General features: G+C 40.0%; 2 protein-coding genes across 2 annotated transcripts; both read left to right on the forward strand.

Annotated features, from left to right (window-relative positions):
• Window positions 1–241: 241 nt before the first annotated feature.
• On the forward strand, window positions 242–14,276 carry cog3 (component of oligomeric golgi complex 3). Its single transcript, XM_036540452.1, has 23 exons — window positions 242–420; window positions 1,735–1,881; window positions 2,082–2,143; window positions 2,607–2,772; window positions 2,929–3,003; window positions 3,841–3,933; window positions 4,220–4,345; window positions 4,703–4,783; window positions 5,581–5,624; window positions 5,978–6,104; window positions 6,454–6,545; window positions 7,150–7,289; window positions 7,906–8,066; window positions 8,473–8,581; window positions 8,810–8,928; window positions 9,368–9,457; window positions 10,538–10,658; window positions 10,821–10,909; window positions 11,537–11,671; window positions 12,081–12,156; window positions 12,344–12,471; window positions 12,949–13,047; window positions 13,399–14,276. The coding sequence occupies exons 1-23, from the start codon at window positions 250–252 to the stop codon at window positions 13,426–13,428; spliced, it is 2,481 nt and encodes an 826-aa protein (XP_036396345.1). The 5' UTR covers window positions 242–249; the 3' UTR covers window positions 13,429–14,276.
• An 18,513-nt stretch (window positions 14,277–32,789) lies between these two features.
• LOC118785579 (endothelin receptor type B-like) lies at window positions 32,790–41,170 on the forward strand. Its single transcript, XM_036540356.1, has 8 exons — window positions 32,790–33,072; window positions 33,399–33,879; window positions 37,790–37,902; window positions 38,013–38,217; window positions 39,192–39,341; window positions 39,457–39,590; window positions 39,684–39,792; window positions 40,331–41,170. The coding sequence occupies exons 2-8, from the start codon at window positions 33,442–33,444 to the stop codon at window positions 40,466–40,468; spliced, it is 1,287 nt and encodes a 428-aa protein (XP_036396249.1). The 5' UTR covers window positions 32,790–33,072; window positions 33,399–33,441; the 3' UTR covers window positions 40,469–41,170.
• The last annotated feature ends 14,591 nt before the right edge of the window (window positions 41,171–55,761 follow it).

Genomic DNA, 55,761 nt, shown 5'->3' on the forward strand with positions numbered 1-55,761 from the left:
TTGAACTGGCAACAGTAAATTATTCCCCAGTGAGCTGATCCTAAATCACCACACACGTTCTACGCAAAGTGAGTTGGTTTCGCATTAGGAGTGAGTAAACTGATCCTGGATCGGGGTGATTGGAGCAGAAACCACCCGGAGCTTGTGTCAGAGCGGAAACGAAGGAAGCTCCAAGTCGATTGGTTGTTACTAATAGAGACCTCCGCCTCCCGGAACAGGATCCCTTGTCAATGCTGACGTATAACGTTGATGATGGCGGCGGTGGACCAGTCTCTCCTGGATCTGACCGATAAAGAGACCCGTGAAAAGCTCTCTTTGTGGGACCACCGCTCCGATGCTACGGCGCCGTTGACAGAGAAGCAGACGGACTCCATTCTGGAGATCCGTGCTGCCGCTGAGGCGCTCCCCGTACCCGCAGAGGTGAGCACAAACTGTGGGACTGTCAGCTAGGTGGAAAACTAGCCAACGTTAGCTACCTACTGTTTGTTTTGTGGTTTTCTAGCTGAGGAGGATGCAGTGACAACCAAAGGGATACTACCCAAATAGCTAATGTATACAGATAATCTGTAAATGAACTATATTTGCTAAGATGTCTCACTAAAATTAGTACCCTAGCTAAATTGTAGCTATTTGATGTAACTATACACCAATAGTCTAGCTTGGTAGTAAGAAAGCTGCAATAACTAGATAACTTGCTAACTCGATTTGTGGGCTGTCAATCGCGCTAGACTAGCTAACAACAGAGATGACCCAGGTATGCCTAGCTGTCTAGCCACTCCAGAGTTATTTGCAAATCTGAAGTGAGGCAACAAACATCCTCCCTTATAACCTCGTTCTACTTTAAATAACAGAATATGTCATATCTGGAATTGTTTGACCAATTTTGCCACGTTGTTAGCTTGCTCCACGCAGCCCCTGCGTGAAGTGTATTCGGCTCGCCATCTAGGTAGTAAATCCAACTAGATGGCTTCGTAAGGAAACAATCTTAGGGGCATAAAAAAATCGCAACTACGCTGTACCTACTTTTATTTGCCTAATTCTCCCTCAGTTGTCAGATCCGCATTCTATGCAGCCCTTGGTTATTATGCTTTACTTGTAAAGCTGTATCACTGTCGTTGCAGCTCATTTAAAAACAGGCTAAATGTAGATTTTTGCATTCTCGCATACATGATTTGTTGCCATATACCGAATTGACTCACTAAATTTAAAGACCTTTCAGAATAGGTTAGCAACTTGAAGTCTTTACAACCAAACCACCATAATACAGTTGCACTCACTCCTTTCTTTCTGCCAATACTTGTCCTTTTCTACATTGGAGGACTTGGTATGTCTGCACAGGGAAATATAAGTGACTGTGCTGAACTGAAGAAAACTTATTTTGATTAAACTGTTCTGACATTGACAAGCACACTTCCACTTCTGTCTTTGTTAGTATTGTGTTCTGTAGAGGTGTGGAGAAAAAAAGTAAATATAAAATACATAATTAATATAAAAATACAAAACAAAGCATTGTACTCATTCTTGTCTTTATGCTTTTTACTTTGCTTGGCTTTAATGACAGAACTAAAACTGATGCTCAGTTTGAAACGGGGTTATCCGGCCTGTTTTGTTACCTTGATTAGGAGCATGTTGCATTGTTTTCAGTGGGCTAAAAACCCTCTTTCAGAGTTTCCCACATAAAGTTACAAGTTTTTTTGTGTTCTTGTGATTGTGTGATGTGACTGTGGTGTCCAGCTGCCCATCGAGGACCTGTGCAGCCTGACGTCCCTGTCCTTGCGCTCGCCGTTCACGGCCGCTGTACCCGCCTCCACAGAGGATGTCCTACTGAAGGGCTTCCAGTCTCTGGATCTGGAGAACACCAGGATAGAGACGGCACAGCAGGTGTGCAGCTTTATTGTGACTGCAGTGTACATGTACTGCCTGCCTTCGCAAGCAGCGCTGGGAGTTTAACAGTGTTTCCAATTGGTTCCCTTTGCTGAATCGCACTCCTTTTGAATACTCACTTTGGTAAACAAATCCTTACTGTGTGGGAGAGAGGAATGGTTGCTCAAAGTCCACCTGGCTCTTTTGTTTTCTTTCAGTTTTTCTCCTGGTTTTCCAAGCTGCAGTCACAGATGGATCAGGATGAGGGAGCAAAGTATAGGTGAGGCCAGAAGGACATTTTCCTGTCCCTTCTCTGCTTGTGCCAAACAACAAGTCTGGGTTTCCAACGTCATCTTTCTGCTTGAGTTGCGCCAACTTCTGTGCACATTTCTTGTGAAAGTATCTGGATGAAATACATGTTATGGTGGATTTCCCCAAACCGTTTCCCCAGTGTGTCACTGAATGTTTTACTCACATGATAAAACTGCTGTGGTAAGTCAGACATTGATGCTCTTATGGAGACACAGTTGTCCCCTGTGAGTCAAGCATAGTAGGGCTGTTTCATAGTCTCTGTCCGGGTGTGTTCTGGTTTGTGAGCCCCAGGGGATGCTGTTCTGCAACACCACAGGTGCAGAAAATGGTTGAATAGATTTCAGTGTGACTGTGGGTGCTGATCACATTGACATTTGATTGACAGGGAACTGTTGAGGTCAAGGACCGTGCGTTCTCCTTTCACCCTGCAGGCACACCAGAGACCATCTGAGCGGCTATCAGGAGCAGTGTGACGCCATTCTGAATGACGTAAACACGGCTCTTCAGCACCTGGACTCCCTACAGAAACAGTACCTCTTTGTGTCTACTAAAACAGGGACTCTACATGAGGCCTGCGAACAGCTGCTCAAAGAGCAGGTAGATTACCTTTTTTACCTATCGTCTTGCTCGCTGTTGAAAGGAGAGGTTTGCTGGTTTGCCTTTATAGCACTTAAGGGGGAGGTGTTTTTTATCTTGCTCAGTTGTGAAAATGTTTTCCCTCTGCAAATGTAGTCTTCCTCTTCTTTTTGACAGTCAGAACTGGTGGACTTGGCTGAGAGCATACAGCAGAAGCTTTCATATTTCAATGAGCTGGAGAACATAAATACGGTATGTAGGTTCTTTTAAAATCTTAATGCATGTTTATTCATATTTGTTTTAAGGGGGTATTTTGTCATGGCTCTAGGATTTTCACTTGTAGCACATTAATGCCGAACCTGAAAAAAAAACTGCATACAGTACTGTTTAACAATCAGTGGATAGTCCACTACCAGGAGGTTTTCTGGGAGTAGTTACGATCACGCAGCAACATTACCCAAACCACCTGTATTCCGGATTTGCATGTCAGAAAAGGGACATCAACATGCTATTACTGTTAAAAGCTAGGACCAAGATAATCTGGTATTAAGCAGTTGGAGAGTCTCATGAAGTAGTAACATTGGACAGTGCATCTAAATATGGTACATGTGATACTGATCTAACACCACATATAATCAAATTGCTGTGCACTCCCAGGGAAATGGGCAGTATATTTTAATTGTTTACACTATCCAGTATGTTACACTATACCATTATAGCTACATTAACCAACATTATGTAATAGCATGGCATGTGGTTACACTTTTGTTACTTCAACCCTATAAATAGCAAATGCATTGTAGTTAATGTGTAATGGTTGGCAGTTCCTCTTACCAAATTTGTTACTGCAACAGGTATTGTACATGTAAAGTGTTACATGTGGAGTGCCTGTGGATCTTCAGATGAGAACAAAATGCCCATTCTCTCCGGAATTGTTGAAACTGCAGTGCTGTTTCCATTCATTGTTCACTATATCATTTACAAACTCCATTTTATTGGATAGTTGTTCCCGGTGTGTTGCCTGTATAATGTCGATTTGTACTTAAAGCTGATTGGGTATCTGAAGCTTTCTGTTTTTCTTTTTTTCAGAAACTGAACTCCCCAACTCTGTCTGTAAACAGTGATGGTTTTATACCCATGCTGTCCAAGCTGGATGACTGTATAGAATATGTCTCCTCACATGTAAGTCCACTTTGCAGTGTACTCCTTTTTATGGTTGAAGTTTTTGGCATTTTGTGGAAATGTTGTTGAGCTGAATATTCCAAAGTGTGCTACCCCTCATTTCAGCACTGCAAGTGGAGCTGAAACACCTAATAAAGTCTGTGTAACATATTAAAATATAATATCAAGGTTTGATGTGTAGTGGATCATTTAAAAGCAGTTTAGTACAGCATGCAAGCACAGCTGTGTTTCTTGTGGTAGTAAGTCAGACTGGTTTATTGATACGTTTTCTCATTCTTTCTTCCAGCCAAACTTCAAGGACTACCCAGTTTACCTGACCAAGTTTAAACAGTGTCTCTCCAAAGCCATGCACCTGATGAAGACCCACACTGTGAACACACTGCAGAATCTAACCAGCCAGCTCACTAAAAGGGTGTGTGCATTTATTACATTTGAGTAAAGAACAGATCAGTGACTCAGTATGCATATCTAGTCAAGATGTGGGGCATGATGCTAGCACAAAAATGCAGTACACAAAACATTGTGCAAAGCTTGGCAAGTTAAATATAATTATTCATCTCAGGCACACATTCATTTACCTGAAATACATCCATGCAGGTTAAAAACCATTTTTCATGTGAATGAAAGCAAACAAAATAGCTGTTTTCACTGTAAGAATTGAAATCAATGTGTTGATGAATGGTTACTCCATTCAGAGTTTTGTGACCGGCACTGGATTAACAGGAAACTGATTCATGCTGTTTAATTCCAAATTCTCTCTTTCTCTCAGGACCCGCTGGGCATGGCGAATGCAGACAACGCTTTTACACTCTATTATGTCAAATTCAGAGCTGCTGCACCCAAAGTCAGAGTAAGAGCCACTGTGGCGTCCATTTCAGTCCCTCTATGTCCTTTGTAGGAGTACTGAATTGAATTTTCCTGTCGAGGGTATTGGTGCAGTATTTGGAGAGCTTCAGCTATATATGCACCACAGAAAGACCCATGATTCTGCATATTTTACACCTCATGTAAATAGAATAATTGTTTATTTACATGAGACACAGCACATTACACACTTTTCCAGTAACAGATGTCCTTTTGCAGGAAAAAAATGTATTGCTTCTCTGTAAAACTCATTGCTTTCTCACTCCAGAAACCTATGCATCACATTCTGCTGACCTGAGTGGAACCGGGTATCTGCTGTGTTTGGGGAATGTGAAGGAGGCTGATTCAGTTCAGATCTGATATTTCGATATAGAGCTGTTGTAGCATCTCCCCTGTGATCATAACTGTGATCATACTGAGGCAGGCAGAAATTACTGTAATCAAACTGATTGTAAAACAGAGTAATAACATTTATGATACACAGTAACTACACAATTGCTGTGCTGACTAGCACTGTGTTTGGGCAGTGTATACTCTTGTGATGTTGCCTAAAGGGTACGGTGCTGGTTTGGGTAATATTTAATGTTGGTGTTTAGAGTTGGATTAAGGATGTGTTGGGCAGCAGTGAGGTGTAGTGGGAAGGAGCAGAGCTGTTAAATCAGCCGTGGGCTTGCTGCAGTTACCAAATGCAGATGTAAAATATGTTGTAACCCCACAGGATCTGTTGGGTTGCAGACATGCTCCTGTTGCTTCTTCTCTGTAACATGGTTGTGTCTTTTTCAGACATTGATAGAACAAATTGAGCAAAGATCAGAGAAGATACCAGAGTAAGTACATGCATCAGTGGAAATGTACTCTGTCTTTTGTCACTGTGGTCTTCTGTTTACACTGTCATTGCTTCTCATGTATATATGCATTATTATTTCAGGTATTAATGTATGAAAATGATGCAAGGTTAGACTATAGCATGTATGTTGTATTATATCTTTATAAATGTATTCAGACCATGAGACATTATCCTGTGGAGTCAATCCAGTTTTGTATGTTATACTGTGCTACTATGGCAGTTCTAAGCGTACATAGCTGTTTTTCCTGTGGTTTAATGCCACTTAGAGTGGTAGTCTTATTGCAGTGTACTGGTTAGCTGTGTGTGAGTCTGTTCCTCCCTGCTGTGCTGCAGATACCAGCAGTTGCTGGGGGAGATCCATCAGTGCTACCTGGACCAGCGGGAGCAGCTGCTCAGCCCCAGCATCACCTCCACCATCACGGACCTGACCAGCCAAAACAACAAGGACCACTGTGCACTGGTGAGTGCACTGTCCCTACTCACCTGGCAACCCTCCACTGAGAACCTGAACATCCTGCACTCTGCTTACCTGGCAACCCTCAACTGGCAACCTAAACAGTGAACACATGTGAACACATGGGGGTCAAATCTGTAAATTATGGGCAATTCTGTACAGTTAGCCCCAGCACCTTTCTAAAGACTGTTTATGTTTATATGTGTCTGTGCCCATGTATACATGATGTGTGTGTGTGTGTGTGTGTGTGTGTGTGTGTGTGTGTGTGTGTTTGGTCACTGGTATGTATATGCCACTGTGTGTAATCTTGTGTGTGCACACACTGATCTATGTATATGCTTATATATATCCACAGGTTCGCAGTGGCTGTGCATTCATGGTTCATGTGTGCCAGGATGAACACCAGCTCTACAACGAGTTCTTCTCCAAACCCACCCCCAGATTAGAGTAAGTATAGCATGTTAAGTGTTATAACTTTAGAGCTAGTAGGTAAGGCTGTAGCATGGTGTTATTGCTTATTTTTGTAGGTAGAAGCAGGAAAAATGATCAGAAATTTGTGTATGGCATTATCCTAATCAGATTAAAAAAAATTGGGTCCTCCATCAATGTGTCTATGGTATGTAGTGGAGAATACCATTGTGTACTATTCCAGATGAGGATTCACTCTTGAGCCACTTAAGGAGCCACGCACTGTAATGATGACCATGTGTCATGAGGAAATAAAAGCACCCATTCAAGATGTGTACCATTAGAGTATGTGCACCTGTAAGGGATGCTACTTTTTTTGGCTAAATTGAATTAGCCCGTGTTTAGCACACACTGATGGACTGTAGAAGGCACTCTTCTTCTTGCCTTGAGCTAAGTAATTTGATGCTGATGCTGTAGATGTGGTTGTTTTGATAGTGATTGCGGTTGTGAGGGGATTATTGTCTGACTGGTTGTGACTGGATGATGCTGACTGTGGGTGAGACTCTCTTTCTTGCATTGGGTGATGTTGTGATTCTGTGGCCACGGTTGGATGACATGGAACCTGTGGGTGTGTCCCTCACAGTGAGCTGCTGGAAAAGCTGTGTCTCTCTCTCTATGATGTGCTCCGCCCCCTCATCATCCACGTGATTCACCTGGAGACGCTGTCTGAGCTCTGTGGCATCCTGAAGAATGAGATGCTGGATGACCACGTCCACAACAATGGTACCCCGGCTCTCTCCTTTTGCCCTGTTTCAGTTCCGTTCTATCCCTGTACCACGTGCCATCTCTGTCCCCAGCTTGGGGGATGACGCCCACGACAAAGCCCTAATACTGCCCCATACCCCAGTCTGTGTCCCCTCCTGTGGGAACACGTCCACAACAACGGTACTTCAGCTCAGCCCCATGGTCCTGTCTCTGGTCCCACCTGTCTCCATACACCCTATCTTTGTCCTGTCCTATGAAACCACATCTATGATGACCCTTACTGCTGCTTTGTAACCGTCTCTGCCCCTTCTATCTCTCTGTGCTGGAGAACTGTGACATCTCAGATGCTACTACCTGAAGGCTGACTTGATGAATCAAAGTGTTAAAATCAAGGTCTCCAGCTGGGCTCCACAGGCTGCTGTTTTCTTGTTGGTATTTATTCATCAAGCCCTGTATTGCTATGCTGAAATCAGTTGATTAGACTTGATTGGTAGGTTTTGGGAAACTGAAAACCAGCAGGATGGTTTAACCTCCCTCTGAAATGTCTCAGAACACTGGCTGTGGGACTGTCTGGTGGAGTGTGTGTCTGTTTTCAGGCTGTAGTTGTGCAGTGTGGTTGTGTTTGTCTGTGCAGCTGGACAGCTGGGAGCATTTGACGCGGTCGTGAAGCAGATGCTGGAGGATGTTCAAGAGCGACTGGTGTACAGGACACACATATACATCCAGACCGACATCATCGGCTACAACCCTGCACCCGGCGACCTGGCCTACCCTGAGAAGCTAGAGATGATGGAGGTGAGTTCCCCACTGTGTGTGTGTGTGTGTGTGTGTGTGTGTGTGTGTGTGTGTGTGTGTAGTAGTGTGCAGTAACACTATGTGTATGCATGTGTGTACTTGTGTACATGTGTTAAGGTGCACCTGTGTATGCACATGTACAGTGCCATGCAAAAGTTTGGGCACCCCTGGTCAAAATTTCTGTTACTGTGAATAGTTAAGTGAGTAGAAGATGAATTGATCTCCGAAAGGCATAAAGTTAAAGATGAAACATTCTTTTCAACATTTTAAGCAAGATTACTTTTTATTTCCATGCCCAAACTTTTGCATGGCACTGTATATGTGTCCATGTGAGCCCATCTTTGCTTATTTGTCCTTATGTCTTTGCGTCTTTGTTCTAGCATCTTTGTGTCTTTTTGTCTGCCAGAAAATCGCCCAGAGTCTGAAGGAGGAGCAACTTCGACTGGCGTCTCCAGATTCCTCTTTCTCTGACGTGCAGCTGGAGGAGCCACAGGCAAAGAAGAATGTCAACTCAGGTACACCTGGGCGCACCTGAACTCACTCACTACCGGACATTACAGTGAGACACAAACACACATTCGGTGTATATACACACCTACACACACAAAACACAATTTACAGCGACGTCCATAAATGCAGCGCACAGACACATACACATACAATATATGGACATGTACACGCATACAGTATACAGGCACACACAAACACTGTCTTGAGACCATCCCCTCTTGCTCCTCCCACAGGAAGTTTGGAGGTGTCTCGGCCTCTGGCCTCCATCTCTCCGGCGGACCTGCACGGCATGTGGTACCCCACCGTGCGGCGCACCCTGGTGTGTCTTTCCAAACTGTACAGGTGCATCGATGTGAGTACAATATTCTCCCTGTGCAGACAAAGTAAAGATTCTATAGAGACAGGAGCTCAGCTTTTAGCAGCTCTGGCCTTTGCGCCCTTTAAAATCACATGGCCATAATTCAAGAGCAAAGGTGAGTCTGTTCCAAAGAGCGTCATCTAGGGGTGCTTTTTTCCTAGTGCTCATTATTTAGAATTTTATTAAAGCTGTGGTAATGATTATAATGATTATAATGATTCACAAGACTTTTGTCCATGAAACAACGGGAGTGTGATTCACTGAAGCATTATCAGTTAATGGAATTGCCATGGTTTGAATTCTTGGAGGACTGGTTGTGAAGTAATGTGATGTGGTACTAGTCAGGTATTTTTTATATTTCAGAAGAGCGAACTTGTTTTTCTGACGTTGTAACCCTTACTGACTCAATCTCATTTATGCATTCTTACACCAGAGGGCAGTATTTCAAGGCTTATCCCAAGAGGCTCTGTCTGCCTGCATCCAGTCCTTACTGAAAGCCACTGATGTCATCATCAAGAATAAGGTTAGCACTTGGTCCCGCTTGGAGCTGTTATATGATCAAATATCAATATCAGATTTTCTTACACATGGCTGCTGTGAAACCTGCCTTTAAATTCTTTGTTAATTATTTAAATTTAACTGGATTCGGCTATTTGAATTTTCCTTTTCCTGTTTGAGAATTCAGAACAAGATCCTTTAGTTTCCTTGTTCAGCTCTAGAAGCTTCTTGTTGCTGACAGTTCACCATTGAAATGGTGAATTTTAACCTGGCTGCTCTATGCATAATAAGGGTATTGAAACAGCCTGGCTTTGGATATTATTCCAACCAGATGTCAGGAGGCCTTTCCAAGATCAGAGGGTGTGTGTGTGTATTCTAGGGTGAGAGTAACAAGTTGGAGGTGGTGGTGATAAACCAGTAGGGGTACCCTTCCCTTTGGACCAAGAAGGAAAACAGTTCCCTAGCACAGTGATGGGGGTATTGTGCTGTAAGAAGTACCTTCTCTCAAATGAGAAGTTACTCTAATGGCCTTATTCACTGTGGTAACTGAAGATTCCACCTATCAAAAGAACAGGGCGTTCTCTGGAGTCAGAAATGCTACATGTTGAATGCCTGCTGTCTGCAGACGGTCTGATTGCAGCGTGTTGAATGCCTGCTCTGCGCAGACGGTCTGATTGCAGCGTGTTGAATGCCTGCTCTGCGCAGACCGTCTGATTGCAGCGTGTTGAATGCCTGCTCTGCGCAGACGGTCTGATTGCAGCGTGTTGATTGCCTGCTCTGCGCAGACGGTCTGATTGCAGCGTGTTGAATGCCTGCTTTGAGCAGACGGTCTGATTGCAGCGTGTTGAATGCCTGCTTTGCGCAGACGGTCTGATTGCAGTTTGTTGAATGCCTGCTTTGCGCAGACGGTCTGATTGCAGCGTGTTGAATGCCTGCTCTGCGCAGACGGTCTGATTGCAGCGTGTTGAATGCCTGCTTTGCGCAGACGGTCTGATTGCAGCGTGTTGAATGCCTGCTTTGCGCAGACGGTCTGATTGCAGCGTGTTGAATGCCTGCTTTGCGCAGACGGTCTGATTGCAGTTTGTTGAATGTTTGCTCTGCGCAGACTCAGATTGACGGGCAGCTGTTCCTGATCAAACACCTGCTGATCATGCGTGAGCAGATCGCCCCCTTCCACACTGACTTTGCCATCAAGGAGATCTCTCTGGACCTGAAGAAAACGAGAGGTAATGTTAAATAATAACAATACTACTATAGCTCTTAACTTTATGAAGTGCTTTTGAAATGAAAGATTCAAGTTTGAATCACTGAAAGTGTTTTTTTAAATTATTGTTGAACACTAGGGAGCACCAACAGCAGCTCAGTAATAAGATCCTTTTTCTTTTTAGATGCGGCTTTCAAAATCCTGAACCCCAAGAAGGTTCCTAGTTTCTTTAGGCTAAACAGTCATAATGCCATCCTGGAATTCCTGCTAGAGGTAAAGCTTTTCTACATTGTCTTTCGGACACACACATCTGCTGAATGTGACCATTGTCAGTGTGTGGGTAGTGTTAACAAAGCCTTTGTACGATTGTAAATTGGGAAAATTGCCCTTCAGAAGTGTTCATAATGAGCCAGCAAAATAAAACAATTGTGACTTTAGTAAGGGCAAGTGTATTTTCAGTGTGATTTGCACCAAGCTGACTGTCTTGTCTACATATAAACAATCTGTGATAAAGTGATTTGTGTTGATGAACCCAGTAAAATTTGTCATGACAGATTTAACACCAGCATAAAGGCAGATTATTTAGTTGTTGGCTAATTTCTTTGGTTTATTTGGTGGGGTGGGAGACAAATGAAATCCAAGTATGACATCTACCCAGTACTCCTTTTTAGGGACAATGCAGTTAAGGACATGCAATTCAAGTGTTCACTTAGGAAAACACAAAAACACAGATAAAGCCCACGGAAGTATCCATGGAAGTCCTCCAGCAGTTCTGCTTGTAGCAAACAACCTTCCACACCCTGATTGAGGTTTTCATGTACTGCACTGGGCGCTGTTGCATTGTGGTTATGTGGAGGTCCGGTTGGCTTGTGCTCATACTCTTGGCCTCCCCCTCCTCAGGGAACACCGGAGATAAAGGAGCACTACATCGACTCTAAGAAGGATGTGGATCGCCACCTGAAGTCCAGCTGCGAGCAGTTCATCCAGCAGCAGAGCCGGCTGTTTGTGGGGAACCTGGAGGAGTTCCTGACAAAGGTTGGAGAAGACGGGCAGCGTCCAAACAGGGCTGGAGGCATAACAGCGCTGAATGCTTTATGTTCTGTTCCATTAAGCTCACTGCCGGGGAAAGGAAGGACTTATCTCATGATTAATAACTAAGGAAGGATGCCAGGGGGGAGGGTGGAGAGAGCTCTGCCTACCCTGCTTCCTGCATTTTTTGCTTTATTACATTAAATATTAGTTTGATAAACACAAACACCGGCCTTGCTTAGCAGAGCCAAATGCTTATTTTTGAATCTTTTTTTTTTTCCCTGAGCGGGCAGCGGTTTGATGTAGATTTAATTTGGACCAGAGTCGTTCTGTGCAAGGCAGCCCTTGCTCGTGTTTCTCTCATCGCTGTCTCTCTTGCTGAAGCTAGCGTGTTTCTTTTGCTGCTGTGGTTCAGGTGTCTGCGCTGAAGACGATGGCCATTCAAGGAGGCCCGACCTATAACCTGTCACAGCAGCCTTGGGCTCAGCCAGGTCAGAGAGAAATCTGTCAACACATACACACACACATTCAGACACACTCACTCAAACCATGCACTGTCATACATGCAAACACTCACTTACTCACTCACTCACTCATTCATATACATTTATGCACAAACTGAGAGTGGAGTCATTTGTATAACAGAAAGGTCACAATTCTCATCTGTTTCTCCTGCAGCCAAGATCAATGACTTGGTGATGTCCACGTACCGTGTAATGAAGACCAAACTGCCTGGAACCCTGCAGAGGATGTCCCTGTACCTGGCCAATAGGGACACAGAGTTTATACTCTTCAAACCTGTCAGGGTGGGTCATAACTAACATCATCATAGTCCTGGTTGATGTGTTGGTGAGATCAGAAATCTTTTCTATAAACAGCTGATGATGATTTTCTCAAAAATATATTTTTGGGGGAAGGGGGGTTTTAGAAACAAGTTTGGAGATTCAGTTTTTAGATTGACTGTAATAGTGTGCAGAAAGCTAAGAAAAAAGGATTAATGGCATGGAGACTGGCAGAGGTGGGAGTGACACTGAAGAGTTTGAAATCTTAGATCGTGAAATGGACACCTTAGCAGATTTGTTATTCAATCCTAGGAGCAAACGCATGAAATTCTCACCTTTTCATGTGATACAAGAACCATGCATTTCTACGTCACGAAACATCATGCCTACATACTTCTGAATGTCTAAGCTACCATGGAGAGGAGGGGTAAATGGAGGACATATGTGGATTGTTTCTCACTGTGTCTTGTCTTTCTCACCATTGTTTCTCCGCTGTCATAGAATAACATCCAGCAGGTCTTCCAGAGACTGCACACACTGCTGCAGGAGGAGTTCAGTGGGGAGGACCTGCAGATCATAGCCTGTCCTTCAATGGAGCAGGTAACTGTCTAGTTCATCTGTCCCTCTGAGGAACAGATAACCACACCCCATGACTATCTCTGTAGAGCAGGTACCCTCATATGATACCAGCATATGTGCCTGAGAAAGCGTGTGGTCAAGGGATCTGATTGTTGTTGTTGTTTTTTTTTGTTTTTTTTTAATATCCATGCTAATTATGGAAATCTCCTGCTCCATCAACTGGAGGGAAAAAAGCTGTTTATATTGGAAGTTTAAGAAACACAGATTATATAGACCACTCTATGTAAATTGATTGGACACCAGGATCATAATGGTACAAATTTATTTTTGGAGCAATACACCATCTTTCTCATTATATTATTTCCTTCCCAGATCAACTTGCTGCTGTCTGTGAATAAGTAGCTCCTAATGGCCCAGGAGGAGGGGCCTCCTTGGGGGTGGGGCCACAGAAGACTGCTTGGTCCTTAAGACTGCTGAGACCACAGGTGTGGGGGAGGGGCTAAGCTTGGCCGTGGCTGAGGGAGGGGCTACGCTTGCCCTTGGCTCAGAAGCTGTAGAGATGCTAGAAGAGAGGGGACTGAGCGACCGTCGCCGGTGAGGGCGGAGACACTCTACGAAAGGGGTGGAAAAGATCCACACAGTGGAGGGAAAGAGCCACCAGCAGACATGAGTCTGCCATAATGACAATGAAGGAATAAGAGGGCTGGGGTTGCACATATACAGATGACCAATCAATGGAGCCGGCGTGTTTATACACACCTTAGATCTGAAGTTTCCATGATCTGCCTTTCTGTGAATACATGGGCCTGTTTGTATATTTGGGGTGAGAGGGGGAGGGTGAATGCGATGTCACCCAGTGTGGTGGCCAGACACCCTGTGCCTCATGTTGGTCGAATTCTGACAGTAATGATGGGGGGGGGGTTCATTGGCATGTGATTTAGCTGTGTAAATGGCACATGTAGTTAACATTGAAACCCGGCGCAGTGGGTTTTGGGATATTAATCAGAGATGTATCAGGTTATATTTCAATGAATCAGATTCATATAGCTCTAAAAACATATATTCTCTAAAAACATCAGCTTCATTTTGCCATAATGATGTGGTTTACCAGTTTTGATATCCAGAATTGCCCACCAAGCAAATTATAAGCATGCCAGTGGTGAATCTGATTTAGTTAAAGCCCAGACGAGAACACCCACATACCCCAGAGCAGGCATGCCAACACAGTGGTCAAAAAAGCTTCAAGCTTCAAGCCCTCGGTCAACATTGCAGTTTGAGTGGATGTAGCTGGTTACGGTTTGGGTGTGGGTGGGGGTACTGTGCACTGCAGGTCTCAAGGCTTCCCATTGTGAAGTGCTTTGGGCACCGTTTACTTCCCACTCTTTTCTTTTTTTACTTTGAATTTAGTAAAATATCTCTTCCGACTGTTTTTTCATGATTTTGTGTGTCCTTTTTAGATTTCGGTGTTGCTTTTCCATTTGTCTTGTCCTTTTATATAAATATTTTGTACATTAAGATATGTTTTTTTTTTTTTTTTACAAAATGAAGTGTTGCTCTCCAAATTTAAGAGGACGTGGTTATTGAATCAAAATGGCAACATTACTATTACATTAAGTTGAAGGCAGTGAACCATGAGATGAGGGTTTTTTTTTTTTCTTTCCTCCACCAAAGATGTGTCTGAGGCAGAGATGGAATCTGGTTCAAACTTCTTGGTTGCAGGACTAAATGAGAGACATCCATAAAGAGCAGCGTTTCCTTTGTCAGTTGAGTGTTTCCTTACTTTCAGTGAAGGTCAGATGGATGGTGTTTCCAAGGGAAGATACCATGTTCTGTCTGTAAGACCTTTTCTTTGTTTCTGTGTGTGTCATTACTGCGGTATCTCTGTAAACCCAGGTGTGTTACATGAGGAGATGGCATCACTAGTTTTCTGTCTCTGCCAGGATGAAATCTGATTTATTTATATGCTGTTAATATAATAATTGTATTATTTGGTGATAATATATAGAAATATAATATACAACTCATATTGGGAGGGGGACATGTTTACTTAACTTGGTGGCAAACTTGGCACATTGCATTGGTGTCTGTATTCACTTAACCTATGCAAAAAACTCAACACACAGTGACTAATGCATTAATATAATCATAAGGTTTTTTCCCTTGACTTTATACGTAGCCAAAGGCTGTAAAGGCAACTGCTCGCAAATAAAAGACTAAACAAGAATGTTACCCAACATAAAATTGCAGCTGCATCTTTATTATGGATCTGTGTTATTATTACGGGTCTGTATTAATAGAAAAGTTGTTCCAAATTTGCGTTTTGCAAAAGGGTTTTTCTGACCATGTCTTTGAAATGTTGACATCCACTCAGCTGTGATAAAAGTGCTCTGAGCTCCTTCTTAGTGTGAATAAGTATATATTTATAAGTTGACAGTGGATTATGGTTGAGTTGATTTATAGAAGTAGACCAAACAAGAACAGATAGTGAATATGAAGTTTTATTTTAAATAGTCTGAAAACAATGAAGCCTCAGGTTGAGACACCTTTGAGAAGGTGTTCCTCTTGGAGCGATAGACATCAGCCCTATCATAATCTGCAGTTTGAGAGATTTAAAACATTCTAACTAAAGTTAATCAGTTTACGGTTTAGGTGAAGTGTGCCTGCATGGTCTGGCTTAATGTGGGAGTGAGTTACAGTGTGGAAGTGGGAAGTTTCTGGAATGTTTGAATGAGGCCAAGTGCTGAGGATTCAGGCTGTTCTCTCTTCCTTTATCCACATTTCAGTGATACCAAATTTAACCATGACTGTGGCCCTCAGTCTCACGGTGCTGCATGTTGCCTGATGCTGCACTCTACCATGTTAATTGTAATACAGCTTCTCCCGCCACTCTCAGGTAAATACAGTCCCCTCCCAAAGACTTTACATAGAAGCATTGATGGAAAACTCTGTCTAACTCAACCTTCATATTCTCACAAGTGGTGAAAGAGTGAGGAGGCTTCATCAGCCCTTTAATGGGTGGAGCGCCTGTGCTGTCAATGGCTGACTTGTTTGAACCAATCAGAGGACTGTTTTCCACAGCATAATTCTGATTGGTTAAAACAGCTAACCCATTTTGGGTTGGTGGGTTGGTGAAGCCTTACTGTCTTGTCACTACCATTTGCCTTCTCTCTATGTTAATAGCGACTATAGAACTGATCTATGGGAATAACTCACAGAGCATTTATTACATATTTATTCAGGATGCTTGAAAACCTCTTCATAAGCAGGCAACGGTTGTGATTTTTCTGTTTTTTGAATCATAGTTTTGCACTGTAGATTCATTGAGTGGGTCTCTCCACAAAAAGGCTGATTGATGAACCTTAAGGAAATTTTGTGGACATATCTGAATTCAGTAGTTCTTCCTAAAATTGAGAACATGGTTTATATCAAATTTTAAATATAACATTTTCTTAAACAACCTATGTATAACATTGTATATAACAGTAAGCTATTTATCTACTGAGATTCAGATGAGGATTAAATAAAACTTTTCCTGTCTTCATGTTTGTCTGTGTGGTGTGTTACTCACTTTGTTTCAGTCATATTTGCAAGTTTGTGATGAATGTAGAATAAATCCAGCCCCTGATTGTGCAGGTTGGGCAGGGGAGTCTAGGTGTGGTTCCAGTGCAGCAGAGTGGGTCTGTCCGTGCTGTCACTCTGGCAGTTCTTTTGGACCTGCGGCCCTGACCACATGTGGCCGGAGAACCAAGACTCAGATGAGCAAAGGATAGCTCTGCCTGCTCCTCCCTTAGAGGAGATTCGGATTCAGATCCAGATCCAGATCAAAGACACATCTCATTATTTATCTCTGTATCTAGTCAGTGCTGCTTACACAAGCTATATGCTACTCATTTTCCAGCTTTGTTGCTGGATATTAAAATAAGGTTGAGTGCCTTGGCACAACAGCATTACTCTACAAATTTTTTATCCCTTGCCAAGTAACCACTACAGCACCTGGCTGACCACATGCAGCAGTGAGTACTGACTGAGACTCTGAACACAGAAATGTCCAGACACACCTCCAAGTCACCCACATGGGTGGAGGGGACATTAGAGTGGATGCATGAATGTGCAGCATTAAATGACTGCAGAAGTGTTGCATTTTATACAACATCTAATTTTCTGTAAGTAAGAACTGTAAGAACTGTGATCGGCATGTGCACCAGCAGTGTTATCAGGCAGGGTGAGGTGTTGGCTCACCTCTTTCATCCATAAAAAGCCATGGTTCATATGTCTCCTTCACATGTAAGGAGCCAAAACGGCACTCTTTCATGCATATCTGTTTAAAACTTGGCAATATAATGTCATTTTCCAGAGGCCTAAAATGGACCCAGGGTGAGTTTCCATCTCTTGAGTTGAATATACCACAGGATTCAAAAGAGGAAATCAGCTGTACGAATTAGTCTGCAACTACAAATTCCTCTGTGTGTGTGTGTGTGTGTTCCTAAATATGTCTAAGAATACTTATTTTTGATGCTTTTTCATCCTCTGATACACTCAACAGCAGCTGCTCACACTGTAAGTCTCACAGCTGGACACATGCTGATGGGCACATACCCACTCACATCACTGAGGGGCTCTACATGTGCCTCACTAGCCATTAGAGGGCGCTGCAGTAAAGACATGAGGGAAAATGTCAACATTCCCACCCCTACCCCCGGCAGTTTGCTGTGCTTCTGTAGGCTCCTGGTCATTGACGGCTGATGACACAGTTGGCATCAAACCTGGCCTATGGGGCCCTGTCTACATTTGAAAACAGCCACTTTAGCCTCCACAGTATTTATCTCATAGTATAGCTTCTTCCGGAAAATTCCATCTTGTGATGCATGAAATTTCGATGTTACTTGGCAGCACCCATACTTAAATCCCGCTAGGCAGTCACCTCAAAACAGCCAAGAAATGCTAACTGAATCAGTGGTATTTGGAAAGAATAAAGATGTGACCACTGCTTCCCTCTGTAAGCACAGCAGTGAAGACTGTGTATGGAGGAACACAGTGGAGAGATGTTTCCTTGTTTGCTTTATCCATGAGATGTTTTGCAGAGTTTTAACACTGCTGTTTACACATCGGCGTGATAAGTTGGGACACTGCTGTTGACGTGTGAGAGTGTTTTTTTTTTTTTGCACAGCTCCTTGTGTAGTCTGATGTAAATGAAAACTGAATCACATTATAAGGAAGGTTTACTCAAGTTAAGTTTGTTCACAGTTGCTCAGGACAAAGGGGTGTCTGTTTCAAAGTACAGTTCTTAACCCTTTAGTGCCATGTAGGTTTTGTATAGGGCTCTTTATAGGGGTGGTTTTTGTGGTCCCGAGGGGTGGTATTTTGGTTCTGTAGTAAGGCAGTGTTTTATGTTAGTACAGGTGTTACTGTAGTTCTATAATGGGTATTACTGTAGCCCTGTAGGGGTGGTATTATACCTCTAAAGTGAAGTATTACTGTAGTTCAGGTATAAACTGGTTTCAGCATCTCTCAGAAATAGTGGTTGTCCTTCCTCTGATCCCATCACCACCTGAGTCAGAGCTTACATTTACTGACACAGATGCTACTGGACACACTGCCACCACATTGCCCTTGGAACCCATACAAAAATAAATATATTGGAATATAATGAGAAATATGTTTTTCAGCCCAGGACTATTTTGAAAATACATTTAAAATACATCAATGAGAAGCAGAAATCCATTGCAATCACCCAAACTGCAATTATTTACATGTTTAATGAGCACAAAATAATAATAATTAATAGTAATATATTCTCAGAATAATATTCTCAATATATTATATTTGTATGAAAAGGGCATGCAACTTGTGTCACATAGATCACTCAGAGTCCACTTAGGAGGGATTCATTTTGGAGATGGGCAGCTGGTCACAACAGATGTTTTGTATGATTACATATACTTAGTCATTGAATTCAAATAAAATTATGAGGTCTGTGTAATTATTAGATTTCAGTGGTTGAGCCCAACAGAAAAGATCAGAGGAGACAAGTGTGTATTTAAAGCTCTTAGACTCTCCATGGTAACTGGATTTTGGTTTTTATTGAATAACATAATTTAACCTCAATGGTATTTTCCCTTCTGAGGATTAATTCTTGGAACCACCATTTTCTGGGTGTGGTATTCCCTCAAACTATGTATGATAATTGATTTAAAGCAGCCAGCAGCACAAACAGTACAAATCTGCCATACACAGTTGTGAATAAATAGTTTTTCTGTAGGTAATGTAATCTGTAATCTAAAACCAACCTTCTGGTAAATACTATACCTCAACAAAACCTTCACAAATTTTTCATATTTCCATAGGTAGAATAATGCAGAAAAATATAGTTTACACTGAATCTGTAGGTCATGTTGGTCACTGTATATTACTTAATTTCAGTTTAAATAATTGGAAGGTCACTGTACTGTTCAGATTAGCCATTAAATTACTACATGGCCTCTGCAACTACACTCTATATGCTTATATTTAGCATACAGTTATAGAAATAACTTCAATTAAAAACAAAATGTTACAAAATGGTCATTGTTTCCATCCTAGGACTGTATAGTTTCTGTAAAACACAAACTCAAGCAAAAACAGAAAAAACAAGAAAGATAAAAATGTATTGCATTACAATCTTACAGACAGTCAGTTTAGCCTCAGGGATATATACTACTTGACATTACGGTACTTTTTTATTTCATAATGTGATTAACAGATTACATCTGACATGGCACCACTTGATAAATGCTTTGCTGTGGATTGCCTGGAGGTCCATACATTTTGCTTATACCAAATAGTGCAAAAAAGGTAAAAGCCCCTTCAGAGAGGACCCACAAACAGGGCAATCACCCAAGATTAAGCGCTGATACTCACAAAGGATTAGGAAACAGAAGCCTGTGAATCCAAACTGGCAGTTTGAAGTTGGCCTCTGTCTGCACTGTTCCTCGGGGTACTGTGGTGTCCTTAGGTGTTCTGCAGTGTTCCACTGTGTGGAGTCAGAGACTCCTGGATTTTAAAGCACTAAGCTTGACACTGCGATAAGTTCTCTCTCGATATCAGTGAAAATATGGGCTAAATAACTTGTTCTTGCCATTATGTTCTCATGTTCAGGTACTGTGAAATAGAACAATATCACAATTGCATTATTTGTATTTAGCCAATGATCTTATCCAGAGCAACTTATATTGATTACAGTTTTTTTTACAACGTTATCTATTTATAGAGCTGGATGTTTCCTAAGTCAGTTGTGGATTAAGTACCTTGCCCAATGGAAACAGCAGCAATGCTCCAGTGGGGAATCATACTGGCAACCTTTCAGTCACAAGTCCTGGTCCTTACCCCCTATGTTATACTGCTGCCACATTACAGTAATCTTTTATTCATAAAATTGCACAAGTACTCTGTAAGTATAATGTAGGTACATGTGTAATTATAGTAAGAGATGAGGGGTTTCCATGCAATATGTACCGCACAAGAAGAAGTACTTTTACAATAATAATAATAATAATAATAATATCTCACCCTATCCTTTTAAATTTGAAACGTTTCAGTTTTGAACTCCAAGCTGAAGGCAAGCCTGTTTCCTTCCACAGATGCAGGATGTTAAATCATAAGAATGTCTCTGTGTCTTTCTTTTCAAAAGAAGAGGGAAATTGAGAAATAGAGGACTGTATAGCAGTGAGTCAAGGCTGGAATGAAAAGTGAATGCATGCTGAGTGGTGATGCATGCATCTAATGAAAAAAGAGAATTCAGAGAGAACAAGGATCTCTTTTCCTTCTGGCTGAATGGGAGCTGAATTGGGTCACTGAAGACATATGAGGTTATAAACAGAGTGTTACCCTGCTGAAACAGTTACGGTTCCAGCTGGCCCGGTAGCACTGTGCCATGTAAAACACAAAGCTGAAAGAGTGACTTAAACTTCACCAAGCATCACATTGTTTGTAAGGTTTATTAAATGTACAAGAAGATGATAATGAGACCAGATTATAGTCATGGTGTTAACAAAACTAAGAGACTCAGTCAGTGAAAGGTCCTGTTCTGTGAGCAGGTTGAATCTAACACCCCAAAACACTGCAAAGACGAGGAGTCTGCCACAATGGAATGTGATTGGCTTTGCTCTGTTGGGGATAGGGTGGGTTATGTCAACCACGGTCCCTCATTTGCTCCACTCATTAGCACTCATTAGGGACTCATTGGGTGCCCATGAGTTGGTCACTTGGCATTGGTGAGAGCTGTGCCTGTCCTCTGCTCTTCACTCTCCTGTGGTTCGCTGTGGGCGGTGTGCTGCGAAAAGCAGTCACTGGCTGCATGCCGGTGTAATGGAGGACTGCATTCATCACACTTCAGCGTTCCTGCAGGAATGCAACGTGAATGTACAAAAGGCAATACCAAAACTTAGGGGGAGAGCATAAAAACAATTCATAATTTGTGTTTTTTTGTTTTTGTCAGTTTCTATCTGTAGATTTGGGATCGAAAACTACTTTTTCATTATTTCATAATTAATGGTGCTAATGGGCCAAACATTTTCCATTTTGTTGTTTATTGGAAATCAGTGCTGGATTTATCTTTTTTTCCCTTGAGATGACTTGGCAGGTTTGATTGAATCCAGGGATGAAGCTGGCTTTCTGCGCACTGTCCTGCTATCATGCTTGCATAGTTGGTCTCACACCAGCACAGCAGGGCAGAAGTTCATTGTAGAATATGCTGTAACACTGCCTAGTTTCTCTTCCCAAAATTGACCATCCCTCACCACACGCTGTTTAATTGTTGTCATCGCACAAACAAAATGTTAAAGGCCACGTTGCCAAAATGCGTTCCAGGATTTCAAAGCCATAAGTGAATGCAAAATCCCAGGAATGTTGTGGTAGTGTTTTGTCCGAACAGCTCTGCCAAGACTTTCTTGTAAACAAGGATTCTGGAAAACCAGTTCATGGCTGTGAGTCTCTTATGAAACCTTCTACATTTATGAGAGCTAACTGGTCTGATTTTTGCTTGTATGCTAGTTGTCATTGGGTTTTAGGGAACCAATGAGAAAATCTCTTTTTAATTTCTTATTAGGGAATCTAATTTGAGGGATTTGTTTTCTTCTGTTGTTGTAGAATTTCTGTTATTTTGCTGTGTATTTTTTAGCTGTTATAACACACTGTTAAGAAGGCACTTTAAGAAGAACTTTACCACAATTCATTCATGTATATTCATTGAATGATAGCGATACAAAATGTGGAGGTTTTCAGTGACTGCAAGTGTTTTTAATTATAAGAATGGATCAGCAAAAATGTCAACCTATGATATTTTTATAGGCAATATGTCCACTGTATTGTTTGTCTGTGAATACTACATCTGGAAATTGGATGGCAATTAGCTGTACAAGTGCTCATGACTTGAGGTAATCATAATCATAATCTTAACAATTGGAGAGGATGAGTACTGAATATTATCTCTGATTGTATGTCTCATTGTGCTTTGATAAGCACTTGGATATAGTACTAAAGACATGGCAGGGGACCGGTGGGCATGTAGGATCAAAGAAGATTATAATCATACTTTGAGATAAATATATAATATATTAAAAAATCATTTGTCACATTGGCATTCACGTTAGTATGCCTTGGTTGATATAGTGTTACCAAACAATGCCAATTCATACAAAAATCCAATATCCCTTCAACAGCATACAATGTGTTTGCACTCAAAATATTATTGAAAAATATCCATTTCTCCAGTGCTTGATTAAAGTGAGAATGAGAGTTCTAGAACTCCAGTAAAAACACTTACAAAGAAAACTAAATATTGAAAAAAAAATCGAACACTTGTTTTATATGAGGTTAAGGTTTTCTCAGATTTAATGTATCTCCTCCAAATAATTTCTTTGTTTTACAGTTTTAATTCTCATATTGTGAGTCTTTATGCAATTTGTGTAACCCTTCATACCTAAAAAAGGGAACCATGTCCCTCTCTTTCAAAACAGTCACTTCATGACTGGAGTGAAAAATGAATGAGTGCCCTTATTAATTTGGAAATGGATTTTGTGGTTAGGAAATCAGGCATTTAGAAGAAACCTTTGCTTAAAAACAAATCACCCTGAAAGTGAAGAGGCCACACTCCTGCACATGGTCCATGGGCCAAAGGAGACCAGGCTCACTCATATGGGCTAGCTATGGATGTTCTGCTTTTATTAAATGCCTCTATATGTGTGGTCATAACAAGACAGCAAATAAGAACTCTTAGACTCAACAGTGAGAAACAGAATTTTCAGTGTTAAACACACTGAATAGAATATCTGTTCAGGACCACCTCCTCTCCACAAAAAACAAGGAAGAATCACTTGGACACAATTAACCAGCAGCAAACACACAGCCCAGAATCCATGTGCTACTGCAGCAAATGCAACAAAAGGCAGTTAAATGTAGGCCAAAGGAAAGCAAGGAGTGTGAAAAAGGAGAGAGAAGAATCTTGACATTCAAAGTAGATGGAACATAAAATGAAACAAAATATACAGCTACCTCATCAACATTTTAAACCTGCAGACAGTTATACTACCATGTCAGTGAGCAATGAGGTACTGTTTAAGGTACTCTCTTGCTGGTAGTAAATAGTAGACTTGCTGAAGTTGTGATTGGCACATGTCTGGTCCAATGAGCTCGTGAGTACTGTTTTGAAATACTCAAAATACATTCTACAGAATTCAGTGGATGTTTTGGTTGTAATTCCAAAAGCCTAACCCTGCAACCCTTCACATCACAAAAGTTAAGAGCACCTTACATACTGAGTAGTGCAATAGGAGAGGGAGATTCCTGGAGAGGCTGCTACATATTTCTTAAAATATGGGCTCTCAACCAGAACTAACTGAGTTTAGTGTTTCTGTGGAGGAATGTGCCTGAGTTCAGCTCTAGTGTGTACACTGTGGATATGAATTATGGAAACAATTGCAGACCTCCACCTCTAAAGCTCAGAATCTCACTGAAGTAGGTTGTAGCTCGAGGTGTTTATTATCATGACACAAATTTATCCTAGCTTGGAGCCGTCTGACACATTAACCACAGAAACGAGCTCAAACATGGCTCCAACGACAGACTCTGCCTTACTGTGTTCCCAGGCCCCTGTGCTGTCTTTACTGCCACATGTCGGCAACTTTATTTAACTTGCCATCCGCTGGTCTAGCCTAAAGGAGGTCACTCTGGTGATTTTGTAGGTGTGACATCTGTTCACTAATACTTTTGTAAAAACATGGCTATTTGTCCAATAGTCAGGGAGTTCTGTAGTCCTAAGAGTTCATGCCAGTCCAGCCATAGTAGAACCTATATCAGAGTACAGCACATTATGGTCTACATGTCACATAGTTGATGTGCATGGTATTTACATAATCATATCAAAATACCCCCAAAAGGTTATATGAGACCCTAATTTTGACTCTGGTGTCTCCACAGAGATATATTTTCCATTTAATTTTTCCATTTTGTTTTTGAATAAAACATTGTACTCATCAGACAATACATTGTGCTGAAATGGGTGAGCACTGGCTGAAGTATTTGAAGGTGAATACAACAAAAAGTGCAGAACTGTTAAACTGGTAGACACTGAAGAGTTTATGACAATAAAATCCCTCAATAAAGAAAACCAGAGAGGTACCTACTAAGCTTAACAAAGCCACATTTTCTGATGTACAATCCTGTTATATGTGTAAAGACATGTCCTTCCACCTGACATGGAGTCTGTTCTTCTCTGTGCAAACCCAACTTGACAACAAACTAACCGGGCTGAAAGAGTCTCTGAGAGTCATTGACTATAGGCATGTTTCCACTGACCCACCTTAGCTGTAGGTAAACTCTACCTCATTACATTTACATAGCAAACAGACCTCCTCTGAACCCACATATGACAGTAGGTTGGCCTGGTGCCAAGATGAGTCAAGCAGAAGTATCAAAACCACTTAAAACACAGCTCCTTTCAGTGCAGAGCAGCTCCTCCAGCAGCAGATAGAAAAGCAATAGTTTGTCTATTAATTAATTTATTGGGCAACCTACATAAACATGTCAGGCAAAAACATAATGTGTTCAGGGTAAGCATGAGGTAGCATCTTGGATGCTAATTCAAGATGAGGAGCATGATTTTAAGATTCATGCCCATTTAGTATGATATGTATGGATAGGTAGGAATGACTGCAGAGACTAGATGGCAAAATTTTAAAAGGAAGGCAAATGACACAATTAAGCATAAAAAACAGAAATGGTAAAAAATGTATTATAATGGACCGGTGTATTGGGTTGTGGAGCACTGTGCAGTGTAGTGAGGACACTGGAGAACTGCTATGCTGCAATGCAAAGACACTTCCAGGAGCAGCAGCAGCAGCAGCCAAAGGTGCTCAGTCATCAAAATAAAAGTTATTGACCCCTGGAAACTGTTTGCTACAATATTGAGAGGTGATGAAAAAGGGACAGATATATAAGAAATCTTTACCAGCTGCAATCTGTTCATTCACAGCACTTTGAGCTTGTTGAGACTAACATTCAGAACACCCGTGACTGACGTTTCATAAGAGACAGTACTGCAGAACTGGAAAATATTGTCTCAGAACATAAATGCTATGATTCTTCTGATCTAAAGGGGGTTTGTGTTCTATTTTGCCTGACATTCAGCCATTATTGGATTATCTGCTATGACACCAACCCAAACCAGTTTGCACCCGTTGGCATGTGCAAAACGAACAGCAAGCATGTCAAGTCCCCCATATAAAGCTCCCTGCAAAAAGCCGCGAATTCTAATTGATGACACATGAGTTAAGGCTAAAGACAGACAAAAGGGACGTAATTTATCTCAGTCACTCTGGAACAGGCTCATCTGTGTTACCTGCATTAGGTCTGGGGCACAAAGCCAGGGCATAACCACTCAGCTCAACATCCTGTGTCTCACTGGCCTGTGAGAGGCCTCATTGTTGCTGTCACAGCTTGATCTAGACATTAATTGACTAACACAGCAGTCAGAGCATTTACAACTTAACTTCTTTTGTGTGCATCGCCAGAGGGGAGACTGGGCATAGCCTAGCGATGCTGCTAAACATATTTCCCATCAATTGGCTCATTATGCCTCTCGCAGTCCACCGCTGTAAATCACTCTTCATCTCAAGAGCAAAAATATACTTTGTCTGGCGACACTTGTGTGTTTCAGAGCAGCGCCCATGAACTGCATCACAGGCTTCAGTTCTTTGTGTTGGTGTGAAAAATGGAGGCATCTTGAAAGTGAGTGCATTACAGATCACATGCCTTGATCTTCTTCATTACAACTTACATATATGTTAGATTTGGGGTTCCATTACATTACATTTATTCATTTGGCAGATACTTTTATTCAAAGTGAATTACAAGTAAGGGAGAGTACAACACAAGCTAAAACTGTACAGAGTCACAACATCTGAAGTGCTGCATGACCAAGTTTCAATAGTTGGCCAGACAAAGTACAAGCTGGGTTCCATCAAAGAATTGATTAAGAGCTAAGTGTAAAAGTAAAGAGAGTGCTCTTGGATTGGGATTAGAGAATTACAATTAGTCCACCTTTTAGAAATATCTAACCAGCTCTGAACAATGTTAACCTTCATCTACTATCTCAATTTATTTACAGTTTGTGCTATGGTAAAATACAAGTACTGCATTTTGTCATCTCACAGCAATGTTAAACACAAATGGAAATGGGAAATACATGACAAACCAACAAAATTTTACTTTGTTGAAAAAAATAGTGCACAATTACTTTATCAGTTCATAGGTTTAATGAGTGTGTAAACAGGAACATTGGTGGAAAAACACAGAGCAGATCAGTGAACATAACACACCCAGGTACTTCACCAATGGACTGATTCTTACAGCTTAAGTCCTGACACAGCAATATCTGTTTCTCTGAGGGTGGAGGCAGGACACAGTGTCTTTCAAACCTGTAAGACAAAAAATGGATGTTCTGTTCCAGAGCAGAGACAATGGAAAAGCTGTTCAGACATCTATCCACATGGTCCTGAAAGAACACTACTGATTTACAAGTTTCAGGATCACAGCAGACCCCTTCGTTAGGTTGGGATTTTACTAATGATGTGTCAGAAAGGCCAGGGGTGATGGTTTGATGGGGATGTATGGGGGGGGGGGTATCCTTGTCTCCTGTTTAGACTCCTGTCACCGGCAGTTGAGAATAAAGTCAAATTAGTCTTTAATAGACCATGACACCATTCAGAGGCCAGTGGATGAGGGGCTAAATAAGGGCAGCAGAATAGCAATGGGAAGGGGGGCGGTTGCTGTGCAGCCATAACTCAGCAGGACAGCTACTGATCAAAGGTCCACATTTCTGAGCAAAGCTGGACTTTTAAACTCAACAAGTCACACAGGAACAAAAGGCCCATATTATTCTGCTAGCCCGGGGCACTTTTCTAATATCAGACACAGTTTTAACAGCTACGATCTTTGTAGAATGATGTTAAAGGCAAACTTGAGGTGAGAGGAATCCATTGGTCACAACAAAGCAGGACAAGTAAAGGAACCACCAAGGACGTTAAAATAAGCAAAGATCGATATAAAAAAATAGAGTGTAGTTCCAAACACATGGTTTCTATGATGCCGCTTACATATGTGGCCATGGTAGATGTCTGCCCCACTGACCCGGCTGGAGTGTGTGTGTAATTGAATATTTTATTTGTGTGCTCCATTCTTCCTTGGATTGTTTATTCAGTCTTACAGTCTATGCAAGCAGAGTCAGGAAGGGCAGTTGAAAATACAAGTGCATTCCAGCTGAGTGCCAGCAGCTGTCTTCTACAGGAAGTGAAGAGGGTCCCTCAGGTTTTCCACTTCCAGAATTTATGCATCTTCAATTTATAGCAAGTGCTTTCATGGACTCACAGCACTATTTAACCTCCACCATTTCACCCAATCTATTGCGCTAATCCTCATACTCTTATTGCATTAGCTCTGCTGTGGAGCCCTGAACTGACTCTTGTTCTATACATTAGGATGTTTGTGTCTTGGTATGTCCATATTTTTAAAACCAAACGCATGCATGCACTTCATACAAACTACTGCGAAGAGTACCATTATATTAATATGAAAAATGTGAAAGCGAAGTTGCATTTCACTTTATTTCACCCAGTAAGATATCAACATTTCTCCTTAAATGTGAATACAACATTAACATGGGTAGCTGGATACATTTGTAAAATTAATAAATTTGAGCCAAAACTGTAAATGCATAATTTCAGTATACATATTTCAGTAAGTCCAATATCACTTGTAACTGAATCTGAAAAGCTGAGAAGGAGATACTGGTGATACACAAAGGATATGAATGCTTTTACTCATATGCAGGCCAGCAGACAGACAGACAGAGAGACAGAAAGACTGGCTGACTGCAAAGTGCCCATGTGATCCTCCCAGTGGACACAAGTAATTTTATTCAGTCTGAAGCTCCTTGCTTATTCTCAATAACAATGGGAAATTTTAATGGAACCCAAAGTGAATACCAAACAAATTCAGGAAACATCCTGAATAATCAAACATTATAAACATGCCAGAATAGAGACCATACTATTGTAATCCAAGTCAATTGATGCTGAATGTTAGTTTGTTTTGACTGTTACCCACGTTGGAATGGATGGATTGATTGCAGAAGTTTTTTCCAGGAGTACAAAGAGACAAAGAGAGTGAGAACAGCACGCAAATCTTAATGATCCAATAACTGGGTGCATGTGGTGTGTGTGCCTTAACGAGCCCAGTACAATTGGAGAGACTCTTTCCCTCTTGTAGATCTTATTTTCCAATGACTGTCTGACTGTCAACAAAAGGTCATAAACTACTGTGCAGGAAGCAAAGCAATATCTCTTAATCCAGGTGTAATCTTTCAAATTTTATGGCATGTTTGAGCAGTCTAGAACACAGGTTCCAAAACGTGAGAGTGATTTACTAGTCAGTGGTCAGAAGTACTGCAGGCAGCAGTCCTGCATGAAGCCCAGTAAGATATCATCTGGGTCTAAGTCTGCAGGTCTAACAACCGTAATCAAGAATATGAACCCCACATGGAGATGCCAAGATGGAGAGATAAAGAAAAATATATCGAATCCTGCTGTAATAAAAATTTTAATGGTTTACTCATAGGATAATTAAGGAAGAGGAATAACATTAAATTAAATCAGTCAGTTTTATTACAAAATGAAACAACAATATCTGTAACGGTTGATCTTGGGAACAGTGATTAGCTGCAAAACCGTGGAGACAGCTTGTGCATGGCCAGAATTCTGCTGTGGAATGGTATCTCTTGGGACCATGTTTTTATGTAGATTTTGCAGAACATGTTGTTCTTAAACCATTGAGCTATTTATAACTCAAGAAGTATTCCCTTATTAGATTTAGTATAAAGTAAATATCTAAAGCTCAAACACCAGCCCAATGATCATCACACAGAGAATAAAAACAAGCACTACAAAGAAGCTTATCTCAACAGAGTGCACTGAGTGTAATGTCAGCTGAGACAGTTGACCATGCAGTCTACATAATTATTTTCACATTTGTTTGGAAACAGTCAGGATCTGATACATATAACAGTTAATGTTAAAAATACAGCTTACCTTCACCTGCAAAATGTACAGGTTCAATCAACCTCATCCCTGTGTACCTGCCTAGATTACTCTTTCAACCACACCTAATGCTCATGTAGGATATAATGGAGAAGGAAGAGGGGTGTGGCAGAAAAATGGAGGGAGAACAAAGAGAAATGATTGCTGCAGCTGTGAGCTGAAAGGATCAAAATTAGGAAAATTTTTATTTTAAAGCCCAGTTATGTCGTTAGTCAAGTAAGGGTTTATTTTTAATGGATTCCTGATGATAACTTGATTTTCTACATCTTGGTTCTGGACTGCCACTGGACTGCCCACTATGGCCTAAGGACATTTCAGTCAAAGATATTCTTTTTGTTTGTTTCTGGACATTCCTTTTTCATTGTGTTTTGTTGCTGGTTTTTGAACATTGATTTGCTGTATGTATTACTTTTCTTGTTTTCTTGTTTTCATAATCATGTTTTGGGATTTTTCCTCATAGACTGAGGAATTAAGAACTTGCTTTGAGGGAGGGATCATATTTTTCATTGAGGTGCATGGCTCCATGGATAAGTTTATTTGGTATGTGTATGCTTATTATCTGGTGAATACAAACATCTGTGGTCATTGCATGATATTCATTCCCTCATAAGATATATCACAAGAAAAAAGTTATTCACATCTTAGTTTGTGCTTGCATTTCAGTTCAGATGTAGGTGTTGCACATGCTCTTATTCAGATGCGACACTCTTCCTTGTCTTGAGTCTTTCATTTTGCTTGTGCAGCATTGTTATCTATTTAAACTCCATGTGATGTGCTAACTCTGATAAATGTTTGACTATATATATGGCTGCTTTTCATTTTTGGTAGCATGCCTTACTTAAAACAGCTTTAAATGCATTTTACATGCATGCTACATTATATGTATCTATTCTCGTTAACTACAGAAGATACTGTAAGTTGAGGTTGCTCTGACATACAATCAAGTATAACTGTCACTGTAAAATTCTTGCAGTGTTAACACCCACGTCAGCTCCAATGAGACCCAACTGTTATCTTGATAACTTCTGACATCCATTACTTGTGTGGTAACTGTTCCATGTGTTTGTGAATAGCAGCATTTATAAAAACTGAGAAAGCTGGAATGCATTTTAATTGCACCCTTGTGAATGACAAGATGGGAGAACAGTTCCTTGTGTGTGAGAGTGTGCTTGTATGTACTGTGTATGTATTGAGATGCCTTATTTTTTCCTCAAAAGCATGATATTGCATGTGATGCAAACTCAGAGGAGGAGTGGAAGGAAATACAGACAAACGTGAGCTTCTTTTTCCCAAAGTCATGACCTCCTACACTGCAGATCAGGCTGTGTTCCCACACTAGTTGGACATAAGACATTTTTGGGTTATTTGGAAAATATGGATTTTTAAGACCACAGCTGTCTTTCATCTTGATATTTGCGCAAGAAGAACGCTTGTCTTGGGCTCATCTGCCTCCATACTCAAGAGGAATAAAATAATGACTTTATAATGTTGCACACTACTGGTGAGAATCTGCACTGTAAATAAGCTGAACCTCTGTGTTAGAGGCTATTTAGAGAGCATAGATTTGGAGTATTTAATAATAAGTCCTTGCTTAAAACTGACCCCCTTCATCATAGTAGTGGTGAAAATGATAATATAGAGTATACTGATTGATTTGCAATCTTCTATCCTCTTTCTGGCATTTGCTGAAAGCTAATATATTATGATTGTCTCATACTGTATAACAACACAACTGTCTTATCCCTCTCTGTAAAATATGATTAACCATATAATTATGAATTGCTATTGATTTTGTGCCATGATTTTTATATTTCTCGTCTTGTGCTTTTGAAGAAGTACCTTTGTTTTTCCCACCATGCTACCACAGCAGCACAGCTGTGCAAACATCCACATTTCATGAACATTTTCACTGTTATTTAAGCTGTAAAAGGAGACATTGCCAGATCTGTTAGCCAGCCACAGTAAGACTGTGAACACTATACCTCTGCTCTGTGTGAAGAGCACTGAATATCCTTAATCTACGTAAGAAGTCTGAGCAGATGCAAAGCTCTCAAAGTCCAAGGTGTAATCAATCAAACAACACATCTGGTCCTGATGGTCCTTTGGAAAATCTTCAACCTCTTTCTTAGAATTCCTTGGTCCTAGGGGTAAGAAATCAACAGCAGGAGAAGATGGAATTCCACAGTTTGAGGTGCATGGCACAGGACCATCAAAAATGCCAGATATCAGCCAAGATTGTGATAGTGTGAAGTAATAATTACAGAACATAGTTTGATCTTAGGTCCAGTTGTTATTTGCTAAGCATTTTGTTGTTGCTGTGGTCATCTTTTATTCTTTTAAAGGTGACATATAACCCCTCCACCCTACCAATATGAACTGTTAAAAGTGTTGTTGTTGTTTTATGTTGACAGGACCCCCTACATTCATAAAGTCTTGTCCTCCACCTTGCGGCTGTAGAAGCATAAATATTACCACACAATTGTTTAAGTCCAAATTCAAATGTAACAGAAATGGTTTCAATTATAGTTTGAATGTTATCATTTGTGTTTTTGTAATTAAACTCATTATGTTCCATTGGAACTGGAATCATCCACACCTTTTTCACTTAAACTCTAAACTGTCTTTATATCCAAGATTAACATGGTTTTCAACACATCCAATACAGACAATCAACATGCAAAAATATCACACAATTATACAGGTCAAAACGAAATGAATCTTAATGTTTAAAATCAACATACTGTTTAACAGCCACACAGTGTAACTGTCTTGTGTGACAGTGCAACAGTGTGACTTGTGTAACCCTGTAACAATCTGTGTGGATTCCTATAGGACGGAATATTAGTTGTATGGAGGCAAATGGCAGGTGTACTGAAACACTTACACTAGAAGGAAGTAGGGAAGTAGAGGTGATCAGGAACTGAACGAATTGCTCATAAGGAAGTTTAATTGGAGCTGAATTTATGGGATTGACTCACTTAACCACAGTCTAAGACTGAGAAGACGCCCTCTCTGGCCCTGCGGTTCACTCCTATAGGATACGCACTGAAGGAGGGGTTTGTGAGAAACGCACTGTATCTGTGATTGCTTGTAGGGCTACGGACATAAAAGACTCGGACTATGTGAGAATGCCCACATTAGTGTATCTGGTGTGGGTGTGTGTAGATATCAAAGTCTCCTCTCAAACGGTGGTGTCTGTTTATTAGTATGGGAAAGGCTGTGGCAATGAAGTATTTGCGGGACTGAAGCAAAACTAGTTAGTTGTGACATCACTTGGAATTCAGTAAATTCAAATGTGATTATGGCATTTTGGGAACACCAAACTGCAGGGAGGCGCAAAGGAGACGAATTTTGAAGACACCCTGAACTTGAGGTGCAACTTTCTTTCAAGAAGTCCGCCTGCAGTCGCATAGTAACTAAGGTAATTTCTGTATTGATATATTTAGTTTCCTGTTTTTGTCTGTTTTCATTGTTTTGGCAAATTCAGTTCGAGTGTAGTAAGAGAAACGAGGCAACTATGGTTTTATCATTCCAGGTCATTTTAAAACAATTTCCATTTAGCCGCTATCCATCTAGAACACAAGTCTGTGTATTTAAATTAAATAATTTGATTTCATACGAATGTGCGCTTCTAACAAAGTTAAAGACCTATAAATATTAAATTACACTTGAAAAAGATTCTTTTACGCTGGTGTGGTATAGTACATTTTGCACGCATTTGTGATTGCGGTTTATTTTATTTTACAGGCAACTGAGACATACACGTATAACAAAAGTTTGAAGACACACCATGGCAAAGTCACATTTTGTACTTTTTGTGCTGGTCATAGTAGTTACGGAGCCTCTTAATTTTGTCTGTGGTCAGAAGAATGATCAAAACCCAGCGTCTCACGATTCCCCTGGAGTTGCAACTCCGACTCAAAAATCTGCAATTGTCAAGAACGGACCAACGTCAAATCTCTCCGTTCCGCGCCTCATGAGACCCGGTCGACCCAGACCGCTCCCGCCCATGTGTTCGGGACCTACTGAGATCAGGGACACGTTTAAATATATCAACACCGTTGTGTCTTGTCTTGTTTTCGTGACTGGGATAATTGGAAACTCGACGCTGCTAAGAATAATCTACAAAAACAAATGCATGAGGAACGGACCCAACATTCTCATCGCGAGTCTTGCGCTGGGAGACCTCCTGCACATAGTGATCGATATACCGATCAACGTGTACAAGGTGAGTATGTAGTACTGTACTAATGTTTCAGTGATGGGCAGAAGGATAGAGGTATACTTTGTACACCGACTTCTTACGGTCATATTTAGATTATGTATTATTAACAGAAAAAGAGTCATACAAATCAATATGCAATGTATTATTATTATTATTATTATTATTATTATTATTATTATTATTATTATTATCATTAGTAGTAGTAGTAGTAGTAGTATTAGTACTACTACTACTAGTAGTAGTGGTGTTAACGATATTACTAGTAGCAATAACAATTTAAACTAATTTGCAGGTGTAAGTAATTTGGAGGAGTATAAAGGAATTGCATGTTAAATGTTACCTCTGTATATTGTCGTAGATAACGGCTGTGCAAAGAAACAGCACATAAGTTAATTATACTACTGAAAAAAACAGGTAGGTCTGCACCAGCACAGTGGACAAAGACTACAAGTGAGGACAGAGAAGCTAATTTATACTCACCACAAAAATGTTTTGTTCTGTTAAGAACCATCACAGAAACTTGTTTGTTTGAACACTTTGGGCAATTTTAGCTGAATACTCCTTGTTCAGCTAATAGTGTTTTTTTTCCATTTTTGTCCTTAAAACATGCACTTCATTATTTAATTTAATAATTTCAGTGACAGGGACTCTGCTGTAGGAAATGCCATCTTTCAGATGAGGTCTTAAATCAAGGACCTGTCTCACTGAGGTAAATATCCAAGGGCTTATTGCAAAATAGGGGGTGGACCCCAGAGTCCAAGCCAGCTCCTGAGGGTCATTTAACATGACCACTTGGCCCACCATGGCCCAAACCTCTAACCAGATGAAAGTGTTTGTTAATGACCATTTAAAGAATGGTGTAAATAAACAGTTATTACGTACACATTATATCTCATATTATGTGCACACGATCTAAGGATCGTAATAGCTGGGTTACTGCACACGTGCATTTGTTAAAACTGGAGATTTAGATTTAGAAGTTATCCCGTACAATCATTTGCTACTGAAATGTACATTGTACCTTTTGAATAAAAATTATTCAAAGTTGTATTTAAAGAAGATGTTTTAAGATCCCCACAAAATCTACATTGTACTTGCAGAATAAAATGATTGAACCAGTGTATTTAAAGACAAAAATGGGTGGCTTGTTTTCGTCTTTGATACTTTGATACTCTTCTTTACTCTGGCCCCCTAGTGCTGGAACAAGCTCTCTACAACAGTCAGGACAGCTGAGTCACTGACTGACCTCTGCAGCAGGCTAAAAACTCCTTTGTTCAAAATGCATCTTGCTTCTGCTAATCCCTCAATCTAATCAATTCTGAGTATTTCCTCAAATGAAAGTACTATATGCTCAAACTCATTCTTGCACCTTCTATGGCACTGAGCAGAATGCTGTAAATTATATAATGACTCCCACCATTGGTTGATATTATCGCTGCTCTTAGCCTAACCTTTTTGAATGTCCTTTTGTCAGTTGCTCTGGATAAGAGCATGTACTGAATGAATAAATGTCAATGTAAAGGATACTCTACTTAAAAACACTTTTTCATTTTGTTTTACCTACATATTTGTAGATGAACATGAATTACTAGTTACATGTGTGGCTAGTAATTTTTCATTTTGTTTTACCCACATATTTGAACATTTATGGCTAGTTTTGCTATTTGAGTTGAGTGAAGAATACCTGTTCATTATGTCTTTTTCCCTCTTGTTCACCTGGTTATTTAATACAGAGCCCGTTATTAGATTTGGTTGAAAAATTCCTTCTAATAATTAGTACTGTCAGTTCACCAGTTTGTACCCTCAATAATCAATCTGTAGACACAATTTACTAATCCTAACTCATGGTTTAGAAAATTTGTACCGTTAATTTAACAGAGATTCTGGGTAATGCAGATTCAATACAAAATAGTTGGCAACAGTGTTACCAACAGAAGATCCCTGTAAGTGCTGATCTAGGACCAGATTACACAATCACAATTATAACCTTCACTATTTTGAACTAAACAGCAGAACTTGTCCTAGAGCAGCATATGGGCAACTTCTGTTTGGTCCTCAGAGCTACATGTGCTTTATAACAATGAAGCATGTTGTCATTCGCTCCCAAACTTATATGTTCCCAGTCCGTACCCACGGTTTAGGAAATTGTGCGCTCTATTTATAAAATAAACCCACATGTTGGGTCGTTCTCTCGGTTGTGTTTATGAAGAACTTGGACGAAAGCAGATGATTTAACCTGAATTTGTTTTAACGTAGCCATGAAATGTAAATACACTGTGTGCGATCAGCAGCCTCAGCCTCATCTTGTCAACAAACTGTTGCCAACTATCTGCCTTACCTAGAATTCCTGTTAATCTGAGGGTACGAATGACTAAATAGTGAGAATGGATTCATAAACTGAGGGTACGAATTGATAAACCGATGGAGTTACTAAACCGTGGTTACAGATTGGTAAACTGAGGGAACAAATTACTAAAATGCAGGTACGGATTATTAAACTGAGAGAACGAATAACAAAGGGAATTTTTATTTTTCCACCATGTCTAAGGGGCTGCGTACTTAAACACTCATTCCTAGCTGTTATTTTTCAGCCGTGTAGTGATACTTTCATTTTATCAAAATATTTCTTTCTTCTACTTCTCATTTTTTTCTAAAAATACCAATGTGAATCTATTCACTACAGGCTTCAGAGGAGGTCAATAGTTCATATCTGAATGTCTCTTTAAAACCAGGGGCTTAATATGACTGCTTACTGTTTTGCTTGGTATTATGCACAATTTTAGTCTGAGAGACTGTACATCTTTGAATGATTACGTACATTCCAAGGGATTCTCCATCACGTGGAATTCTGTCCACATATGTTTTAAATAGGCATATGCAGGAGTAATGACATACACAAATGTAATTTGGCAGCTGATACTACGCGATGGCGGCAGTAATGAAATGTAATAAGCTGATTATTTTCATTTGTTGGTTCAATGTTTGTTATACTATACTATAGCTACAGTACTATGTCTAACTATCCTTTAATTTAGAAGTGTGCACTGATTGGAGGAGTTGGTTTGGCCAGTTATTCTTTTATTGAGATGTGTTTCTACTTATATTTGTGAAACTCCACTTGAAGGGAAAGACCAAGGTGCTCCATTACACTCAAGATGACATGAAGTCAGCCTGAAATGTGAAACCCAGCTGATCTGAGCCCAATTTGCTTGTGAAAATATACATTACTGCAATGTAATGCACAGAACATACTGTTCTGTGATATCATTAAATGAGTAAATCCACACTGATTTTACTGAAAGTTAAAGACAAGTCCCTCAAAGGGGACTACAGGCATGCAAGTGGTCTTTAATCTTGAATGAAAGGCCTCTGTTCAATCTAATCATAATGTGCTTTTCCATTAACCTTAAATAATTAATTTAAACAAAGGTTATTTTTAACACTTTCACAACACCAGGAGCTCAGCAGCTGCTGGAATTAACAAAAATGTTGTGGGAGAATTGAGATTTGCTGGAATCATGTGTTTTACATACAGCCCAGGACAGAATATGATTATATTGAACCTGCAGTAGAAACAAAGCTACTGGAAATATTAACATTTATATTTAGTAATTTTGCAGATGCTGTTATCCACAGCATCTTGCAAAAAGTACACGCAGCAGGGTGCCATTATGGGGAAATATTGTCATGTAGAGAGTAAGTGCTGTCATAATTTGCACAGCCATATGTTACTACCAATTTACAGCTACTAGTTAAGTAACTGTTAGTTACTTAACTCGTATAGTTAACTGTTACCAGTTTACTATATAGCACCATAAAGTGTTTATCACTGAGGATTTGCTGCTGCAAAATCTCATGCTGCCACCAGGCTTTTGCCTTCAGTGCCTAAACCATGTTCCCTTCAACTTTTCAGCTCCTGGCAGAGGACTGGCCATTTGGCGTCGGACTCTGTAAATTGGTGCCATTCATTCAGAAAGCATCTGTTGGGATTACAGTGTTGAGTCTGTGTGCACTGAGTATCGACAGGTATGTTTGTTCTCAAAATTGACTTAAATTGTTTTGGAAGAGAAGATATTGATCTTTATTGTTGATGACTACAGTAAAGACAATTTTCCCCAACAATTCTCCTACTGTAGGTATCGAGCAGTTGCATCCTGGAACCGCATCAAAGGAATTGGTGTTTCCAAGTGGACAGCAATAGAAATCACTTTGATATGGGTTGTATCCATTATCCTTGCAGTGCCTGAAGCCATTGCTTTTGATATGATAGCAATGGATTATAAAGGAGAACATCTGAGAATATGCCTGCTCCACCCTATGCAGAAGACCCAGTTCATGCAGGTATTTGTATTCCATTTATTCAACTTTTATCAGGTCCTTATGATAGAGTTTCTTTTGAAAGAGAGAAACCTGGTGAAAAAGGCAGCTCACATTACAAAAAAAATAACAGTATTTAAAACTATCATAGCAAACCATCTCAGATCATTTTTATAACCAAATAAAATTAATTTTCATGTGAAAACCTAAGAATATGTACATACTTCCCATCATAGCCTTTGTAAGATGGATTTGTACTCATTTAGATTGATAAACCTATGTAATTGTAGGGTGGTTTGAAGTTTGTCCAAGACCTTGGGCCAAAAAACCTGAAGTCATTCTAACACTTGGCACATTGAAAAGAAACCAGTTCTGTGACTGAAGGTTGAACTTGTAGCTGCCAAGCGTTAGTAGAGGGCACAGATATGATGGCGTTTTACCAAGAACAGCTTTATAAATACAATATACCAGTTTCCTAATCTACATGTTCTGAATGAGGTCCAGCTAAGCTTTTGATAAAGAAGTGATGTCTATGGGTCTTACAATTTGTGATAATGTTCAAGGCATGATAAAGAATGGACAGCATATGCAGAGATTAAGTTTCTTTATGCTATGTATCACTAAAATCAAACACTGAGAGGATTGCAAAACATTAACTCTGTAGTAAATATTTTAACAAATTAACACTGGCGTTTTGTTACACAGTATGCTATTACAGTTTGTCACATGAATTCAGATAACAGAAGGCTTGCAGATACTATATACAGGAATGTAAACCACTGATGTCTGTTGTGGTTGTTCAGTCCAGTCTGTGCAGGATGAACTCTTATTTAGCAATAATAATAATAATAATAATAATAATAATAATAATATACATTTTCCTTATCATTAACAGCCACAGTATGGACTTCATATTGTGTCCACTGCCTAGTTATCATGGGTCAATTCTTTCTTTGATTGCTAATATTCTTAACACAGCAATATTATTTTCTGCCTAGTTTTACAAGTCAGCAAAGGACTGGTGGCTGTTCAGCTTCTACTTCTGCATGCCTCTGCTCTGCACGGCCATCTTCTATTCACTCATGAGCTGTGAGATGCTGCGGAAGAACAGCAATGTGCAGATCGCTTTGAATGACCACCTGAAACAGGTAGGAAGCCACTTTGGTCTACTGTGGCAGACGTGCCCAGTGAACGTGTTGAATTGCAGTGTTTGAATATAAAGAGGCTAAAACATCTCATTGTTTCCCCTGTTCCCACCCATAGAGGCGCGAGGTGGCCAAGACAGTGTTCTGTCTGGTGTTCGTGTTCGCCCTCTGTTGGCTGCCACTGCACCTGAGCAGAATCTTGAAATTAACCATTTATGACGAAAAGGACCCTAATAGGTGTGAGCTTCTGAGGTAAGGCAGTTTGAAAGGTCAAAGGCCCTCAGGAGTGGTGTCAACATCCAGGTGCAATGGTCTCAATGATTTGTGTCTGTGTAATTCCACCAGCTTTTTCCTGGTTCTGGACTACATTGGCATCAACATGGCCTCCGTGAACTCCTGCATCAACCCCATTGCTCTGTACATGGTCAGCCGGAGGTTCAAGAACTGCTTCAGAGTGAGTGGTTACTGTCGTTCTGCATGGCCAGGTGTGATCTGTCCTGCTGAGTAAAATGTGTCAGATGCTGAGAGAGATGGAGATGTCAGTGTACAGGTCAGTGTCTAGTGTGGAGAGAGCAGCCAGAGTGTTCTGTAATGATCCAACACAGGCCACTGCCAAGCACTGATGCCCAGGTGTTCATGACTGCCTTGTGTGAAAGAGGGGTGTGTTAAGCTCTCAGCTAGTCTGAGAGATGACTGTATTACGCACTCATTATGCCCTGTCATAGATGACTGTGTAATGCTCTCAGCTTCTGTGATAGATGACTGTTGATTGTGTCAGGCGAATGTTAGTGAAGCCAAGATGATAATCACAGATAATTAGACAGTGCAGACAGTCCAGGTGCAAAACGTGCTTAATATGTAAAAAAGGATGAGAGCTGCCAAATCCCTTCCTTTCCTTTTGGCTATTCAGAAGAGTGTTGTAGAGTTACATTGGGCTTAAGAGCTGTGGTCACCGATTAGTCACATGGTGTTGTGGTGTTTTCCGTCTGCAGTCATGTCTGTGCTGCTGGTGCACGTCTTCAGAGATGCTGGCTCTGGATGAGAAGCAGTCCTGTCTGAGGTCAAAGGTCAACGAGCAAGGCTCAGAGCAGAGCAACTCCAGAGCTTCCAATAAGTATATGTCTGCCTGAAGGGGGCGCTAGAACCTCCACCGCAGTGCGGCTGTCAGTGCCTCCTCCCCCACAAGTGTCAAAACATCATCTCACCACATGAGCTCATGCATTTATGCAGAACGAACTGTCTCCTGTAGCAGGAGGGGGTGGAGAGATGAAATGACAAGCATAGAGGTATCTGATGAAATATGAGCAGTGCCTTTTACATGTACTGTTATGGGGTTTGTGAGTCATTGACCATCCATGATACGTTTACATGTTTTTCACTGCACATACGCTAATGCATATGCACTCAGCACACAGACTCTCTAATTTCTCTTGGTGAACGAAATTTAGGAGATCAGCATTTTCAATGCTGAATTCATGGCACAACTCCTTCCACTGAGTGTGGTAGACAGTTTTTCCTGATTGACTCAGAGAGTATCACACTACAAATGGGAAAAATATCCACTGATTGTTCAGTACAATTGAGAGATGAAAAGGAACACTTTTCACTGTAATGTTTGTGCAAATTATTGAAGAGGCTTTTGTAGAATATCTTAACCAAAGTAATGCAAATAACCTCAAAGTTCCAGGGGTTTAACATGAGTTATAACAGTTGCGGGTGGCAAGCTGATGTGCATAAAAATATTTTAGATGGGTTTTCTGAATGTTCACAGTTAGTTGAACAGAGGCACCACTATAAAAATGAATTATCAGTTATATTGCTTTAATTATGTAATGCAGCAAACCTTTGAATAAAGTATGTTATTCACAACTGTCCATAGATGTAAATATCAGTGTTTCAGATATGGAATGACAGAGACATGCTAGCTAGCATAGAAGCTAATGTATATGAACAGTGTATTTATCTAAAAGGAAATTAATTGTGAAAAATAATGCCATCTCCATATTTTTGTTAAACTTTCTGTCTGCTGCATTTTCATAAAAAGCAGGGATGGGGTAGGTCACGTTCATGTGAATTAGTCTTAGCTTTCATTTTAGTTCAGTTGTAAGGTCTTTGAGAGTATGTACTTTTATCTTGAGCAATTATTGCTTTTTTCAAAATTTTCAAAAAGACATCAAATACAACATCAACATGTAACCAAACTGATGTATCGGTCATGATACATCCGACAAGATCCAACAGTGCGTTGGGAATATCTTATATTGGTATAATGCTCCTGTATGTAGTAAAGGCAGTTTGTTTGGATTGTGTTGTTTGGCTCCTCCTGAATGTTTCATTAAGTTGGTTCAGTATTCAGTTGCTGTTGTATTTCATCAAATATACTATGGTTGTATTAACATTGTTATATCAGGATTGTACATAACGTGTAATTGTGACACACAGTACATAAACAACCCCAGTGATTATGCCTTTCCATCTTCCACCTTGCTTTAATGCAAGTTTCGTACTACCAGAATGTACAATGTGTTGCTAAAAGTGAAACAATTAAACCTGCGTTCATCATTGTCTTGTCTGACATTTCACCTAAATGTGACGTCATCTTCCTCTGCGGCAGCTGATACACCTTGTGGGCAGAAAGAAATGTGATATTTATGAGCAGCTTTACCTCTCTACAAAACATTCAATCACACTTAGTGACTCATAGTAAAGGTAACATGACAAACACATCCCTGAATATAAGAACCTGGCAAAAAATGAATTTGGCCCTGTTTAAAACTTAAGCTTACACTCTTGAAGGAGTGTGATTCAATTGTTCTTAGAGGATCATTTGTTACAGGAGAACAGATGAGGATTTTCATAAGGTTGTTGAGCACATGTCTTGAGACTCCATTACTGAGGAAGGCAGCCAGTGAGGGCCTTTTCTGAAGCTGAAGCCTAGAATGCTCCTTTATCAGAATTTACCCTGGGGTATGGTAAGGTCAAGGCATGTAGTAAAAATATCACTCTTGACAGTTTAATAAATTACAGATAAAAGAACAGCAACAAATACTTCTGGAACGTTGTTATACTCAGGAAGCAGTATATTTCAAATGTCTTGGGTAAATTGGGGTATTTCACGTCACTGTAGAAAAAATGTTTATGTAGTGCCAACAACAACGCAACTCGTTATACAGAACATGACTCCATGGCCTTGTTCCTCAGTTATTACAAACTGATCTGATAAATTCTTACATCCTAAGCATATTTATTATGTCAATGCGCATAATTTGCTCGGTCCTAGCTATAGTTTTGAGGAACAGTGGGTATTTCTGAACTTTCTGCAACTCCAGAGGTGATATGGGTCTGTTAGATTAGTATGACAGTTTACCATTCATTTCTTCTGTTTTTGATGTTATGTTTTTCACTTTGGTTCATGCTACACAGGAGCTGGTCAGTGTCATCAGCACATCTGTTTCTGGCAATAGATGAATTGTCTTTCCTGCTGACTCCTCACCCCCTGGCATTTTCCCAGTTACCACTTGATCCATAACTACGTCACCAGCTCCAAAACACAGTCTAAAGCACCCTGCCTCCTAAGTCACTGCTCATCCAGATGTTCACCAAATAATTCCACTTCCCTCAAGCTGTTTCTTACGTGTAGATACAACTAGAGCAAAACCTGTTCTGTCATAATTGTCAGTCACATTTGTCCATGCTGAGACATGATGATGTTATAGTAAAAGCAGAACAAGATGTCTGGATTGAACTGAAAGCAGCTGCTCCAGGGCAGTACACACAGAGGTTGTCTAATATCTGCATGGGTTTCTTCTTCTTCTTCTCCTCCTCCTCCTCCTCCTCCTTCTTCTTCTTTTCTCTTTCCAAAATGATTTGGCTATAAATTACTTTCATTGAGAGGTAATTTACCAATTAACCCAATATTTGCTTCATTTCAGTTGGATATCTGTCACTTTGTAATCTGGTGTCCTTGTGTGTTTGTGTCCGTGTGTGTGTGTGTATATTTACAGTACTGTGCAAAGTCCTTAAAACAGTTCTTTTCTATCTTCTCCATTAGTATGTCAATAACAAATATTATATTTAAGATTTCTGAACATTTCTTTTGAAACTAGTGAAATGTGCCACTAAGACTAAATAAAGAAAGAAAGTGGCAAACTACCACAAAACCTTCCAGACCCTCCAAACCTTTTTTTGTAGGCATATACTCCAATGCATGATAAAACAACTGTACCAAACAACTAAACAAAACAGGTGGTAATCATTAGCAACATGAGCAGGTTTAACCACAATTATTAACTGAAACAGAAACACCTATGTAGAGGGAATAAAACTGGGTGAGGATCAGCCATACCGAAAGGTGAGGTTGCTCACCCTTGTCAACACCATGACAAGGGTGAGCATAGAGACACGACACAAGGTGGTCATCCTGCATCAGCAAGGTCTATCACAGGCAGAAATTTTGAGGCAGACGGGTGTTTCCAGATGTGCTATCCAAGCTCTTCTGAAGAAGCACAAAGAAACGGGCAAGGTTGAGGACCAGAAACACAGTGGTCGGCCAAGGAAACTTAGTTTAGCAGATGAAAGACATCAAGTTGATGTCCCTCCACAATCGGAAGCTGTCAAGCAGTGCCATCAGCTCAGAGCTGGCAGTAACCACAGGGACCCTGGTACACCCATCTACAGTCCAAAGAGTCTGGTCAGAAGTGGTCTCAAGGGAAGACTTGCAGCCAATAAGCCATTCCTCAGACGTGGAAACAAAGCCAAACGACTCATCTATGCATGAAAACATAAGACCTGAGATGCAGCACAATGGCAGCAGGTGCTCTGGACCGATGAGTCCAAATTTGAAATATTTGGCTCTAGAAGAAGGCAGTTTGTTGAAGGGCTGGAGAACGCTACAAGGATGAGTGTCTAAAGGCAACAGTAAAGCATGGTGGAGGTTCCTTGCAGGTTTGGGGCTACATTGCTGCAAATGGAGTTGGGGATTTGGTCAGAATTAGTGGCCTCCTCAATGCTGAGAAATACAAGCAGATTCTTATCCATCATTCAATACCATCAGGGAGGCATCTGATTGGTCCTAAATTCATTCTGCAGCATGACAATGACCCCAAACATACAGCCAGAGTGATAAAAAACTATCTTCACCAAAAAGAGGAACAAGGAGTCCTGCAACAGATGGTGTGGCCCCCACAAAGCCCTGATCTCAACATCATCGAGTCAGTCTGGGATTACATGAAGAGACAGAAAGAATTGAAACAGCCAAAATCCATAGAAGTACTGTGGCAAGTTTGCCAAGATGCTTGGAAAAACCTACCCGCCAAGTACCTTACAAAACTGTGCACAAGTGTACCTAAGCGAATCGGTGATGTTTTGAAAGCCAAGGGTGGTCATACCAAATATTGATTTAACTATTGATTTTTCTGTTTTGTGCACTTTGTATGTTGATAATACATACATTAAAAACTATTCATTTCATTATTTTGAAAGCATTCTGAATTTACATCACTTTTTCACAAGTGCCTAAGACTTTTGCACAGTACTGTATATGTATGTGTGTATATGTATGTATGTGTTTGTGTACTTGGGATGTTCTTCAGTATACCAGCTCATTTCAGCAGAGTTCAGCCAGCAGCTCGTTTTTCACACAGCAGATACCTGGAATAACAGTCTAACCAAGGTCACATAGCTGAAAGTGTGCTTTCTCTCTGATCAGGCCAGACAACCTTTTAATGTAACACTGCTGAGCACACAATGAAAGGAATGCACAAAGAAAACCACCAGCCAAAAATAACAGTTGGCCACTTTGACCGTTAATCGAGTTTAACACTAGAAATGGCATGCCCATCTCTGCTCAGCGCCACAAACACATACTCGTGGGTAAGACGGCAGACCATGTTCGACCTGTACTTACAACTGGAAGGTGCAGTGGCTCTTGTAAAGGTTGCCATGGACAGTAAGCACACAATGCTGGTGCCCCTTTGACTCTTTCAGCAGCATCACAGTCAAGTGGTTATGTGACTTCCTCTCCACAGGAATGTGACCACAGTGAAAAAGCCACCCTCATGCCCTGGGAAAATCCCCTTGAGGTAAGCCTCCCTTATGCATGTCAAATTACCCTGTAAAACCCCATTATACGCCACCAGTGCAGTGCCCTCTGCCTCTGACCCCGGGTTTGAGGCTGCACTAATTAGGAACAATGGTGCCAGTGATGAGCAGCACAGGTCAGGGACACACTGGCCAGCCACAACAACTTAACAGCAGATTGTGCTGAATCAAATCAAATATCATCTTGACCTGAATGAACTGCATTACTTTGCCCTTTGATCACAACAGTTTGACTCCAGAAAATCAATCATGCAAGTCAAAAGGTCAGCATTCTGAACGCTCAACTCACAAGCACTCTCGGCCTTGGATCAGGCTGAGATCTCGATGGCTCTCAGTTTGACGATTTCACAGCCAATCAGCATAGCCTTCTATCTTGTAATTGAAAGAGGCAGTGAGACTTCATACTGCATCAGGCTAACTGTCAAAACTGCTAACTGTTTTGCTGGTTTGTGATCAGTTTTCTAGTTGGTTTACTGTATTACTTTGTATTTTTGTATTTACTTTGTATTTTTTTTTTTAACTTGTGTTTGGACTTTGGAGCATTTAACAATGGCTTACTACTGTCTTGGTTACAATTAACCTGATAAACAATCAATTTGGTCAAGTGATCACTGTATGGTAAAATTATGCACTTTGAAGTAGCCAACAGGCTGACACTAAATGAGCTCAGACTTCAATAGCTAACTAGCAGGTTTTCAGCTAAATATACTGTCCAGTCACCCAGCAGAACCAATGTCCTTATTAGGGGGCTATCGACGCAATGCATAACAATGTATGTTCGCTGTCTTTAAGTGTATATATATATATTTTTATATTTTCATATTTTCATCTCTTTCACCTCTTTATAATTAAAAAAGCAGAATCAGTTTAGAATGTTTATATAGTTAAAAAAAATTATATATATATATATATATATATATATATATATTTTAGAACATGAATTTCAATCACAGGCTAAATGATAACCTACCCTATTTCTAAAATATGTGGCTATATGAAAAAATTCACTGTTGATGAAAACAGTTCCAATAAAAGTGTGTGACTTTTACACCTATTGAAGCATAATTTCAAGCCATATCTTTAATGAAGTTCACTGTGATACTACATTGCTCAGAGAATGCTGCGTGCCGTGGGGAGGAACAGGAGGCATTTAATAAATTGCACTCATTGTACCTCAGTATAACGCATGCAGGTTTTATGTAGTAATTGTCTCTTAAGGACAGTTTCACTCCGTAGCTTTGATAAGTGTGCACTGGGTAAATTCTGGGTGGGGAACAGGAGCTGGCAGTAGCAGTACTGCATCAAATCCTTCCTTACAGATATTTTCTGAGTGCCGGCCAAAGAATTAAACTTTATGACTTGACTGACCAATGCAAAACTGAAAAAGCTGTAGAGGCCTGAATATACCAAGAGGCAGACTCTGCAATAGTGAGAACTGCTTATATTGCAACATTTGTTATCTCCAGTGGAAACATATTGAAATAGAAATGAGGCTGAAATGACAGACTATGTCTGAGACTGATGTCTGTGGTTGTGCAATGTCACACAATTGGGATATGGAAGAATATCTTTATTACTGAATGAGTTCAAGGTGGGCTACTGCTGAGCTGGACCTTTTGTCTCATAATGGATTGCTAAAAGGACTCACGAGCCGCAGAAATGGCCAAGGGTGTCAAAACGGGCTAATTTCATTTGCCATCTACGTTCATTCTTTTGGTTTCTGAATTTTCATCGCATGGCAACCAATTTCCTCAATGAAAATGAATGACGAAAAATTCAAGAACTGGGATTACTTCTAACCCCCATGTCATATTCTAACTAAATTCATTTATTTCCTATTGTTCCATTTAATAGGTTTCAAAATGGTGTAACGCCAGATGAATGAATGTAGGATAGTATATTCATTAAGTGCAGAGTATGTAATATTTTCATCACAAAAGTGTAATAATGCAATACCTACAGGGAAAAAAGACTTCAACTTAGTTTTATTCCATACTTTGACTCTCAACTATCACAAAAGATTGCCACAGAAAATGGAAGCAAAAGGAATAAAAACTAACTGTACACAAATACAATGAAGGGAAATACAAAACATGACCGTCAATGTGCGGTGTGCATGAGAACATGAATCAACTGTAGTTTTTTTATGTATACAAATGTATTTATTTTATATGATCAAATAGGCCAGAATTGTGAAAATGGGTTGCTTTAGATCACCTGTGCTAAAACTTTATTCAAGAAAACAGTCATCTCAATCTGATCAGGTGCTGCATCTTCAGACAGCAGGTTTACCATTAAGGGTACTTGCTGTGACTGTATGTTCCACTGAATGCTCAACTATGCAGCTATAGTAATTGTTAAGGTACACTATATTTTGACATGAACAAGTTTAGCCATGGTTTTTATTAATTCTGTGTGGTGTTTTGTCATTGTAGAATTCATTTCAGATCTCTGGAGACTGAGAATGCTGTACAGAATTCCATCTAATATCCATCATGGTGTTGCACATCTGTCTGTGCCTTGATTCATTTAATTGAACACTGTCAGTGGAGAATTTCTCAGACAGTAACAAAAGGTCCTCACTTTAATTGGGAGTGGTGTAGCCTAATTGATCCTAAATATAGGTATTTTAGATATATAGTATTTTAATCCCCACTTTGTGCTTCAGTGCAGAGTCTCCAGTGTTCCTTACCTGCATGGGCATATTATTATTCACCTAGTGTTACAAGAGTTTTGCACTTTGTATGACTGTACTTTTTGATCTTATCAATGAGTAGAAACAGACTTTGGTATAGATTTGTAGTGATTTTAGGTTCTTGCTTTTTCTGTAATTTCCTTGTTGCACACTACAGTACTCTTCCTCTGTTTTGTACAAGGCACTCTGTGTTTGGGGTGGAGCTCTGGGTCATCACTACAGACCTTGGTTTTCCATAGGGAAAGATACCAGTATTCATCTCGACAGTATCTAATCACGGTTCTTTGAAGTTCTTATTTTAAATTCGGATTTTATCTATAATAAGTTTTTTCATTTTTCCTAATATATGTTTCTTAGCTATATTTATTGCTGGAGTAATATTTTTGGAAACAGTATTAAATTCAGCATGCATTCTTTCCTTAGTCTAACCTACTATTATTATGAAAAATGATAAGATTTAAATGTATAGTTTGTAGTATCACCTTTTGAGGCCTGATTTTAATTTCAATTTGAAAGTGTTCATTATTGGATAGCTTGCTAATTAGAAACAGCAGGTGGCACTGGAAGACCAATGCAGTGTAATGGAGATGTTGCCACTGTAAACAGTTTATTTTCCCTCTCTAATGTGACTGGTGTGGGTTGCATGTAATTTCACTAACTATGGGGAACAAGAAATGACAGTGGGGGCTACTAGCATTGTGCGAGAAATGCAAGAGTAAGGTGTTAACCCATGCCCTCATGTGGAATTAGTAGCAATGTGGGAGCAGTGAGGGCAGAGTGACATTTAATTCCCCCATGAGAAAAGAGTTACCTAATGGTCTAATCCTCACCTAGTGGGTATAATTAAGTCCCCATGGCTGACAAGAACAATGGCAAAACAGCTTTCTGCACCCCCTTTTGAGTTAAATTCAGTGACTTGCCTTTTGGTCTGTAATGCCCCACTCATGTTCAAGCACTTCAAGCAGTGCATCTTTGGTAATTAAAGCCTCTGTCCTTGCCTCCTGTCTAGATGGCATGGTGCTATTGTCATTATCTGTCGTTCTGCATCGTAGGCGACCAACCTGCTGCTCTTGAGCCACCAGTGGCTATTTGCTCATAGCAACACAACTGTTTTGAGTGCACATAAAGCTGGGGATACACACATCTGATGGTCGGTCAAAAACTGCCATCAAGAGTCACTTGCCTGCTATTGATTGTCAGTATTTCCAATTCAACATTGAATATACTATTAATATCTTGTTTTTATTGCTAAGTTTAATTTGGGCGTCGAAAACATTTGAGCCTGTACCCTACTGATGAATATAAGTTGATTAGTTCAGTAAATACCTGGTCATTAGTAGGCAAACAACAGAGTAGAAAATTAGTTGTCACATATGGTATATCAGAATGGAAACAATCCACTGAACTCAAAACTGCATACCTTATGCTGTAACTCCTTATTGCACTGGATGAGTCCTGTAATGTACAGAGCTGACCTTAACTGACGATATTTGTCCTGACTGTACCATATGATTGTGTAGTACATGAAGAATCTCTGGACATTGTACAAGGAAAGGTATAGATGCTGCCTGAGGCGAGAGTGCAGTGTATTCAAACTTGAACTCAAGCTGTTCAAGAAGCAACATCAAAAGTTTGAACTGAAAAATCTTCCCTCAGTGTTAAACACACATAAAGATGCAGCTGAAGCCCTGCAAAGGTGCAGGACGCAGTATGCAGTGTTAATTGGAAAAACATGAAGAATAATGACCTGCAAGTGAAGTGGCTGCAGACTGCATTGCTGCTCGACCTTTTCACTGAGTAGGCAGAATCCGCCAGAAACCACACAAGCTACAGATGAAGCAACTTCTCAAACTGAGATGGCTGAACTTTCTGAGGGTCACAGACTGAAGTCTTCTGAAAGAAGAAACCAGTTCTGGAAAGTTTTGGAAAACTTTACCAGTAGAGAAATACCCCAATATTAAATAGGCTGCATTCAGACTACTGTTAATGTTTGGGTCAAATAACCTTTGTGATCCTTTTCTTTCTACCTTGAAACATGTGAAATCAAAGTATTGATCTTTTCTGGCACATACCTGAGTAAATTGGTGTGGGTGGCTTCAACTGAATAAAAGCCATATTTAAATAGGATTTTTGAAAACAAAGATGTCCTACTAAGCAAGGCTGCATGCTCAGGTTGTTTTGTCTTTGGTATTGTAGGTATTGTAAATGATATTTTACAATGATCTCAAGATACCCTGATCTCAAGATAACGGCATTAAAAAAAATAATTGCAAGCACGGCCGTTCTCGGCTTCCGTAATAAAGAGTTTGTTGTGACCACTGATTTTTTCTTTGAGGACTGTATGAGTTCTGAACAAAGCTAAAGAAACTGCAGACAAAGTGTCACAGTTTGCCGAAAAACCTGAAGAGGGCAGCAGAGTAGCAGGAACAATAAGAAGGTAAGGGACATAAGCCAAATGGAAAGGGCAGCTTGTTTACCTGAAAAACTATCAAGTGCAGTGCCGAAACAGCATTGAAAATTTGTTGGCCTTGGCCAACAGAGGATGAGCCCTGTGTTTATGCAGTGTTTATGTGTTTACACAGTCATTTTATGTTTGTACAGCCAGCAGAGGTCAGTTGGGGAGTGTGGTGACTACACAAAATTGAAACGACTGATCTGTCTGAGAGGTCAGTCCCGTTGCTGAAACCTAGAGTGTCTAAAAAAAGCATGCCATAATAATGCTTATATGGTGATAATTATGCATTGCATGTGGAATTACAAAGGTAAAGGATCTGACAAAAATCCCACTGTAGGTCATTGGATTCCAATAAAAAGTAGAAATACAACTTAAACTTTTATGTGCAAAAAATGGCAGGCAGTTAAGTTGATGTAAATGATTAAAGTATCTGGAAAGACTCTGCAGGGGTTGACAAAGGGCAAACTCCTCAGTAGCCAGTAGAGAGATTGCAGTTGTAAAATTATCCTAGTTGTTAATTTAGCGTAATAATGTAAGGATATATAACCTCTGTGCCTTCCTGTCTATGTTGCTTTTTGTAGTATGTTCATTTTCTGGTCATGCATTAGCACTTCTGTATCATCGTGTTTGTAGGTGGTAACTCCCCCAAGTGCTTGGACCCTGGTCCCATGCTAGATAGTCACATCGTGCCAAACAAGAAATCTTTTCTTGGTTCCCACTCACCTTAAAATCATCTATGTACACCATAGTACACTAGTGGAAAAGAGGTATTCATTTTCTGTTTTTATTGGTATTATTCTGTACTGATAATGTGGTACATAATAAATAGTAACACATAACTGCAGACAGTACCACAAATATTCACAACTTACTGGAATGGAGTAGAAATAAAGTGCATCAGAAAGTTCAGAATCAGATGGTAACACAATATTTTTTAATCATTGTCAGCTGTTATTTTCAAGCGATAGCATTTCCAGAGGTAAAAAATTCATGGAGGTAGGAAAAAAAATTGGTCAAGGACCAAATGCAATTTCTTTTTATGAGGTTATCAGTTTATCTAATTTAGTTTGTATCGATTGTAGCAGGAAAGCATTCAGCTCCTCTGCCAGGTAATATGTTTAGGAGATCTGAAACGGACATGGAATTGGCTTGTATGAGAGATGTAACACTAGAAAGAGAAAGAAAAAAGTGTCTCATCTCTGAACTCTCTGAACATCTCTGAACTACCATATGCCTACTTTAGAGATTTTTTTTATCAAGTTATGACCTGAGGAAATACACATTCTCCCCAAGCATGGTATTTATGATATATATTTTTTCAAACATTTCAGAAGTAGCATTTATTATTATTGACTTCAAAGGGGGACATTTTTAAGATTTGAGCCATGTCTTTAAAAATGTTTGCTTTGAAGATTAAGCTAAGTTGGAGTTTTGCTACGATATTGCTAATTCAAGGTGTTACGACCCTTAGGGCCAAGTCATCCATTTTGTTTCATATTGCAAAATAAAACTAGTATGCAATAATGGTGAACTCTGTAAATGATAGCAATCACCTGTCTGAAACTTGAATTTTGTATCTCTGAAGCATGTCAAAGAAATGAAATGGCAGATGACTCCAAGCCATTATCTAGTGTCTACATAACTTGTCTAAAAAGTGTAATGGTATTGGTGGCCCAGTGAGAACTATCTGACAAGTGTCTCATTGCCGAGTGAAGCATCAATGATTGTGCCAAAGCCTAGCAGCAGGCAGTTTTCTCTCTGATGGTTAATTTTCTAATCAATATGATTTGACTTTGTCACTGGTGTCAGTGTGGGGGATGCATGAGGGGACACTTGTCTGCTCTCAGATCAACTCTATGTCCGTACAAGTACCAAGACACCATAGAATTATAAACATTGTGTAGTGACTGAATAAATGATGATAATAGAATGTGCTCTGTACAGTAGAGTACAACCATCCTTGCCCAGTTTTTGACAGAACTCTGAAAAAAGTAATGGTTTGACATGCTTGTAACTGAATCAAAAAAAGCACAGCTCCACTGTTTCATCCAAAAACTGAAGCTATGGTAATACTGGCAGAAGTCAGGCAGAGATTCATCTCATTGTGTAAAAATATCCATCAGTTAGCCAGCGACATGCATCCTCTCCTATGTGGATAGCTGTGACAGAGCCAGTACTAGAGCAGGTGACTTGAAGAAAAATGCCCCCAAAGCAATCCACCCACCCTGCCTCACATAACTCTTGCCAATAGAAAACCAGGGATGCTACACTGATATTAAATCACCATGTTTATTGCTGAGCTGTGCACACAAAACAATCTCGCAGACCACACACCCATGAAATATCAAATTAGGATTCAGATATTTCAGGGCTGGAAGTCTGCTCATATCCACAGGGAGCATGGTGTCCTGCACCCAAAGATCCAAACTAGTTTCTGCACTGGAGAGTGCTGTAAAAGCAGTTGAAGGAATGGAAAGAAGGTATGTACGTGGCCCTGAAGTACAATTGCATCATTTTCAAAAAAGTTTCCACTATTTCAAAAACATTGCCATTATTTAGAAAAACGTGTCTCCAAGAGCTGCTTTGTTCTCTGGCGTTGGATGTTTCCCTGTTTCACATTTCCTCTCAGGAGTAGTTTTTTAAAGCAGCACAATGTTTCTCAGGAGTACATTTGCAAAAGTACAAGTGCATTAGTACCCCAGCTACAGAAGAACTTGACAATTAAAATGATTTGCTGTTGGCTTTTCATTTGAATCCAGTTCCTAAATTGTCACAATAGGCTTTACTGGTGTTGGTCTACTTTGGAAGACACTTTCTATGTATATCATCTAGAAATCTGAAGCACTACAGTAATAGGCTCTTCATATAACAATTTAAGCATGTGAGGCAGTACCCAACTTGGTGCCCAATGCTGAAGATTACGTTATGTTACATTTTGTAACATGATAACATTACCTCACTGAAACCTTTATACTTATTCAGTTTCACTTTCTGTGCAAGTGGCCAAAACATAACAGCCAAAAAACAGAGCTGACATAATCAATACTAATCAATAAGCCAAAAAGCTACTTTCTTAGTGCCATCAGCTTCTACGTTTACTTTTAAATTCAATTTGAGAAGCAATTAGGTTAAACAATTCTTGCACACAGAATCTTGAGGAAGTTTGTAAATAATTTTGGGTCACACCTCTTTAAAAGCATCACTTACTAGGTTTACATGAATAATTTACTTTTGTGTCTGAATAAATAATTCTAGAAGCACATTATACTGCTGACTAAATAGGAATAATCAAAAAAACATACTATACAAGAAACTGAACCTTGTTTGAGTTGAAACTACATTTGATTGAATTGTCAATTGGTCAGATGACCTGTTAAGCGTAGTGACAAAGGGAAGTCGGTTTTTGGCCAAAATGTCCTGTCACATGCTGGATTTTGTAATTTCCTCCACCTGTAGTTCCAAAGAACCCCAAAACAAGCTAAATCTTAATGTAGCTTATTAAATTCAAACCATGTCGTTTAGCAGCTTACCACCTTGCTCCTTGCAACGTGCCCATGCATGCCACTTTCATGCATTTTTGTCAAGTATGCTCAACTCTCCACCTGTTGCTTTCCAAACCACTTGCCTCTCAACCCAAGGTGAACTGCATTCTCTTCCTGGCAGGGTTACCTTTGTACCAGCAATAAATGTAAGGCTACTGGACTAGTAACTGAACATTTCCTTAGGGACATTACAGTGATTAGTCAACAGAAAGCTCTTTGACCACAATGATGCATGCTACTCATACATTTTCAGTTTTTCACCTTTCATACCATGAGGAAACAGGAAGCCTTTGGATACCCCTATATAATTCCAGAAGTTTCTGTTCCATTCCAAATGCCAGTACGTAGAATGTTGACATAGATGGATTCTGTTCCATTTTGTTTTAATGTTAAGAAAAGGTGTAAATGTGAACCTCATGCTTTCTGAATTAAGATTTTTTATTTGTAAAAATCTGAATCTGAATATCTTCTTTCATTTTCAAGCATAAAAAATTATCCAATATGTATCTTATTTCCTTCCTCCGCAGTGAAAGACATTTTGCCATTGCAGTAATCATCTACCTGTGTGATGACACTGCCTATATGCTCTCGTTATGGTTGTTTTTGTGTGCTTTTGAATCTTTTGCCTTCAATTGTAGACATTTTTATTTGCAGAATAGGTTGCATTATAAATCCGCTGATGCACACTCTTGATATTCCCTTGCATCTGCTTGTTGTGCACATTAAATTGTTATTTAACTAAATTTATTTTCCATATACTCCGTGGGGTTTTGTTTTTCTCAGAAATGTTGCTGCCTCTGCATTTATGGGGATTCTGCAAATGGACTGCTTAAACACTAACTCCGCAGCTACAGATATCTTTACAGTTCGATGTGAAATAGCCCCCCCCCCCCCCCCCCCCCCAAGCCTTTTCTATTCTAAATCAAATTAAAAACATTATTTAAAGGGCAAATCTTTGTCATAATGAATCAAATCCTGCTATGAATGATTCATTTCCTCTATAAAAAGGGGTTAATACAGAAAATTTGATTGCATCATGAATTCACTTGCTGCTTTGGCTATAGACAGCACAATATATGACCTCTCTGCACCATACAATATCCTCTTCAATGTCTATCAAAGTGATAGACATTGCAATAAACACTTCTCAGTGCACTGCTGATCGACAACAAAACCAACAAACATGGTCATGAGAAATGACAACAAACTCTCCACCCTGTGCAGCTCTGATCATTTGCAATGAAGGTTTATTATAATTGTCTAAAAATGGTATTCATGAATTACTTGAACATAGGAAAGCTTTAATGAAAAGCAATGGTTTTAACTTTGGCTCCTCTGAGAAGCACCCGCTTGTATTCAAAGAGCAGGATATTATTTCAAAACAGATTTATTTTCTGTTTTATCCAAGATGTGGAATCAGTCTGGATGGATGTCTGGGTAATAATTCATGTCTTCAAAAACATGCATCAGACAGACCTTATTATTTCTCTTTCCAGGCTGATGAATAGGTGAAAAAATCAACCTTAACAGGATCACTGCTAAATAGAATCTGACTATGCCTCAGCCCCTCCTACAACAGGCAAACCAATTGGCTGAGGAAAATATGTTGGACCGTTTTAGTGGAAACTTACA

Source organism: Megalops cyprinoides, chromosome 11 (genome assembly GCF_013368585.1).
Source record: "Megalops cyprinoides isolate fMegCyp1 chromosome 11, fMegCyp1.pri, whole genome shotgun sequence".
Lineage (NCBI taxonomy): Eukaryota > Metazoa > Chordata > Actinopteri > Elopiformes > Megalopidae > Megalops > Megalops cyprinoides.

Coding starts and splice junctions, on each gene's coding strand:
- cog3 (XM_036540452.1), top strand. CDS start 250: ATGATGGCGGCGGTGGACCAGTCTCTCCTGGATCTGACCGATAAAGAG. Junction 2,773..2,928: donor AACAGCTGCTCAAAGAGCAG/GTAGATTACCTT, acceptor TCTTTTTGACAG/TCAGAACTGGTGGACTTGGC. Junction 4,784..5,580: donor CTGCTGCACCCAAAGTCAGA/GTAAGAGCCACT, acceptor TGTCTTTTTCAG/ACATTGATAGAACAAATTGA.
- LOC118785579 (XM_036540356.1), top strand. CDS start 33,442: ATGGCAAAGTCACATTTTGTACTTTTTGTGCTGGTCATAGTAGTTACG. Junction 39,342..39,456: donor TGAATGACCACCTGAAACAG/GTAGGAAGCCAC, acceptor TCCCACCCATAG/AGGCGCGAGGTGGCCAAGAC. Junction 39,591..39,683: donor AATAGGTGTGAGCTTCTGAG/GTAAGGCAGTTT, acceptor TAATTCCACCAG/CTTTTTCCTGGTTCTGGACT.